The 72,089-nt window shown below is 38.3% G+C and overlaps 1 protein-coding gene across 3 annotated transcripts; it reads right to left on the bottom strand.

Moving 5' to 3' along the window:
• Positions 1–17,055: 17,055 nt before the first annotated feature.
• Positions 17,056–45,938, bottom strand: LOC149285501 (phosphatidylinositol 3-kinase regulatory subunit alpha). Of its 3 annotated transcripts, XM_089495225.1 has the most exons (15): positions 45,605–45,938; positions 28,863–28,955; positions 28,316–28,390; positions 26,837–26,968; positions 26,003–26,204; positions 25,467–25,546; positions 19,805–19,904; positions 19,349–19,447; positions 19,059–19,239; positions 18,829–18,954; positions 18,578–18,720; positions 18,001–18,177; positions 17,835–17,903; positions 17,335–17,502; positions 17,056–17,245 (listed from the first exon to the last, which is right to left on the bottom strand). In XM_089495225.1, exons 1-15 carry the CDS (start codon positions 45,936–45,938, stop codon positions 17,056–17,058), a joined length of 2,169 nt encoding a protein of 722 aa, XP_089351351.1. The 3 variants fall into 3 exon arrangements, with proteins under 3 accessions (XP_089351351.1, XP_089351355.1, XP_089351352.1); XM_089495229.1 differs by lacking the exons at positions 25,467–25,546; positions 26,003–26,204; positions 26,837–26,968; ... (1 more) ...; positions 28,863–28,955; positions 45,605–45,938 and adding an exon at positions 22,141–22,156; XM_089495226.1 differs by lacking the exons at positions 25,467–25,546; positions 26,003–26,204; positions 26,837–26,968; ... (1 more) ...; positions 28,863–28,955; positions 45,605–45,938 and adding an exon at positions 20,574–20,679.
• Positions 45,939–72,089: the final 26,151 nt, after the last annotated feature.

Raw genomic sequence — 72,089 nt, forward strand, 5'->3', positions numbered from 1 at the left:
TTACTGTGCCCCAGTGCACAAAGCAAGGTCCAAGGTCCATAAAGGCATGGTTTGACGTGTTTGGTGTGGAGGAACTTAACTGGCCCGGACCTTAACCCCATCACACAGCTTTGGGATGAATTGGAATTCCCACAGGAACACTCCAAAGTATTGTGGAAAGCTGTTATAGCTGCAAAGGGGGCCAACTCTGTATTAATGTCCATAGTTTTGTAATGGTATGTCCAACAAGTTCATACGAAAAGGGTGGTCAGGTCTCCATGTACTTTGGGTCATATATTGTATATGGGCATATTCAAGACTTGATTTACTGAACTCCTTATAAAAAAAAGTAAACAAGGTTTCCTTTTTGTAATAATTAGGGTTGTCTCTGCTTCTGCAAAGAGAGATCAGAGGAGACCAGAAAATAGCTGGAGAAGGTAAGTGAGCAGGTGTGTGGGGCATGGCAGATACAATGCAATTCACAATATGGACGACCATTACAAAAATAAGAAGAAATAAAAGTATTTGTCACTTGACTCACACCAGTATTGACTATATAATTAATCGATGTAGATGCAACATAAGACATTTTTACTTTAGTGGTTGATAAGTGGGACAGCCTCCCAGTAGAAGTGGTAGAGGCTAATACAGTGAGGGAATTGAAACATGTGTGCTATAGGCATAAAGTTATGCTGAATCTAAGACAAGAGCAAGAACTTACTAAGGTTTGAGTTTTAGCATCAGGAAAAGTGTGTAGGCTAGATTAGCTGGACTGGTTTTATCTGACATCAAATTTTATGTGTATATGCTTCTATAGCTGATTGTTAGGCTGTAGTTATAGGAAGGATTTAGGAAGGATTTAGGAAGGATTTATCCTTACATTTTCTTTAAACCAGAATTGTACATATATGTCTGTATATATGTATATATAAATGTGTGTGTGTGTGTATGTGTGTACTCCAATATCTATGTCATATATTTAGTAATGTTGTACACATTTAAGTACATGGTATCCATCATTAGTCCAGACCCGGGAATGACACAGACATACAGTAGTTAGTTGCTCCACTCTGCTCAACAGCTTGCAATAAATCGTCTGTTACTCTTTCATTGTCCAGTGGGACCATTTCTAGGCTCATGCAATTTTCTAAGGCTGTTTCTGATCAATAAAAAATTTGCTGAGCAGTTAGTTCACAGACAAGGAGGTGATTCAGTAAAAAAAAAAATTGTACAGTGGTGACCACTCATAATTTCCTTTCAGATGGGTTAATCTTTTACCCAAACATACTGCAGAGCTTGCAAATCCCACAGTGTGTTGCAAGGCTGTATCTGCATGAAACGATTATTCAGCTTGAGCAACCAATCTTCAGCATGACACGTCTGTGGTTTAATTAGAGACATGCAATTTATCAGCAGCAAGGTACAACCATTACATGGATGTACATATATATAATTTGCAGTGCAATTAGTACTTTTTTGTACATAAATAAATAACATAAATAAAGTACTGGAATGGAAGAATGGAAGACAGGGGGGGGTATTATTGGCAATCAAGAGGACAGATAACTCTAGCATTGCCATATTTGAGCTAGAAACAAGAACATTGGAAGCAAAAGGGCCGCTCCATATATATATAGTGGATTAAAGTGTAATATTTGGATTGTCATGAAGTCATATATTTTCTGGATTAGAAGAAAGTGGTTTCTTACTAAGAGCAGCTAACTTATTTTGAGAAGTTGAGACCACCTGAATCATTTAAGATTATAGTAGCTGAGAAGTTAGAATGTGTCTAAAATGCATGATAATCCTGTACAAATATCCTCTGAGCTCATAGGTCTCATGTTCCTAGAGCAGGTCAGTCTGACTTGGTGCCACCAATAACAGCTCCAAGTAGCTTTTAGCACTCCATGGTGATAGATGTTCTTTTCTAAGTTGGGAAGCAACATAATGCCCAGAACATACCTGACATGGTCTAAACAGTATTCCTTCTGAGTTCATCAATCTATCACTAAATCAACACTTAAAATATATGTATTTTAGCATTTGCAATTTTTCAACGGGAGCACCATTTAGATATAGATAAGTGTGTGTGTGTGTGTATATGTATATATGTATATATATATATATAATACATTGGTTTCTTGGAACAACCCCAAATCTGAGGGATATCAGGGTGACTTAGAGGGTAGGACAAACTCAGGGACAAGCTAATATGTCAAGCAGAGAGGACCTTGTTCACAACTTTACAGTTGCATGGGAAAATCGTTGTGGTAATCGCTATGTGGTTAGTATTACCCTAGTAAGCGCCTTTTTACTAGTAGATAACCAGTTCACTTCTGGGTTGTTTGCCTTAGAATCACTGCAAATCTTTTACACCGCAAATTTATTCTATTTCCTCCTGTATCTGTTTTGCACATAGATATATATTGGATGTTTCGTAATTATGTATAAAAAATTTATAATTTATCTTTTCACTTTTACTAGGGACTGATTGTTCTTTTTGTTTTATATTGGCTATAACCTGGCACTGTGCATAGTACCACAGACTACAATGATGTCCTTGGCATGGTTGGACTTGGGGTGCTGCCCTAAGCCTACCATGCCAATAACATCATCCTAGTCAGGTATCTCTTTGTGCATAAATATTATAGAAGTGCAGAAATAAAATTGACACATAAATGGTCAGGCATTGAGGGCTAATCCCCCAGTGTTTTGGTCAGTGGTTTGTGGTGAGTATGCACTGCAAAAATAAATCCAAAAGAATACCATAAACACATTTCTCTATACATTTCAAATAATTTAGCTAGCATGCATCAAAAAGTCACATCTTAAAGGGTCCTGTTTCCTCCATAGTTCTAATAAGTAGCAAGTAACTACCACTGCAGAATAATTGCTAACAAATTATCCCCTGGATTTTCCACGGCACCATTTAACTTTTCAACTTTATTATTTATTATCATGTTTTTAATAACCACAGGCTCTCTCCTAAACATTGTATGTTAAAAAGGTTCTCCGCCATTCCATGAAAAATGTAAATTGAAAAAATTGAAATTTGGAAAAAAAACTGAAGTGCAACCTTCCTTTTAGACTACCATGACCCCCTCTGGAATCATAATGCTGAAAAAGTAGGATAGTAAGTAAAAGTGGTATGGGTAAAGATGTGCTTCAACTATTACGATTTTATTATACATTTATAACACAATTTTACTCCCCATTACTCAACTGCACAATTCCCCTTACCCTGCTCTTTTCTGACAAATGTAGTTCGTTCATTTAATGAAACTGATATCTTCCGGGATACCCAGGACCAGAGATTTCCAAGGGGGGACATGATTTAGATAATATAACTTTCTCATTTGTGATGAGTGCAAACACTCCATCCCAAATCAATGCTTTAAGCACATTTACCTGTCCTATTTCTAAATGATCACATGACAAGAATACAAGAATAGTATTGATGCAGAAACTATCTGAACACAAATGCTGGCCACAGGTATTGCAAGTATAGATTAAGTCCATCTTTATTTTACTAATGGCTCTGTGTGTCACAATTCATTCTTTCAATCCCATTACCCAATAGATGTTAAAGTCCCAAAAGGGCAAAATACTGAGTATTGGAAATCACTGAAGGAACTTAGAGATGATAATGCACAATTCAGCAGCAGAATATATTGTCCATTGTGAAAAAATCTTTAGGTAACTTACAGTTGCAACACTTTTGTACCTTTTTGTCTTAAATGAAGAATTACTTTTGAGTTTGTGAAGATGCTCCATGAAGTATTTTTGTTTCTTTTTGGATGGGTACATTTTTTATCAATTCTTGTTTTAAAAAAAATTCATTATAGAACATTTGGAATCCATACAGTTCAATTAAAGTTCTAATTCTAAAAGTTCATTCAATCTGAAGGAGAGTCCTGAAAGCTTACATGCCATTACATCTTTAATGAAAGGTATCAATTTTGGCTAAAGATTCCTTGTTCTCTCGGGCCAATACAGCTACAGTATATGCATTTTTTATGCATGTAATGTAATGAACAAATTGGTTACCCTGCACCTAACATATCCATTTTAAGTAACTTCTGTTATTTGTCATCAGCCAATCATACCAGTGGCTCAGTATGGCCTGGGTACGCAGTAGGGTTACACAGGCTAGATGCAATGGATACTTTATGGCATCTTAAATATTACACATATGCATTTAGGCCATAGGCAACCTCTGATGCAAAGCACAGCCTTCAGAGCATGCGGTAAAATGTGCTGTGTGCCTTAAAGACATGGAGTGCTATGACATCATATTATGGAGCTCAGCAGTGAGTTAGAGGGTTGTGGAGGGGTTGGCGGGAGGGAGAACCTACTTTATCTTGACTTCTTCTTGTTCAGATAGACCTAGCCAAGGGTGGGTCGGCAAGGTGAGCAAGGAGATAACTGTCTCCTGGGTTAGTACCTCAAGCTTCAATGTGTGTTTTATTTGCAATTCATAGCCACTAAAGTCTCCTATGACAATGTTTACATGTTAACTCGATCCTTGTGCTCATTTTATGTGTTTTGTATGCATCATCTTGCTGAAGGTTGTCAGTGATAGAAGTGATTAGGCATTGTAGAAATATAACTTCTTGATATAGGATGTATTATGTCTTGATTTCTAATCCAAGGTTATATGGGCTTCATCATCTGTTTGAGACTCAACCTTTGAGTGCAGCATAGGGATGAAAATATATGAGCTGAGCATTCCACCCACAGAATGTTTCAACCTTAAAGATCTCATTAGTGCAGGATAGATACAACTCCGGTTCATGCACGGGAATCAAAGAACGGCATCTAGCCAACAATTCTGCATGCTTATGGTGAACGGAAAAGAGACAAAAGCAAAATAAAAAAATGCTTATCCCAGTGTAGACACATCTTAGACAAGCACACAGGGTATGTCATATTTTTATGGCATCTCTTCAGATAAGGATAGTTGAGGGAACCCAAAAAGTAAAAATGTGACATACCCTGTGACTGCAAACGTTTGGCTATAGGGGAATGCTCATATATATTTCCAGCCCTTTGCAGTGCTGAAAAGATAAAACATCGGCCACATACAAATAGTGGAACCCGTGTAAGGAATGTAAATGTGACATACCTTGTGTCCCTCTCAGAGTGTGCATGTCTCAGAGATGTCCTCATTGGCATAAGTATATTCTAATCTAAAGGAGAGATTTTGCTTAGCATAAGCAATGCTAAATTAAAACAAACGTTTAAGTGAATATTTAGCATCCTGCTTTAACTGGATGAAAGACAATCCCACGAAAAGGCCTGGCTGCTAGACACCCATCAATTAAATATATTTTAATAATTGCCACACTCCAAAACCTGGAATCACCCATGCCATTGCTGGTTCAAATGCCACAAAAAAGAAACCCGAGTGCAGGAGCAATATATAACAATATACAACATACTCTAGGTCAGTTGTCTAAAGAACATGTGATGTGTGAAAGAACAACATGAAAGAACAGATCACAAATGTGATGGAATGCATAGTAAATTCAGATGCAATCCAGAACTATCTAGCATATGATTTTACAACAAGACGTGTAACATAACCAAAGTATCAGTTCAGATCAGTGTCTAACTTGTTGCAAATAGCCATCCCACTAAAATTAGAAAACAAGCCAAAGGTCATCAGTCTCATAAAAAATGCTCATCAATGCAACATACGCTTGACCCAAATGGTCGTGAATATTCAGCGCTGGGTAACTTGTTATTTACAGTGGTAGCTGATTGCTTTCCATCCTGATATGCCCTCATCTGGTTTTCATGGGACAGTCGCTTAAAATAGCCCAATTGTCACCTTATGCCAAATTCTCTGATGTCCCACTGTCTTATTATACAGTGCTGTGGACTATGGTGGTGCTATATAAATAACTAAATAATGATAATTAGCTATATACAGTGAATATTCTCATATCTTAAAGGTCACTGTACCTAAATGTAGATTGTAACAAACACAGCCTGTGGCATTTTAGCGATTAAATTCATAGTTGAACCATTAGCTATCCAGATATTAACTCAGGCAGGCCTGGACTGGGACAAAAAATAGGCCCGGGCATTTAAGCCAGAGCAGCCCATTTTTATTTATTTATTTATTGTTAAAGCCCATCCTTCATGTACCATCTTTGCATTTACTCATTCACACAAATCATTAACACATTCATTAATGCAGTCTCACAAATCATTCAAGCAATTCATCCACACATGAATTCATTAATTGTCATACGCATTCACACAATTCATCCACACATTTATTCATTCATTCTCATACGCAGTCACACTTCCCCTTCTCCCCATCTTTTCTGCCCCTTCTATGTTCCCCCTTTTCACTATGTATCCCCTCTTCCCATTTCTCACTATCTAACCCCTCTCTGCCCCTTCTCACTGCACCCCCCTCCCTCACCCTACTTACCTTGTTGCCGGAGCAAGCAGCAACTGCGACCTGGCCCGCGGCAGGGCCCGATTGACTTACGGGCTGATGGAGCTGCAGCTCCAGGCCCCTACCTTGAAATAGGCCCAGTGAGGACTGGGCCTATGTGGCCTCTACGACCGCATTAACGCAGGGCTCCTTAAGCCCGCCGCAACTGCGACCGGGTCCACCACTCTAAGGGGCCGGTAAGCCCCCACCAGGGCCGGCCTTAGGGGTCTGCGGCTGCACCGGGCTTAAATTAAAACATCGGTGGTTTTTTTTTTAACTTTATTTAACATCCTCCATGTTAAATAAAGTTAACAAAAACTTTATTTAACATGGAGGAAGTTAAATAAAGTAAAAAAAAACCCCCGGTGTTTTAATTTAAACCCTGGTGGGGGCTTCCCGGCCCCTTAGAGTGGCGGACCCGGTCGCAGTTGCAGCGGGCTTAAGGGGCTGGTGCGCCTTATGCCCTGCGTTAATGCGGCCGTAGAGGCCGCATAGGCCCAGTCAGTCCGGTCCTGACTGGGCCTATTTTAAGGTAGGGGCCTGGAGCTGCAGCTCCATCAGCCCCTAAATAAATCCGGCCCTGCCGCGGCCCGGTGGCCAGTCCGGGCCTGAACTCAGGTAATACATGGGTGAGCAACCAGTTATCCTACCTGTGTGTATAATGCAGAAGACACCCAAACAAACCTAATTTAAATTTAAAGGTTGGTCATCATGAGAAAACAGGACAGACACAAGGAAAATCTCATAAAACATAATTGCTGAAGAATAGATGGGAGTGGGTAAAGTTTATTCTGTAATAAAAAATGTAAATATATAGAAATAATATGACTACTGATAGGTTTATTAAGAATAACAGCATGCATATAATTAATAATAAAACTGAATGAGTTATTGGTGTTTTCATTATTGGGTATGATAGCTACAACACTTTGTGGAACTGTGGGGAAAAAGCACAAAATTGCATATTTTTGTGTTTTTTCCTTCTAATGAATATTTCATCACATTTTATGTTGTATCTGACATGTGGGTGAATGTCAAGCTATATTTATACACCATCTAGTTTATGGCCTTACCGCTTACACTGGGTGAAACCCTGAAACCAGAATCATGTTTCGTTCTGAGGAGCTTCTTTGGAAAGGACGAAGAATGGAACAGGCAGGACTACTCTATGACACTGATTTAGCTGCTTTCTCTGTAAGGCAAAGAGGGAGTATCTGTCTTGAATGAATTGTGAATTATAAATACATAAATTATAAATACAACATTAGATGGTGTATACATTAAATGTATAGTTAGTATTTGTCTATATAGCACCAACTAAATATCGTTAAGGTGTACAGAAAGGAAAATGGTTGAAATGTCAAACTTTTTTTTACATTTTATATATATATATATATATATATATATATATATATATATATATATATATATATACACACTGTGAAATCCTTATAATTCTGGATAAGTTTTTAGAACTGGTTTCATTTTGACAAGTGAAATGCTTGAGATGATAAAATAAATATTTGGACAAGTGAAGATGGGGATATACGACAGTTTGATGTATTTCCTAGAAAAAAATATTGAGGATGAATGTTACATACCAGTATGTTCACCACTACTACTCAGGACCTCAAAAAAGTGCTTTATTACATAATAAACACATCTCAGCAGCCTGATGAAATGATGCATTTGTCTTTCTATCTTCTGTTTTATTTACATATAGATTTAGTACATATGTATTGTAGACAACTGTACACCCCATTACGCTCTAAACAAAGCGTAGACACAGAAAGAACATCAATCATCTATAAAACTTCATGCCAGGCTACAACATCTCAACTGCTTCAGAGTTCCAACTGTTTCAGGAACTTACATACACTCGGTATAAAGACTAATGGTCTATTTCGTTAAAATATCACAATTCATTGTTAACTGAATCACACTGGAAGTCTTTACCACATGCCATGTCTGCTGTCATATTTTAATTTTAATGATATTCTGTTATCGCCCTTTGGATATATGTTTGCAGTTTACCCACTGTATATTTTACAGCATTTTAACAGTACTCACATGCTGTAAGTTATTTGATTCTAAGAAAAATGAATGCTCTCAAATTAGATGATATGGGCTCAAATCAATGCCCCATGTCAACCTTAAGTACTGTTAATGGTCCCAGAAAATGCATGATTTTGTGATTCAACTACCAAGCTAAATTCATGTAGTTGCAAATTTTAAACTGTACCTGCTAAAAAAATTACACTGATTTTTTTACATTGTCTGTAATGAGCTTCAGCTGTGGCAATAACTTGCACTAACAGTACTTTGGAGCTTTCATTTGATTTTATAAATGTAGTGACAGTGATTTAGAAGTGTCGCTATGTTGTCATTATATTCACTAAATGTGTACATGTCTTTCAACTATTATCAGTCATTTTTTTTATTTGTTCCCTGATAGTTGAATTGCTTACTGGTGAGTCTGATCTGCTTTTTTTTTATTTTTCCAGTAGATGAGTCCTAAAGCAGAGCCCCGAGGTTTCTATTTTCTGTTGAAAGACACATTATATAAGTTATGTAAAAAGGAGGAGTGTATTAACAAATGATATAAAGTTGGGTAAATCATCAATTCACCCGCTCCTTAACATTTATTCAATAAACTTCATCTAATGTCTATCACAAATGATAGGTGCTAGAAATACAGAAATTGAAAAAAAAAATAGAAACAAGAATCTTAATGTATCTTGAATATATGTATTCTATGAAGTGCTGTGTAAATTGTTGGTGCTATATGAATAAAAGATAATAATAATAATAATAAACATTTCTATTTAATTTACTTTTTTTCTATTTTGGAGTCTTATTTGTGTGTATTTATGACTTATCATTTATGATTTGCATATGTCAGGCATAGTAGTGGAAACAAATTCTCTGTCTCGGAATGTATTGACTTTTGCTCAATCATGTCAAAAGTGCACCAATGATAGTGGTGAGCAGGGCAGCCTGCAAAGCTCTCCATCGACGTTCCCTCAGTCCCAGCCCGCTGATGGAGTCTGAGTGCTGCGATATGACATCAGTATAAAGTATGAAGACTGCGAGGGAGCGAGAGACCAGATGCAGGCAGTTTTGGAGCCATAGTTTAAAGGTGTTTTTATTTTCTCAATATCAAGTACTGTGGCATAATAGAGCTCTTGAAAAGGGGGTAAATGGTGTGTGTATATATATACAGTATTTACACACACTAAATGGACAAAAGTATTGGGAAGGCCATCCACAAGATATTGGGAGTGTTTCTGTGCAGGGGTGTAACTAGAAGCCTCATGGCCCCTGTGCGAGAATCTGTTAAGGGCCCCCCAACCCATTCTACCCCCTTCTCACACCATCTCCCCCCTGACCACCCCGATTCTCAGGCTATCTACCCCCTCTCCCTCCCTTCTCACTGTCTACCCTCTGCCTACCCCCTTCTCACTATCTACCCTCTCCCCCCTTCTCACTATCTACCTCTGTACACACCACAGGGACAAACTCTCTCACGAAGATGGAGCAGTGGAGAAGGAGAAACGGAATCACAGATGAAGCAGCGGCTGAAGAGAAGCAGAATTTGAGATTTCACAACGGATAAGGGGGAGCGAACAAGGAAGAGCACAGAAGCAGAGATGGACAAGTGGGGAAATATAGGAGGTTGTCGGAGAAGGTAGGGTAGTAGTGAGAGAGAGTGTGAGTACAAAATGAAAATTCTGGACTTTTTTTGTTCTGTTTTATTAGGGGTCCCTCTTATTTTCAGGCATTTGTATTAATTAACGAACTTAAGAAAATTTCTTAAAATCCATACGAATGTAAAAGGCAAGTCTACTATGTAATATGCTAGTGCTCTATAAATATAATTATATTTTTTTTTAGCACCTGTGGATTATGTGGCAATGTCCTGCCAAAAATTGCTACACTTTACAACCCAGATGTGTGAACGTGCGACTTCGTAAGACGCTAAAAAGTCTAAATGCATAATCAATGTACTATAACTCAGCATTCAGTGAAAAAATACTAATGTTCCTTATCATCTGGCACATGCGTTTCAACCTTTCTGGTATATCTTTCCCAATGCATTTTGCTTTTGTTAAGGTTGACTCAAGTAACTTTTACATATATTATTATATTACAAAATGTTTACTAATTTTGTGACAACAGCAACTGAGTAAAGATAATTTATATTTATGGTTTTTATATTGTAGTGTGAGTGCAGCGCAATCCCAGCTCAAATGAAGGTGTTGCAAGCGACAAGACTCCATAACTGCTGTCTGATGTGGAAGATATTTATTTTTCTAAAAGGAAAAGATCTGTGACATCGTTTAAGGAGGACTTATTAGGCACATATATAGTCTAAAGAATGGCAAGAGGTTTTGAAAGTATTTTTCTGAGAAGTAGACAACCATCTCCACCAGGGGCACCTAAATCATGGATTGTACGAGGTCAACAGTAATGGCCCGGTAAAGCAAAATAGGACAGAGCTATGGTCATTGTTTAGAATAAATATACTTCTGAGTGGCATCCTGGATAGAGTTATTTTAAAGCTGTACAATCCAGCTTTCAGGCAGAAAATGACACTTTGCAGGTAATAGGTTAAATGCTTCAGGCTGGAAACAGTGTATAGAGATTTTGATTGATGTAGCGCAAAGTGCACCCAGCTTTAGTTTAGTGACACGAGTATTAAATGAAAGTAAGTGATGTATTGAAAAGCAATGGGTAGAAGCAGCGTTTCCTCTCGTAATATAATTGACAATGTGTGTTTGCGGTGGGTCACAGAAGATCTGGTGGCGAGGGGGGGTGGATTGCATCTTCAGAGACATTACAATGTGTGTTGTCTATCATAGAGGGTGATTATTTGCACAGTCGGTTGTTTCTTGCATTAGTGAGCACTCAAAAAGATGCTGAAAATAAAGATAAACCAAGAAGCAAATCATAAGAAATATAATAATTAAGATGGAGTATGCTGCAGATGATCTGCAGGATGCTCTTTAATTCATGTTCCTTCTCTTTCAACATACTGAATATATTTTTTCCAGAAGATATTTTGTGGTTTTATAACTAGAGTAGGGTAGGGATGTGGTCTTCTGTATTATATAAATGAACACCTGAAATATGAACAAAGGTGAAAACCATGACCTAATATACTATATATAGGAATGAATGAGAGTGGTCACCATTTAAGCTGTACAGTTATTGTGTGCCCTGGTAAGAATAATGAATGCATAAAACACTTATGATTCACATCTAAAAGATTTTATCGGCTCAGCTAGCTTAGCCCATATCTGACGACAACCAGTAAGCAAACCACATGATTTTATAGAAGGAGAGGATTACATCATCTCAGCTCTGCCTGTGTGTATCAAGTTCAATGAAAGCCTCAACCTGCCCATCCCCCAGCTTAGAGAAGCCGCACGTATTCAGCTATAAACCTGAACTGTCACCTTAGCCAAATGCTACATTTTACAGTTCTATACACTGTTTGTGTATTGAAACAAACAGTGTATGTGCATTACATCTCATGATAGGGAAAGCCATCGTAACTTTATATTATCAGAAATACTTATTATTATTATTTGGTGAGGCAGCCTTTGTAAGGGTGGAGTGAGGAGAAGAGCAAGAACATCATGAAATTGTTTAGATAATGTTGTCTCTGCCACGCCGAGACACAGATCTAAGCTTCTGTGGAATCAATGTCTAAACATAGTATCCCCAAAACAATTACATTGATTGTCAAGCAAAAAACACAAGCTATGGGTGGTATAGAGTTAATGAATTTAGTCATGCCAAGGCTTGTTCTCAATGCAACATAGTCTTGGTAGAAGTCGCTCTAGTCAAGGTCAATGGCCTCCCAACCTCACCTTCAGAATTGCATTTGGCTGTGCGGATTACATTTTGGGGGAACACTGACAATTTCTATTGAATAACATTATATATGTAAAGGTGTTAAGGTATTGTGGCAATGTGGCTGAGAACACAAAGACCCTTTACAGCTTCTACAGTATAAGAGAGGACAGCCACCAGCAAAGGATGTTTAGGAGTGAGTATCCTGGAGCTTGTTTCACAAAATCGTCATCTAACCTAAGCAACAGGATACTACTCTTTTTAATTGCAGACAACAGCTCTACATTTATATTGCATGTAGGGTTCTCATGGCTTTTATTGATATATAAAAAAATATGGTATTGTACTGATGGAGATGTTCTAATATTTAGGACACCTTTAGCAGTATTCCAGTATCTCCACCACACAAAATCCTGTATACAGAGAAACCCATTGGAAATTTCTCCTGGACTTTACAATACATATTTTAATTGCAAAGCCAACTCCCATATGTTTAAATCACCACCTGCTTAGATTCACACAGACTTTGCACTTGTTTGATAATTTTTGCACAATTTGTTCTTCCATCGTGGATTTATTGGTCTACTTTGAAACATCCCTTTTGTCTCATTTCAGCTACCACTTTTTCTGTGTGTTATTCATTTTATACAGATTACCTACACCCTTTGTGCCCTACAACAGGGGTTCTTAACCATGGGGGTATGGAAACCAAAAGATGGGAGTATGGGAGTGGATATGTGAATTAAAAAGTTGCTAAATTATTGTGTAGTTGTGACTTGCAGTTTTTAAATATGATAAAAATCCTTTGTTTCAGCTGTTCTGTGTCTAGCTATCCATATGTAAAGTGAAAACAAGCTGTTGACATCTTTTGATGTCATACTATGTACCTAATTGCACTGGAGATGATGATTTCAAAGGGTGCATATTGGGCAATCCTTTGTGATCATAAAAGGGTAAAGAACCTCTGCTTTGCAACAAGTCTTTCTGGCACACAGGCATTGTCTTGTCAACCAGGCCTGCAGGTTATCCTGATATGCAAGGTCTTCAACACATCTTTAGCAGGCCAAATGAAAGCTTTGTAATGCCATATTCTACTCTATGCCACGTCCACTGTGCAGAAGCGGATCTTCTCTAGGAGTGATTCACTAAACTGAAAATCCATTTGTAGTGAAATGAACGGGGTTTTTCTTGCCTTTTTCCATTTTAATCTCACACAAGTTCATAAATCACCACCACTTCCAGCCTACCCATCCACCACAGCATTTTATTTTCTTCTCACCACCTCAATAGTCTGTTTATCTCCCATCTCACCCCATCAGACACCAGAACCACCAGCTTTGGGCAACTAAAAAGGTGATTGGGCTCAGGGAAGATCTTTCTTTTGTCCTGTCTTAAACACAGCCCTTAAATATCTTACTGTGTTAACCATGCATCTCAGGAAATGTCTGGAGGTTTGGCCGCCAGAATATAGGGGGAAAGGATTCATTCTATCACAATTAACTTTTTAGTGAATAAACCAGTTAACAGCTGCAGGTGAATAATTTTGCTGTTTGAACATTTTTTTTTCTTCTTCTTCTTCAGAAGCCACACTATACAATACTGCAATAAAATAAAAAAAACAAAAAACAAGAATTTCTTTTAAAAGAACCTTTATTCTTTTTGAAGGTCTAATACAATGTTTTAAAGCAACTTAAAACGAGACACAGAGCTTTATCAAAGCTATAGCTCAAATTTTCAGAGGCACAACTGTATTGCCTTGTAAAGGCAAGTTACTATTAACCATCTTTACCTCCCCCCAACGAAAGACCACTGTATTAATGTTTAAAGTAATTTTTAATGTTGTATAAACATTGAACATAATTTTGTATGAAACAGGAATAAAAAAAAATAGCAGCACATTGGGCAGCTAATGCAGTCATATGGTGACATGATTTAAGTGACATAGAAAATCTAGATGCATTAAGCTGTTAACGTATATAAAATTTGGCATGTTTTGCCCATGTCAGGCCCATTTCCAAAATTAACCTGACTACCATTATTAAAAAAAAACACTTTCCTAAACCGAATGCCATGCATAGCAAGGCCTATGTTACAGGCAGCAGATCCGTGCCCAGATTTAGTTAGGTAACAATTTACCGTAGCTCACTGCTAATTACCATGTACAGATGTGGGTTTTTGCTCTGATACAGATTTCCTCTTTACCTACCAAACATTTTCTATGTTTTAAAAAAAAAAATCCAAACATTTGTGCTTAAGAAAAAAAAAAAATGTGATGTACCTTTATTTTGATGAATAGTGCATGTTTATTATAAAACATATTTAAAGTGGGGGGGAAAAGCCTTTTAAGATCACCAAGTAAGGTGCTGCGGCAAAATATGGCTTAGGTGTGGACACAAAAAATGTCTGCAAGTCACATGGTCTTAAAGAAGAGATGCATATAAATTTCCTTTATAGTTTAAATCACCAAAATAATGGCTATGATAACCCAGCAGTTCTAAGTTATATATTGGCACAGAAGAACTTTACACATGCTTTCTAGTAAATATTTATCACAAATCTTGTGATTGGCAACACAAGGACATTAAACCAATGGGTGCCGGAAGGTTTGTTAAATTAGAATACTTCAATTTACTCCTGTTTTAATTTAGCACATGATTTTGTGTTTCTTTTTAGAAAATGCATATAATACATAGCTCATTAAAGGTCTGAGACATTCAGGTCTTGTGCAGGTCCAGAGACATTAGTGGGAAAAGAGCACGAAGAAAATGAAACACAAATTACTAGTTTAAAAAAGGAATAACAAGCGTTACAGTGATGAATTTATAGTAGTTCACAGGCCAAAACGCTTAATAATAGCATATAGATGTTTTCATAAAACACCACAAAGGCATGTAACCTGCAAAAACAAAACTCCAACGTAAGTGCCTCACCGAGACGCCTGATCTAGTAAAAGTTAATCTAAATAGCAATCCAGACTCTGTATCAACATCTTAAAAAGTGCTAAAATGATACTGTACATAGGTTGGAGCCAAACGCTTTGCATCGTACGATATTTTGTATAATCTGGAAATCAACCCACTAAAACCTTTGGGAAAGTATTGGCCAACTTGTGACTTAAAAAGTGGTGGGATGACTACAAATCCCATCATCTGCGTGAGGACTGAAGGAGCAGCAGTCCGAAGACTGCTTAGAGCATTAAGTTGGTTAACATTTGTGTCAGACGATCTCGGCCCCCATACACAAAACAGCACAATGATAAACTTAAGAAAGATCAGAGCAGGACATTAAAGACTACATTGTACTGCATATCTAATATGTTTGCCATCTTTGCAAAAACTCATGATTCATAGAAACATTTCATCGTGAAAAAAATGCAATAATATAACTTATTGTAGAGATTGCATGCAAACTAAATAAAATCATGGGGTTGTATATCTGTATATGGCATAAGCCTTGTGCATGCCTTTTCTTAATTCATAAGTAGTCTGGCAGAGGACTAAAAAAATGCCCTAAGCACAATAACCAGTACCATTATTAACCATATGAAATTATCCATAATACAACACTGTCAAAATCTGATTTAAGTTTATATATTTATATACTCTAAAAGTTTACTTTATTAATAAAGCAGCTCTGAAGCTCATTAGGCACTGCCCAATAACATGTTAATCAAATATTTGTATTGGATTTTGAATTTTTCTTTTTAAATCTTGGGCTTGAAGCCCAATTCTATACAAAGTCCATGGTAAAATAACTCATTTAAATTCCAAGTTTCTCTGCATTTATTAACCCCTCCCATCCCCCGCTACCCCAACACAGACATACTGCACATCTTAAACACAAAAATCTAGCATAACGAAACAATAGGTAACATTTGTTTTCGATGAAAAGTATGTTATTGGTACATACAAAAAGTAAAAACAAACAATAATGAAAAACAGCTTAAGGAAAATTGATGTTGCATAGCATTAAGGATTTAGCAGTCAGCAAAATAAAAAATATACAGTTTGGTATTGGTATCCTTTTGATAGCTTGTCACCCAATGCTATGTACATGATATTATATACCTATATATGTGAATTTATATAGATATACGTGCACCATCTTCCATCCTGTCATCTTGCACATTAAATAGGTTCTTTTTAACATAATTTCCACTTTAGTTTCCTTTCTTAGTCTTAAGAAAAACACTTCCTGGCACTTCGCTGATTGGACTTTGTCAATGAATGGAAAAATCTAGTTCCTTTTACATTTCTTTAAGAAATGAAGAAAAGTGCCATTCTGCTACATATATTTTTGGAAAATGAAACAATCCACAAGGCGGTGTAAGAAGTTCTGGTAAGCAATTTACAGGGAGTCCTTAAAAAAAGGTGATGGAACATTTCCCCACAGTACACCTTGGCTTCTTGGATCTGCGGTGACCAACATACAAGCTAATAAAGCTTCAATAGAACGTAAACAAGCACCATGGTAGAGGCCCCTGGGTAGCTGTAGGCCTGGAGATAGGCTTGAAATGGCATATCTTTCCGTTGCTGTGCTTCTTGTTCTTAGAAAGCAAGCATGATAGCTTAGAAACATACATTCACAGCTTAACACTCATCTCCTGCGTCCATGGCGGAAAAAGCTCTCATCCCATTTGAAGATAGCTTTGATACTGCAGCTCAATCTTGTGAAGCGGGCCAACAAGGGAGCTTTAGATTTCTCTCTGCCGAAATAGGCCTCAGTGTTGTCAATTTTAGGAATAGATTCCATAGTCTGTTAACTGTTCATCGCCTCTGCTGTGCATATACAGGGTATGCTAGCGTGACGTTCAGAGAGTCATTGTGCTGTACAAGGGACGTATGTTGGTAATGAAGCACCAGTTCTTTCAGAGAGCTGTACAAATTGTATGGTTCTGCAAATCCATATCCGGTAAGAGTTTTGTTTATGACACAGTGCTTAACCTCGCCGTCCGCCCTGCAGGAAAAATAGATGCAATTTAGATTATGTGGCAAACAATATATCATGTAGCGTTACCAACGTTCCAAAGTAAAATAAATACGTACACCACAGAGCATGCGTAGCACCCCTGCTTGCTACTCTCTCGCACAAGGAATGTTCCATCTCGCTTTCCACGTAGCAGATTTTCTGCTTGGATTCGGTTTATATTGCCAACATTCCATGTTTTCTCTTCATGGTGTGGCAGGTCCTCATCTTCAACCGTGGAGTACTGACTGAAAATAGAAGAAACATTCCCGGTCATACAAATAGACTGACAAATGAACTTTCTGTAGGTTACCTCCTGAAATGCGCAGGGAATCAGATATGCAACAAAACAACTCAATCATATAGGATAACGCTGCTTTTTTGAAGAAGAAAAAAATCTTTCCATTAAGGATAACAGTATGTACTGTTTGGGATAGCAAAATGAACTATATCTCTCCTATTTAAATTTTAACAATCTAAGATCAGAGTACAGGGATGCCTGTAGAATGCCTTAATAATACCGAGTTTTATTTTGCTATAGGGTCATAGTTGAAAATTTCAGAAGCACAAAAATACTTACTCTTCTGTGTTTTCATTTCCAAGCCACTCGTTTAGTTTCTTCTGTCTGACTCCTTTTTGTGTCAACCACCTGTCAAATAAAAAAAATAAAAATAAAAAAAAAGATACCTTAGATCACGAGGCTTACATAAAGAAAGGGTAAATGGGAATAATGGAATGCTTCTTACGTTAAGTACTGGTCTCTGGTTTTTCTTAGCTGAATCAAGTCTGGTTTAATGCTGTTCATACGTTTGTCAATCTCACGATATTCTGCCGCCTGTTTCTTCAAATCTTCCTCCAGCCTACGCTTGCTGTCCACAATTTCACTAATTCGGGACTTAAGCTTTTCATGATTGTGCAAAATCCTAAGGGAGGAAAAAATAGTATTTTAAGTATCATATCTGAAAACACAACACTTATTTGGATCACCAGTGTTATGTGTATGTGATAAAAAGCCAGCATTATTTTATGCCGTTCAATAACCATACATGCCCTAAATAATCATTTTTCCCCAGAAAAAGGGGGGTGGGGGTGCTAATTAGAGGATGACAAAACCTCACGTTTGTCTTGTTTGCCCAAAACATATTTACATTACATAAAATGGCCCCTTACACGTAGCTAGGATGAGCATTTCTTCCAGGTTCTAATAATAATAAAGTTTATTGGGGATTTCAAGCAATGCATTGAGCAAAGTTTATTGACTAGCTGAATTTTCCCATCGGAGCAAAACAAATTGAACAATGACATGGTTTACTGAAAACATACCTTTGTATTTCTTTCTCATTTCCTTCACGCCTGAATTTCTCTATATATTCCTTGCTGTATTTTTCTTGTGTTTGGCACTGCTCCTCAAAGATTTTTATGGTTTCATTAAATGCTTCAATTGCAGTTCTTTTCATTTGAATTTCCTGCAATGCAAAACCAGGGGCTCTATTTAACAACATAACGAACAACACTAAAATACAGCCCATATCAACACCATAATGAGTACAAAAAATAGATTACACATGACATACCTGAGACGTTCTGGTGTAATCTTCATACAGTCTATCGTATTCCTGATTCTTTTCTTCAAACTGTAAATTATATTCTCGTAATTTCTTCCCGACGGCTTCAATACTGTCTTCCTTGACAACTTGATCCTTAAAAAGAAAATCATGGTTTGAAAAAAATGCGCATTTTAAATCTTATAGTCTAAAAAATTTGTAAAATTATTTTTGTGTTTAGCGCCCTGGTTTTTAATTACCTGTTGTAACTTGGACACTGGGTACGCAAGTTTTACATCCAGCTTAGGGTTGTACTGGGCCAATGACTCATTTCGGTAGTGGTTGATCAGCTCAACTACAGAGTTAAATGTTAAGGGATCTGAAAAGCCATATTTTCCATCCTGGTGAAAGATCTTGATTAATTTGTTATTTCCCCCTTTCCTGAAAAATAAAATAAAAATAACATAAATATGCATTACACATTAAAAACCTAATATACACAAACATAATAAAAAATAAAAAATAAGATATACAATAAACCACTGTTTACCTTAGTGTAAGAGTATAGTCGCCATGCATTTTTGTAGAAGCATCTCGTACCAAAAAGGTACCATCAGTGGTGTCACGTAGCTTCTCGTTTACCTCCTCTCTAAACAGAAAAGGCAGAAACAGGTTGTACATAACATAAGCTTAGGTAAAAAGTAAAAGCAGTAACGATACAAAAACTCATTAAGTGTAGCAGAAAAGAAAGCACTAGCACAAAAAAATGCATTATACAAAAATTATGTGGCAAATCATATAAAATATGTAACGCCTAGGTTAATATATTCAAATTGGTTTAAATAATGATGGCCGCCTAAAGAGTCACTATGTTGGAGCTGGGAAGGCCAAGAATAATGAATGGTACTTATCAGTACTTTTTGTACTATAATGTTGAATGACAAAAGTTTTTTATTTATTTATTTATTTCTAAATAATGTTTATTAAAAGTCTTATATATAATTACCTTGAGATGTCTCCCCAGTACCATTCTGCATCTTGCAGAGACATACTGTGATTCGTACCGTTACTTGTTACAGCAGATTTCGGAGGCTTTGGTGGCAGTGCTGGAATGAAGAAGAAGAAAAAAAAACCTCTTTAACTTGAATGTTAAACTGAAGTCATGCTTCTGTCAAGCAATTTATTTTATCAAATACATGTTTGAAGATACTAAAAATGTGTGAGAATATAAAGCTTTGCTTAAGTAGACTTCACAGCGGGTGACAAAGGCTTCTCTGAACATTACTTAATGACGGAGCACACCAGGTAATGCCACTGTGGGGAAAGACAGTTAAAAAGCTGTGATCTGCAAACACAGATTTGTTTCTAAGCTTTCTTTAATAGTTTTTTTTTTCTAGCTCAACAATAACCGTAAGGTTGTTTCCACACAAACCAGTTAAATCAAGGATAACATATACAGAATATTCATAATGTGTCTTTCAGGGAAACAATGTTGCAATTAGATGAAAGACATTCTAGATAACAAGCTACACACGATATAACTGTGAATCAAAATGCTTAAACCTAGGGAAACCATAACCAAGCAGATGAACAGACTTTTTAAGGCAACAAAGAGAGAAACATTAATGTTGACAAATAAAAAAAAAAAAAAAATCAACTGGAAAAACCAGAGACATAATATTTGTTTTGAAATGCATTTGTGATAAAAAGAAATCCAGATATACCCGCTACAAAGCTAGGACAAAAAAAACACAAAGAACATTTAACAGCATTACCTTGATCATCCATTTCTAAATAAAACATCAAGTCTGAGCCGTAATGGATATCAGATTTAATGTATTCGGGGGCTAGTTCATCCATAGTCCACATGGCATTGCACATCGTTTCGCAGGTTAGTCGAATGCTGAGGAAAACGCTATACCTAGATTTCAGTGGCTTTCTATTCCCTTGAACACCTTTAAGGGGGCTGCACCTTTAAGGAGATTACATCATTCAAGCAATCCTATAGAACGTACCACTGAAGAGCCACTCCTGTCCCTACCCTGTACCGACATTTACTGTAGAGGGAGAGGATATCTATTTGACAGAATCATAAAAAAAAAGACAAAGGGAAATTGCTTTACGTTGGGTTTCTCACTTTCGATCATATTACGTGAGCTTTGTAATTCCTCTTTTATGACACTGCTAAATGGTATGTTCCAATGCTGGCAGACTGACAGAAGCTGATCTGCTGCAGCAGCACGTAGCGAGGACATTCTCCCCTACACGTAGATTGCCACGATCATGCCTGAGCTACTGGTCACCGTGTCCATACCAAGACTCCTAAGAAAGAGGCCACACAATGGAAGAGGATGGCAACTAGGAAATAAATATTCCCCCACACCCCCACGTATACACAAATCAAGTGATCACCATTGGAGCCATCTAATTTCTACAGCTATTTACATGCACACCAACAAACGGCACAAGAGGCAGACGGGTAAGAGTAACCATCCATTTGTTTAATGAAAGGATTACATCATATACAGGTTGGAGAATGTAATTTACATGCGCAGTTATGTCCACTCTAAAGTGACCTCGAATAGGACAGGTGCTAAACATCACTTTTGTTGGACAAGAAGATATAGCGCACTCAATACACTGCCTGCTGTTATTTGTAACATACCACCAAGCTTTAAGTTACATAGCCACGATGTAAAATGCAAACAAATCAACCACATACTACAGAACTATTGCCATTAACTAGAGAAACCGCCGCTCCACACAAACACTACTTATGGGATTCGTAAAGATCCAGGCGCAGATTGCATGAACGAGGGGCACGCAAAGGAATCATAAAACCCGCTGGAACTATTCGAGGGAAGGGCCATGCACACGAAACGTGACAAAAACGATAGCTGCAGTTTATTCTTTGCAATAAAAAATGGAACACATTAAAAAGGTTTACAGACTGAAAACGATGTACATACATCCATGTACCTTACATACATGTAAACGCTGCAGAACTCGCCACGGATACTGCTAGAAAAGTGTTAATAGGCAGTGCACAGACTGTCACGCTGTCACGATCAGGTGAACGCTCTACCCAAACCAGTCTAGCTTGCTCTGGATGTCTGTGCTAAATAGTGCAGGACGGGGCACTGACACGTACATTTCCTCCATATCTCCAGATCATCTCTAACTAGAGACCAAAGGCAACGAGCCTCAAAGCTGCCTTCTAAGTTTAAAAGCAAAATTACCACCACTTGGAAAAGAAAATAAATCCAGAAGAGCTAAACAAAAAAAAAACAACAACCAAAAGCATCCAAGGGAGGTATCAAATAAAAAAGAAATAGGACTTACCCTGAATATCATGCATTATTATCCACCAAAGTAAATCCTTAAGTCCCAAAATATCTTCAATTACACAAAGACTGAAAATATTTCAGGAAGAAAGTGCTATGTGCGTGCGTGAAAACGGACTATCCGCGAAGAAGCATAAAATCCTATCGGCGAAAAGTCTCCAGTGCGATGAACTGAGCTCCTACTTTGTTCCGTGATTAAGCCGCAGAGGTAATGCAGTGGAATCTAGTCCTTCATTTCGAGTTAATGATTACAAGTGAAGGCGATTTCAGTACAGTACTCGGGAGAGAGGAGGGAGGGGAAAAGGCACAGAGGCTTTAAGCTTTGCACGTCTCTCGGAGATAAAGATCTCAGTTTTATGATTAACTCTAGGAGGTTCAAATATTTGCTGAGCTAGGGATTTCAGATGGGGGGAGGGGCACAAGAGGCTGTCAATCAAAACTGAAGCTGTCATCGACTAACAAGTGGCTGATATGGGAAGCAACCTGCTTTTAGCTCAGTAACGGAGATGACCATTGTGCTGGGACTTTAAATAGTCTCCGTTACTGGCTTCTGGGTGCAATGTTCAAACACCAAGGCAGTCAAGTACATCTGCGAGAGCAGCCAAATTCAGGAAGTGGCTCAGCTCACCAGCAAAAAATAGAAGCAGATCGCTGGCACGCGAAAGCAGCGTCTACCTCCAAGAAAGCAGAGACCAACGTGTCTGCACAGATACCCCCTCTCATTCATCAGCCAGCCTGTCTGCCACACAGACCCTAACCTCACACAACACTAATACAGATGGACCAGAAGCATTTAACCTCCGCACGGCCAGGGTTATCTTTATTTCCGTGTCACGCAGCAGCTCCAGGCGTATTGTTCTGAACGTATTCACACAGTGTGTGTGTGTGTGTGTGTGTGTATGTATATACACAAGCATATATATATATATATATATATATATATATATATACACACACACACGCATATTTAACGTTCATTCTGTTAATAGATAGTTCATCAAGCAACAACTTATTTATATTACCAAGAACTACTGAAAAGTAAAAAGTACAGTGATTTGAATTAAAGAACATTTTTGCACAAAAGCCTTTGACCACAGCACTAATATCTAATACAGCAAAATACCAAACAGATCATTAAAAGACTAAACAACCTCACATAAAACAAAGCTAGAGTCAACAACAAAAAAACTGTACATTATCATCAATGCTTGAAATGTTAAAACTGCAGCAGGTTAACATACCACCAAATCTGTATATATGATATGATAAAGAAGGGAACATACTGATCCCCACACAGCTTGGAAGTAGAAAGTAAAGTTTGTCTTATTGCAGAGCGACCTCTGGTGGCTACTTCTCTACACAAAGCAAATTCCCACATCTAGAAATGAACAGCTAAATGATACAACGAACCTCTACAGGCTTACAACTTAAAATTAAAGATTTAGGGGCAAGGCGAGTCCTAAATCCCGGGAATGAAAATGGGGTTAGATGAAGCGAACGATAACAGCCTCTACAGCTGGGTTTTAAACAAATATGCTGTAATATAATGTAAAAATGTGTGTAAAAACAGACCAGTCGACAAAAAACAAAACAAAACTGTAGCTGTAAAGATATATAGGATAGTCAATCTATATACACTGTACGGTGTCTTTACACGGAAGAAGCCTTATTTCATGGCAATCTAGAGCAGTGATAAAAAAGTACAGAAAGTTCCTACTTTACAGCCTAATTAGAGATATTCATGATAAGAAACATTGTTGCTGTATCGGGCATCTGCTGACTTATATCATGTGCTCAGGCAAGAGAGTAAAAATACAGGTACACGGCACATATAGCTCTGCTAGACAACGCATCTCTATCTAGCTGTCATGGTAGAGGGTATCTTAAAAGAAGTAACCCGTCTTGTTTTCCCTCATCTAAGTGGGAAGAGGTCTTTAACTTTGGGTCTAGAGCTTTTTCTTGGGTTCTGGGACCAATTCCCAGTGACACTATTCAAAAGCTATTTTTAAGGAAACTGGAGTAGGGCTGGTGAAGAAGAGGAGATTCAAAAGAAAATGTATATAAGCTCACTGTCAGCACAGAGACATTCACTAATATTATCTGCCCCAGTGTATTACAACCCATACCTGAAAGACCGCATTAATAATCTACTCCGGTGGGTAACATATCTGATGCCAATAAAAATGTAATTTCAGTACGTTATTATACCCTGGCTTTATTCATGACAATTTGGGAAAATAATAATAAAAAAGAAAATAGCTTTACTGTTTTGGTTTTTTATTTATTTTTGCTGCACAAGAAGTTAACACTGTAAAAAAAGTAAAGCCTCTGCTAGAATTTCAGGATAAAGCTTAAACCTGTTAGATATTTCCAACCATGGCAATGTACTTAACTCCTTTCATTTGAAATATGGGATTACAGATAAGAGCACTATGAAGCACTGGTTATTAGGCAGACAAGCACACAACGCTGTTGTTCTTACTTCATTAACACTTGTGGTTTCATGGATTGTAGCTTTAGGAACAGCTTTAAAAAGCAGAACCACCGCCATGCCCTTTTGCAAAGTACATCAGGGCAAGAGGTATCAACATGACCTGTTAAACCACTTTAAGGGAACAGCAACTAATTGTTGAACTAAAGAAGGAAAAAGTCAACATCCAAAAGCCTTTTGCCTTTTTAAGCAGCTTGAAGGAAAGTTTTGGTACTTTGTGTTAGAACGGTTACATATAGTTAAACGTGCATATAAAACCAAAAACAATGAAAGAACGAATGAAACATAACAAAAAAAAAAAGTTTCAATCCACGACAACTGCAACCAAAAAAGCATCATACTAGTCACCTTATATGAAAACAGTTTTCTCCAAAACTGTATATTGCTATACAAGCCAGAACCAAGCTCATTTATAGTATAAGTCCCCACGACCATTTCTGCATCTTGTAATCATTGCCCGACTCATGTTGATATTAAATTACAGCATTGCTGTCACACAAGTGAACAGCGAACTATGAAAGAGAAAAAACAGCCCACCAGCTGCAGACTCCAATACACAGCCTAAAGCTGGCAAACGGTTCCGGGACTAAGGATCATTACTGGCGGACCCACCATAGTTCACAGGGGCTTAAATGCCTGTATACTGCTAGCATTGCAAGGACTATGCCTGAACTTGTACAGATATACAAAGCAACCCCTTACTTGCCACGTGTCTGCGTGCAATTCTAAAGCTATCTGGCAGTAGTATTTTCAGAGAACTGTTCGTACATAACTACACACTCAAATAACCCTAGGGTAAAACTATGCTGAAAAGAAAAAGAGAAAGATTTTACCTGGAGCTGCTTGCCTCTCATTCCATTCACTTGCAATGAGAACTTCTAGGATCTGAGCACTGTACTCAGTACTGTCAGAGCTAGAACAGAAAACAGTAAGATAATTCATTAGTACAGTATGAAAAGTATAAACGTAGGTGGTAAACAGCAAAAACTAATTACTGAAACAGCATGGCAATTTTAAATCCCAAATGTCATAGCTTCATAACAAAATTCTGAAGTTAGCCTTAAGTTTTTATTAATACAAACTACTTTTCAAAACCAGGGTCAGTAACCTAATCAAACATTACGCAATGTACCCTCTTTAAATGTGGACACATTTTACTATATAAATAACTACACATGTGCATTATATTATATACATATACACACATATATATATATATATTCACACACATATAGATATATATATATATATATATTCACACACATATAGATATATATATATATATTCACACATATATATTACACACACACACACACACCTTCACCCCTATACATATTTTCTTTACCTATAGAATTATTCAATAACATACCTCGATAGTTGGTTTCTGTAAAGAAGCGGGCTAAAAATTTCGGCAAGGAACTTTGCGCTTAGCTGGTTTTTGCTGGAACTTTGACACAGTTGAAAGAAATGCTTCAGTAGATATTGGAGTGTGAGCCTGTACTGGTGAGGAACGTTTGCAGATTGGATGATTTTCCTCAATAGCTGTGCATAGTCATCCGAATTTAAAGATTCTGCAGGAATAATTAAATCAAAATGATAATCCAGTCTGTGGAAAATTCACCATTCAGAAAGGTTCACAGTTGTATGTGCAAATGGAAACTCTTCAAAAAGTTTGAGAATTTCATTTGCACCGATGTCAACCGCAGATTTCAGAAGGTGGGATTACTTTTACAGTGTTACATGTCACTGGCTATGAAATGCCACCTACAGGTCTCGTTCTCTGAAGGTTATCAGCTCAGTCTCCTGTTTTAAGAACATGTGACAGAACATTAGGGCTGTGGGGTAAAAACTGAGACGTCCTACTCTCTCTACATGGACTTTGTGAAAAAGATAAGCGTTATAATGACAAGCAGGTGCTCAAACCGGCACAGGCTGCTGAACCCAAGAACACTATGTCCTCCCCAAATATGCTACAGTTGCCAGCACTGATAAAAAAGGTTAACAATTACCTCTTTATGCACACAGATAGAGAGGCCTTGATATTGTTAAACATTATATGTTTTATTCTTCTAAAAAGGTCCACATTCATTCTGCCTATAATGCTCATGAAGCAGGTGTTTTTTGTATCGCATTTTCTATATTTTTCCTGAGTACATATAAAAACATTAAAACGAACAAAAAAAAAAGTCTTTAAGCAGCATACCTCTGACAGCAGAGAGCATTTCATTGTATATTAAAGCTGGAATGACAGGGTTTGGGAGATCCAAAAGATATCGTTTTAAAGCATCTGACAAAGTAGGTAAATCAAACTGCTCAAAATCAATCCCGGACGGATCTGCAAAAGAAACACATTATGGAAGAAAGTTTAAAAAAAAAAAAAAAAAGCATCTTACAGTTTTCAGCAAAGCTTTTTGCATAAATATGAAAATAAATCTTACAGAAAGCCAATATTCACTAATAAACCCACTTTGTCATTTAGAAAAGGCCTTCCAGTGATCAATATATTCATACGGCGCAGTCCAAGCTCTGTCATACACTAAAATGCTACAAAAGGCTTTCTTGAAACTACCTGAGGTTTGTTATACAAGTAATAAGGCTATAAAAAGATGATTCTAACAACTCAGTGTTTTGAGGGCAAATATTTTGTGTAAACAAGCATTACGATGAGTCTTGTAAGGGTGGGGAAGGGTTTGATCAGAGATACTTTAAGGTCAGAGTGACGTCTTAAAGTGACAGTATTGTGTCTTGTTCTGCTCAACCAACAATGAAAACTACGAGGCTAGATAAATGAATAAAATGTATACATGAGATATTGATTAAACGCCCCTACGCATTTGCATAGGGAAAAATAGTACTAGCTGCGAAAATGTATTACATTAGTAATTGTAATAATGATATAATGATATACAAAAAGTACAATGTATAGTAACCTAAAATCTCAATAAAGGGAAAATAGTGCCTTTATTTCTAAAGCAATCTCTACTACAAAAAAATATCAAGGGGAGTGGTTTTCAAGGAATTATTACATTATTAAAACAATCCTATGTATACTCTGAGTATGTACCTAACAATTAAACACAACATTGCCTGATTAAAAAGTATTTTAAAGTTAGCCAATATGGATAGACCAGAAGACAGCTAAAGGCTGCATACAAATATAGTGGAAAATTACAGCTTATGTGAAAAAAAAATCAGACTACAAGCTCATGGTGTGCAGCGCCATCTACTGGTAGGAATGCAGAACACAGCGGCTATCATCGGGTAAGGAACTGACGCAGAACCCACAAAATGCTTACAATTATTTGAAGAATGCATTCTTAAAATTTTCATTTGTGTATAAAACAAATTTAGGTTACCTACACAATTGTATCATTAAACAAGCTCTGCGTTCATTGTGCATTCATTCTCAAGTTTTGCTGAAGTGTCAGTGAGGAGCTTTTATCCATTCTTCGAATGCCGACAGCAAAAGGGATGCAAAAGGATCATGCACACCATGACAAGTAAGCATGGGAAAGCCAGAGGGGCCTAGAGCCTAATACATGGCTCAGCAGTAGAGGGGAGAAGGGAGTCTGGGAATTCCCTCATCATCCAGCAATGCTACTGGTGTCACTTGACAGGTAGTGGGCTCATGTGTGACAATGGCTTGAATGCTGCTGCTCCTCCTCACCACAAATCTACTTACCACATTCAAGGATCTGTCGCAGATCGGCCACGGTGCTGGAACCTAGCGATCTGTACAATATTGCAGATTCCAGACCTAAAAAACAGATGTAGGGGTCATGCAAACACACTACATAGCATATAATAGTAGGAGGTGAGCACTTTAAGTAAAAGAGTGTTTCAGGTCATACAACCAGAGCTGCCAGACACAAGGCTAGCCATTTACCTTATTGCCTGTTGCAAACCAATTTAAATATGCATGATTAACAAATTAAAGCAAAAATGGCTGTGGAAAGTTTGTAAATGCATAAAAAAAGTACTTTTGTTAAAAAAGCAGTTTTACGACATGCCACGTGGATGTCGGCAGCATTCTGGTCTGTCTTTCAGTATATATTTACATGTCTGCATATAGGTCACACAACAGGTTCTTTTATTCATCCTTTACACTTTGTGATGTTGATTTGGAAACATAGTTTTGCTACTCAGTTGTTATGCTTATAGTAAAGTAATTGTAACATTTATCATCGTGTCTGGCTAACACACGATGCCTTGTATTGCAAAAGCTTTACCTTTTCTTTCGATGGCTTCTATGAGCTTAATAAGCATTGGTGGAGCAACATCAGGAGGTGAGAACTGCTCCGTCAGATCCGGAAGTGCATATGCTGCAGAAGGAGAGAGGGCAAAAAATGGGCATTAGTTTGCAGCCTGGAAAACCAACCTAAAACAGTATTAATAAGCCAAAGAATTGGGTTACATTTTAAACTCAGAACAAACACTTCATATATTTGACAAACAGTACATTCACCATTTTCTTTATCGAAGGGGATGTGGCAATCACTTGTATGACTAAATGATATTATGGTTAAATTTAAGCTAGAATGTTAAATGTGACGGATCGGAGGCTGCATGATTCCACGCTTAAGAAGTGTTTTTTTATGAAAGGTAAAAGGAGACAAACTCAAAACCATACTTCACAAGCGCTGTAGTAGACAAAAATGCTACACCGTACCATGACATTATCACATACAAGTACAGAAAGAAGAGAATGGGGCATACTGCTTGTGAGCTTACAACCTATTAAAATTCCTAGGTACCTCCCAAAAACCACACTAAAGCCATTTTCACCATTAAAGCACATGGCTATCTTTCTGTGAACATGGTGTAAATAATTTGCTCCTTAGAAATTCGTACCTAAGGAAGAGTCGTGGGGGAATAGCACCCATTACAAATCAGTTCTAGGTAGTTTTCCATGATGAGTAACTGTCAGTTTATTGAAATACATCAGAAGAGCCACGCAGCTTCAAGCGGACATTGCAGTTATATTCCCTACTGACTGCAGAGTACTGCAAAACTCACGATCATGGAGATCAGATCATTTGCGATGTCAGTTTTCATTCCAAACCCCAGCCTGCAGCTGCTGGGTCTCACAATGAAACTCTGTTGTCAATGTGACTCTTGCACAAGGCTCCATATAGTGCGTGTGTGGTCTTGTATAGAGAGTCACCTGGGGGCTTCAGGCCACCGGGTGTAAAACAAATCCTAACGCACAGGTCTAAATCTGTAATTGGTGAAGTCAACCTTTCACCTGCTGGTGAAATATGAGTGGTCGACCTACCAGCGTTGCTAGCCCCTCCATAGATGTATGATATTAGAGTACATTGCCGAGTTTCTAAGTAAATTTCTGAATAAAAACAATGGGGAGAAAAAAAAGGATGTTACTTAATAACAGTAACACATTATAACGCTCCAGTCTATAGAATATCCATGCCTAAACGCAATCTGCTGCCTGATTAAACATTCCAGATCAGCAATTGTGTGAGAAGACATTTCCATGACTTATTCTCTTTGTGCTACAATCCATTTAATAATGTAGGCATCCAAATGGAAAAATAAACAGGCCAAAGCTTCATAAAAGGCATTCTTTACATTGACAAGAGACAATGGAAAAACGAATCCTCTAATTACTGGAATTAAATAATAACCCCTCTTAATCCTATGCAATTTACAAGCAAGCAGCTACTTCTGACCATATTGCAGGCATTTAATCTTTCTATACTTGCAGAGCTGGAACACCAACAATAAGCAACCAAAGAACGGAGAGACTCCTTGGAGGCCAAAATGCTTGGAGTGCTCTCCTAGATTAATTTCCTGGAGGAGAGCAGCAAGCAGCGTTATTAAACAGAACCACGTAATTAAATGAAAATTCCAGAGGCAGACGTTTAACATCTTTACAAGAGATAATCAAAAACAACAGCCATCCTAAATCATAAACTGTATGAGCAATGTGTATCCCATAAGTTTGTAACATGGAATTGAAACATAACATGAGGTCCTCCTGGTTGTGTCAGTAGAAAGCTATCCAGACCCCCACCTCCCAGATCCCATGCTCATGTGTGGGTAGCATAGGGATGGGTACTAAGCAGTGAAAATGGGCCCTTTCAGGTTTTTTTCTAGTTTTAAAACACCAAAACATATAATAAACTATGTCACTGTACAAAGTTAATTTGGCTATTGACAACCTTAACAAATGTGAATTGTTTCTGACAAGAGGCTATCTGCCGTCTTTACAATATAAACCTTGAACAAGTCAAATTACACTAACAATGAATGGTTTTCAGCAGGACTGGATAAAATTAATATGCCCCAAACAATTAACCACCGGATTATTTTATATAGGCCGGCTTAACAAAACGTGCAAACATCCCAAATGTTACATTTATCCAACACTGTAATGTCAGTGGAATATAAACCAGTTCAAACAATAAAGACATCCAATAAAGGTCATCGCATCCAACAATCCCCGGTAGAAGACTCCCTACTACCGCACACAGTTAGCTTTTCAGTCCTGTGCAAAGCATGCACTGTAATTGGCTGTACAGTATGCTATTCACGACTACTAGCCGATGATCATTTACATTTCATCAATCACCCTTTGTGTGCTCAGAGAGAAACGCATTTCAAAGACAGAGATCTGTAAAGCAGCTATTTAAAGGAAAAGGAGTAGCTAAAAAAGTTCCCTTTGCAGCTTGCGCTTAGCTGTAAATGCTGCGCACAGGAATGGGGGTGTGAATGGTGCCTTTTCATTTTAGGAAGGCAGACAGGAAATGATAATCTCTGAATTGGTGGGGGGGGGGTTTGACATTTTGGCAACTCAGCAGCGAAAGCATGAGAAGAAGAAGAAAAAAAAAAAAGGAAGGACATTAAGAATGCAGAAGCCTAGAATAAATAACATGTCCACAAAGCAGGAACAGGAAACATGTTTTCAACACACATGCACATCGTCTATAGATCCACCATTCAGAACAAGCAGTCACTATATAGAAGGCTTCATTTCTTAGTGAATATTTCTTTACCTGCTACCAAAATTCGTGCTTGCTTGGAATTGTGCTGAAACGCGGCTTGTAGTTTTGGTGCTACAAATCCCCCCTTGAGAAACTTTGCCACTTTGCTAATTCCTTTGCTACAATCCACAATCAGTTTCTCGCTGAGGGCAATCATTTTCGGTACTTGGGAGCTTTTAGCTCAGGGAGAGCAGGAAAGGAGCAAAAGGCAGCATCAGAAGCTCACAGCCCAAGTGCAAGGGCAAGGGTGTGTAGTGAAACCTCTTAGCAGGTCAGAGGAAAAAAAAAAGCGGCCGATGACACCTTATCCCCGCTGCGTTTTCCACTTAATCTATTTTTACACAGAGCAAATCAGTTGGCGAGATGGCTTGAGATGCCCTCCAATCCCCTGGCTCTTATCTCTTGGTAACAGAGACTGGCTTGAACAGAGTTGCAGAAGCCGACAGCATACCTTACATTTACAACGCTGCCAACATAGCTGAAGTGCAAGATGAAACCGGCACACAGCTGCACCTTTTGGAGAGGTTCAACAGAAAGATATTATAAAGCTAATACCTGGCAGAGCAGAGTGGAAATTTAAAGCTTCTATATTTGTTCCAGACGTACATACCTGTGCCAAATAAACTCTGCTGTCTGAAGCATAAAATAATTTGAAAGCATACATGAATCTTTGTATGGGAACATACAGGGCATAAAATAGCAACAAGTAATGTATGAACTAGGATCTTTAACTTCTTATTGTTACATATTCATGTTAAGGCAGACAATGCGATTAGTGCATGTGGGATTTCACATGAACAGTGGAGTGCGAGGGGTCTACATTATATAAAATCGAAATGCTCTTGCCCACCTAAGTGAATACAGGTACGCTATATGGACAAAAGTATTGGGACACCTGTCCATTACATCAACCTAAATATACAGACATTAATATGTAGTTCTATTCTGTTGCTCGCTGAACTTGTTTTAGGGTTTTCCTATATCATACACAAGAAAATCTGCCCTCTTACCCTAATTTTGGAATGTACTTAAGTTCCTGGAAGCTGTTCATCAGACCAGTCACCTATGAAACCTTGTGCATTAGCAATACTGGGCAGGTTAGTAGTTTTATATAGGCTATGCCAAGAAAATACCGTTTTCCTAATTAGTGTCCTGGCTAAAAGAGCGAGTGCAGGTGAATGGCCCTTGAGGGGTTGTACATCATGTTCCGACAGTTCAGGCCTCACTAACTTTATGAATTATGAGCTGTCATCTGCTTTATATCTGCTATAGAATACGCTTCTTAGAACTAGATGCTATAAATAAGAGAACAGATGGCTTTTGTTGGTTCCAATCAGAGCTTAGATGCCTTCTGGTCAAATGCCCTAACAAATAGTACTGCCTTTTACATTTCATTTTCTTTTTACATTAAGAACTTTAAACTTGAAAGGAAGAAATATTAAGTGCTGGAGGATTCACTGGATAAACCAAGCGTGTTGTGTGTGTGCCGTCATATTCCCCCAAACCTAAAGCCTAATGACTAAATCTTGTATGAAAGAATATACTATTCTTTGAACTACAGAACATGTAAAATATGTAACTAAAACAATAACACATTTTAAAAATGTCTATTTAAGCAACCGATCAACCAAAATAAGTAAAGGAGCTCCATGTTCTCTCTGTGATACGGCAGCCCAACTCAGGCCTGGATGTGCCATTCATGCACCAGCGAGCTATCGAGCATATTTAATATCTACGTATATCGCTCTACACAACTCAAGGCACGTTGCATTTGCAACACTAATTTTGGCTTTTTCCAGATGATGCAAAATTAATTTGTTACCAAAATGCTACACAAATTAAGGAAAAGGTTACAGTTATAAGTGTAATCACTTCCGTCATTACCCTGGAATGCTTCATGCAATTCAAGTTGATTTGAGATTTAACTTGAACCGTTTCTCGGAAGAGGAAGAAAAAAATGCTATTCAAAAGCATGGATTACCAGTTTTAAAAAGGGGTTTCTCTGGCAGAACCCACACCCACCCTACTACTACTACTACTTTGAACACAGACTATCACCAAATATAAAGATAAGATTACTGGAGTCAAGATAAAGGAATGAAGGAAAACGTGAAATTATGCATTATGTCAAGATAAGGGGTATAAACTGCGGATTTAGTAATGTCGTATTAAATAGCCTGAAATTTCCACTGTGCTACACTTCATTTAAGAGTTCCTTGCATCACCACATTGGGTGGATCAATTTACTTTGTTACTACTTTATACTAACATTTAACCTGATTGGATACCCTTCAAAACATTTTCCAGCCCTGATTCTGATATTTATTTATATAGGTATATATACATACATATATACATACACATATACATACATATACACACACACACACACACACACACACACGATATCCACACGCGGTGGAAACATTTTGAAATGAACCCTTACCTGCCATCAATGGTATCTACTGCATGAATATGTACCTTTTTTTTCCTACAGGTGATGAAAGGCATGTCTACTGTGAAATGCCAATCCTGCTGCACAGGGCATGATGGGAGAAGGTGACCCGACACCAGGGAAGAAGTGAAGTCCACTAAATGGATCTGGCTTATTGACAAATTGTGACAGGTCAAGTCAGGCTCTGAATAGTGTATTTATTTTAAACTGTGTGAGTCTCTCCACTGTCACGCTATTAACAGCTATTTCAGTCTTGCATTCTTTGCTTCTTTAACGCGGTTAACACGAAAGCCACGACAGGTTAGGATTTGGTAAAATGTAATAAAAGGCCAAAAGGCCAAGCAATGCTATATCCTCAAAGTAGACTGGATGGTGCAAGAGAAGTGTAAATCTCTTAAACTCTGAACTAAAAATGCATGATTCGCATGACCTTGTGAAAAACCAAGTACATTTGGAGAATTAGGGGAGTTTTAGCTAAGCTACAGGTGGGCTGCCCCCAGAACGCAGTTTTATCTTTAGACTACGAAACAAACGTTTCATGAACAAACTATAACGTCTTATGTGCAGCTGTCGTATAGGAAAAAGTGCATGGTTAATTCGGCATTATGTAAACGGCAATCAGGCATTATTTACTTATTGGACCAACACAACACTATGGAGCTTTAATGGAATCCCAGGGGCTTACATTCGAAACTGAGGCAATCCTAACAAGCAGTAACCACTTGTGTGCCAGGAGCAGCTTCTGGCACGCACGGGATTTAGATGCAGCCAAGGACACTAATGGTGACTTCTAAGTTTTCCACCATTATCGAATCTGGAAACTAGCAGAGTATATACTTTACTACCAAAACCCTATGATCTTGAGCCCAGTACAACAAATTAAAACCACATTTGACTTGACTTTTCCTTATGAACTTTAGAGTTTCCCCACAATAACACGCAGAATATTTGCCCCTTTCGCCTTCACAGAAAGGAAAGAAATTAAAAGAGAAGGACGACCGTTTTCTCTGGCATTTTAGATTTTTGTTCTGGCACTCCGTAAGCTTGCCAACAGACAGGGTTTGTTTTAAATATATATACATTTGCCAACTTAAACAGCACTCTCCCCAGGCCATCAAGTAATGAAACACACATGTAGGCGCTTGCACGAATCTGTCAGATGAGAACTTCTTAAACCCAGTTAAACTGTTGCACAACCCTTACTGTGGGGGAGGGGAGCAGGGCCGAGCTCGTCGTGTACCATATACACTAAATCTAGCACCCATATGCAAAGGGTAAACATAAGGAGTAAATATTTTCAAAAGCCCTATATGCCGATGTCTGTGCCTGTCCTCCAGCCCCTGCTGACTGATTTGCTAAACCCTCACTGTCGAGGTTAATCCAAATGTTTTAACATTTTAATCCACACAGTTTTTAAAGTGCATCTGTACTTTATACACCCTTTGACACCCTTCAATTCTCACAACAATATATTTAGCATTTTTTCCCTTATACTGCTGCTACAATGCATATGACGATACTTCATTGTTCAAATTATATTGCATATAAACCCAGAGCAAAAGAATGGCTAACAAAAAGCCACACAGAAAATTATTATTATTATTATATTACCATAATTAAAAATAGGTTGCTCACATATTGACTTTATGCTCCATCTGGTCGACTGAGCCAAGAACCTCACAATGTTTGCAGTTTCCAATCAGAACTACCCATAGACAGAGCATTAATAACTAGTCATGCTTGCGTATAGCATTACACAAGGTTCAAAAGAGAGGCATTTTACAAAATAACTCAACTGCATGGGGATCTTGAGGGTCTTTCTTTTGGTAGCTAGCAAGAATAACCCACCAAGCATCGGTTCCATGCTGCTCAGGTATATACAGGATACGTAAAAGGTGTATAAATCAAACTACCGAAGCAAAGCCGAGATATTTCTTGACAAACGACCACTGTACTTTTGTAAAGGGTATTAATATGGAACAATCACATAAGAAACCCCCAATTAAAACACTTTTTGACCATATAAAAATAGAATATATTTGGCACCCATAAAAAGACAGAGGAGACAGGCCAATCCAAAGAGCTCCTAGGATTGAGAGACTCCAAACCTTTGTGTGGATAAGAGCGCTAGTCTAAGGACATAGCAACCAAAAGCACAGGAGTCAAGTGGAAACCAAACATGAGTCGGTAAACCACATTAAACTACTCAGAATCACCAGCATGCGCAGAAAAAAACGCTCAAAAAAAGCAATGCGTCATGTTGATGAGATTTGCATGTCTCGCCAACGGGTGCCAAACGTACAAAATCATTTAAAAAAAAAAAAAAAAAAAAAAAAAAAAGATACCTTGCTTTTACACAGGAGGCGCGCAATGCGTTGCAAGCGATGGAAGAGACTGCACAACAATATCCCATAAATCTCTATTTATAGTCATTTTTCTAACTGTGTTGGGGGTGATTTGTGCAGCCATTAAATCAGATGATACTTTGACTAACATTTGTAAGAACATATATATTATATAGTAGGAAATAAGGTAAAGTGTGGTAAAAGCCAATTAGACAATGACCAAATGCAACCCAAACCTGGGGAACAAAATGTCATCCCTAGCAAGACAGGAAAGTGATTTGCTTCTTTTCCAGTATTACAAATGTTTCATCTACCTTGGCACATGTAGCACACAACCTGGACAAGATCGCCCATGGCCCACGAAAACTCCGCTAGGCATTCAAGTCTCCCTCATCCATCAGCGCTGCAACTAGCTGCATGGGGAAAGGCAAACTTCCAGCGCCTGTGCATAGAGATGCAATCCAACAAGTCTGTGCCTCCTACCAAAATTCTGCTTCAATTTCATTGAGACAAGTTTACAAATGATAATACACTCATCTAGAACACAGCTGCATGCACCAACCCACCCAGCCTGAATGTATGCTAATCAATTCTACCAAAAGCGCTGGTATATGCAAAAAAAAAGTAGCCTCTTTGCCGTCATTGAGGCCTGGAGCTGAATAATTTAAACTACAATTGAATTTTAAGCAAAAGAAATATGACCTTAAACATACAGGTTGTAAATCACGCGTTTTCTGTGATAGTACTAAACCTGCCCGCTCAACCTTCTGGTTTAAAATAAATAGTGCATTGGTTTCAGAGCCCCGGGGAGGATGTGACATGCTGAGCTCCAAAAATACAACACAAGGAAGCTGGTGAAAATCCAAGACATTGATCTTATCAGATAAAAAAAAAAAAATAAAGGTTGTAAGTGTGTGTTTTATTAAAAGGCAAAGGGGAAATCAAGCAAGATCATGCGAAGACGTGTTCCAATTCAGCCACTTTCAAGTGACCTCCCAAAAATAAGAAAAAAATAAAGGTGAAGAAAGCCTACTTAATGTCATATGAAGCTCTGCAGTAAAGCGGGGATCCACGGTTTATTCCAGGGCTGGTCTCAGAAACACGAGAGCCATAATTCCCCAACAGCTGGAGACTTAACAGCTTGGCTCCCACTCACAGACTAGAGCGTGAACACTGCCCGTGTTTCATCCTCTAATAACTGGAGGAGAGTTTCAGTCTACAGGGAATCATAACACCACAACGTCATGCTGGACATCTCTTCAACAAATAGCAGAACCCCCTAAACATCTCTGCCATCCCCAAGAAGAGTCTTCGGTTAAATACCTCAAGGTGTCTTAATGCTACTAGGAAACAGAAGGCATCCAGCGCAGGTGTCTCGGGGATAATAAAATGGTGTGTAATTAGGTTTTTCAGTTTTAAAGACGTTTATTACACTGTTTCAGTCAATGTGGATGTGTTATACCCCGGTATTTCCGCGTAGGACACAGCTGCAGAACCCAGCCTGGCATTTTGTTTCCGTGTATAGGAGTGAACAAAGTGGGATTTGTGTCTGTCCAGATATTGTACACTGTGTTCCCAGTTCCATACACTTTTCCGTAAAGATTTTGTGCTGCGGCTAAATGGCTAGTTTGATTTAAACCCAAAAACTGCAAAATCACCATTAACACTCAGTAAAGTCTGTGGCAGATCAACACTACAAACGTAAACCCCTTTAAGGTTGTCTGAAAGATATAAAAGCTGACAAAGAATTTCAAATCAGCCCCAAGTCCAGCACGGGTATACAAATCTCATTTGGCTGCATGACCCTGCTCAATACATAAAGGACATATACATCTATTTTATTGTTTTTAAATTTTGTTTGAATAATCACCAAATTATGTTAACAACAACAAAATAACGTATCAGAGGTAATGATCTAAAAAAAAAAAAAAAAAAAGCTAGAAATGCCCACGTTGTTTCAGGACAATGAAAACGTAATTTTGTTGGGATTTTAAAAATAAAATCACTCCCTCATCATAAATTCCTTTCCTACAACAGAACTTTGTCCCCTATACTGGCCGTTACAGCACAAGTATTATAATACCACCATAGATTAATATTTATAGTATTACCCATTTTGGGTGACATTGCATGGTTGATAAGAACAGTTTTAGATAGAGAACTGGAAAGCCTTGTTAGCAACCAGTATTTCTATTTTTATTATGGCTCCGTATATCTAAGACATGTCATGGGTGCTTTTTTTTTTTTGGTTCCCCGAAACAGGTTTCCTGGTCCGACTCTGTGCCAGCAGCAGGAAAGCATGTGTGACTGATCCACCGACCGCCTGCACTTACTGCTGACATCTGTGATTCCTGACATCGCACCCCCGAAGGTCAATAGAAAAACCAGGACACGAGAAGCTGCAGGTTTAAGGTAAATGACGCATTCGGTGCAATTGCTTGCACCGCATAACCATAAACTTCAATGATTTTCTAGAGAAGAGCTTCCTTACAACCATTAGTCCTATGCATTCAAACACTATCCAATATCAACCCACACATTAAAAACAAAACAAACAAAAAAGAAAACACCCCAAGCTGCCTTCATCATTAAAAAACTTGACAAAGCAATTTAAATGTTAAAAAGAACACTCTATACTAACTGTTTCCAGAGACTAAATCAAGGATCGATAAAGCCATAGTCACCATGGCGACTAGAAATCACTTCCTGGGAGGTATGCATGGCATTGGTGTATCAGGCCGGGCCGGGCCGGGCCCCTGTGCTTAGCTATAAGGGGATGGCTGAGGTATGTGCTGTGGGTGCACAGCTCACATTATGTGACCCAGAGAGGCGGCAGCAGACAGCTTGCACGCAACACAGACGGGTCTGAGGAATTAATAAGAGGGAGGGGGAGGTAGTGTATGGATGTACTCATGTGTGCTATAGTGTTCGAGTCAGTGTGTGTGTGTTTAGGTTACATATAGTGCTGGAGTCTATGTGTATATGTATAGTACTAGCTTCAGCATGTGTACTGCATTATAAGTATGTATAGTGTCTGTGTGTGTGCATATGGTGTTTAAGTGTGTCTGCTGCTGCATGGGTATAAGTGTGGTGATAGTGTGTATGAGTGTACATTAGTGTATGGTATTAGCATGTGTGTGCATTAGTGTGTTACTATATGGTGTTAGAGTGTGTAAGTATGCGCGTTACAATTTAACAATTCATATTTATTAATTAGTAACTTAGTTTACTAACATGAGTGAGAGAGTGATCCAAACCAAATTTGTCGACTCCTGGCCTATATGTTGTTTTGCCCCATCAGCAGAGGAACATCAGTCTTCTAACGATTGCCAATTACTCAAAATCAAGGTTCTAAGCTCACTACAGCTTTCCCAAAATTAAAAATGAAGATGTTTGTTTATTTTAATTTCAATAATGTTCAGCTTGCGGTCCAATTAGTAACAGTTTCATAAAATGCACTGCAAAACACGCATAAGTTACTTTTATTAAACCCTTTCTGCCAGACTAAGTCTGCTGCAGCTGGTCGATTCACCAAAAGGGGAAGACTATGAATCGTGAATCAGAAGGCTTACCAAAAAGTACAATGAAACAATCCAGCTTAATAAATTCTGCTGACCATTTAGGAAATCTTCCTTGAAGGCTTGATGGGGACTTTAATAGAAGTCAATAAAGTAGAAAGGTGCCACGGGTGACAGCTGATTTCTAAAGTTGCCGAAAGCCACTGCTTAATAAGCTTGACAAACAGCTTTTTAGAAAGTTAGCTCGAGGATGCACATGTCTTGGCATGCATGACACTAACCTACTATACAAGGAACAGAATTTTTACCCCAAACACTAAAACATAAAACTCACTGGGAAGAGCAGAAAGTTAAACGTGAAGTGATAAAAAGTTATAAAAAAAATTTTGAAAAAAAATTTGCAATTTTACAAATCCATTTTGTCCAAAGGACGTGAAAACCTCAGACAGTGTAGGTTACTGATCCAAAGATTACATTATGTGTCTAATAACACCGTACATTAAGGCAGCAGTTATTAGGGTGGCAGAGACTGGCATACACAGCTCCCCACCTAAACGCAAGCCCCCCGTGCTGAAGTTCTCGCACAACTTTCACAACCAGACTACGCGCTTCCTGACTGTCTCAAGCAGGTCTACACCGGTTCAGACAGGCTCGCTCTGGTATCTGCTTACCATACAGCATTTCGTTTTAACCCTCTACAGTTACCAGGAGATTGCAAACGAGGCCTTGTCTTTTCATACAATCTTTAATTAAACTCACATAAAACAGAAGAAAACACTGAATTAAATACTTGCAAAGTAAAACGCTAGTCTTAGCCAGGGTAAGAGACATGCATGTCTTCAATGTGACAACAGATTACATTAGTTATGCCATGCTCCAAGACACCAAAGACTTAAGACCTCATGCTGGCAAATTAAATATCTTAGTGAATTGCTGCTAAGAAGAATTTAGTCTACAGGAGAAGCTTATTCTCCTTGACAAAAAAAACTGTACACCGAGGCACTTCAGGAACTTAATGCTTGTGCTGTTGCCATGTCCTTAACTATAGTTTCCAGTATTATAATATTTATAAAGCACCATCACATTTCACAGCGCTGTACAATGGTTCAGAGGAAATAACACGTAGTATTCACATAAGAATTTGGACTTGCAGAAACAAAAAGAAGGAACCTGCTGATATTAGCTCGTTACAAACAGTTTTATAGAGGACTTGACACTTTCTTGATAAGTTTTTGTATTAAAAGTCACCTACATAATGTGGAGTTAAGGGGACAGCTTAGTCTCCAAAGCTTTTTCAAGTCCCCGTTCTCTGGATCTTCATTATGTTACACCTCCCATAAGTTGCTGATTGTTGTTGGTCGGTTGAGGCAGCCTTTGTAAAAGGTACGGTAAGAACAGGAAACTGACTACGCATGCTAGTTGTACCCGGATTCTACGAGATGAACATTTTAAACCAAATACCTCAAACAATTAGATGGATTGCCAAATAAGTACAAGCTACAGGTAGATTTAAGAAGCAAACTTAGTTGCCAAAAGCTGTGATGGGGATTCTTCTCCTTCAAAGTACATAATCACACAATACAACAAGAAGCACCTGAACTTAAAATACAGAATGCTGTATACAGGAATGGAGGTTGACATTAACAAAAACTTCATTTTCTCTCTTTTTTTCCCCAAATTAATTTCCATGCTGGCCACCGTCATTGACAGTCGTGATATTTTATGTGATTTTCCCAGCTCAATGACCATAATTAGCTGATTTTTTTTTTATGGCAATACTAATGGAATCCATATACTTTCAGTAGTCAGACTGTTCAGCTCAATGATTAAGACAAAGGTATTGCTAATCACAGGCAGTATAAGGAGTCAAGGTGTTTGTTTGCAGACTGGGCTAAGATAACAGAACTAGGAAGGCAATGAAGGGGCCAATATACAGCTTCCTGCAACATTACTCCAAAGAAGAACGGTTATGAAAGTTAAATATAATATACAGGTCCTGGGGGGAGTTAATGAAACAGTTGATTGTCTGAAAAGCAGAATTTATCTAGGCGTCCGTCAGTGTGAAACGGTTGTTGTCTACCTTGTATTTTAATTATACTTTACTTATACTTGCTTCTGAGTGATTTACACCTCTCATGCGAAATAATAGCTCGTAATCTGCCTCACCTGAGATTTTCTTTTTGACATTAACACCTGTCAACAAGTCCTCGACAATAGATCTAGCGAGGAGGGGGGGCATGTGTATACTATGCTAAATTAACACATCAAAATACTGGTCAATGGTGGCTATGTACAGTCAATACACCCTTCATAATTCCTCAACACAATAGCCACCTGCATGCTCAACATACACAGCAATGTATTTGCCATTCATTCACTAAACTGAGTTTAAACTAAACTATCAATCATGAAGGACCCAACATCAATAATCTCGATGGATCAGTTGGCACTGCATAAGCAATGGTTCTATCTACAAGATGAAATGTCTTCACGGTTTAGTAAATAAATAAGGACAACATACATGGATCATTAGTCCATTATCAGAATTATATGCAGGGTTTCCCACGTAATTATGTGTCAAAAGCACGAGGTTTCAGAAGAGCACATTCACGAACACCCAATGAATTCTACTCTAGCGGTTCTTAGATCAGTACTGAGCTACTGCTTGCCCTTCTAGAATATTCTGGTAAAAGAGGGCATGAAGCGTATTTTACTTTCCAACATTTTCACAGAAAAAAAAATTAAAAAAACACGAAAACCGTTTTTGTTTTTTGACATACCAGTTCTATTACGAAGGTTTTAAGGGGGTTTCACAACAGATCTGATACAGAAGAAGAAAAAAATACCATGACTGAAAGACTCATGATATGGTTTGTGAATATAGAATATAGCTCCCTGATAGAAATTTTAAACAAAAAAATAGGAAGTCAAAAGCTTTGAAACCGACAAAATACAATCTCACACCCACAGACTTTAAGAGTTACAAATAATGTTACAAAGCTATTGACGGATACATTTTCTTCATTCCAGTAGAGACAAACACTATTTTAATTTATCACAAAATACAAAAATAAAACCCGAAAACAAAAAAATTAAAAAGGGATAAAATATGCTTATTTAATACAGACACAATGTAGCAGGAGAAAATACCGTACATATGGTGCCATTATGTTTAATATGCACATACACTCAAGTGTACTAAAGTAAGGATGAATTCAGAGATTTTACAGTATCCTTTCAACACAATTTAAAGTCCGGAGAGATTACATGCAGTAAGTGATTAAACACCTGCCTTATCACACATAATCCTCTTTAATTGGTCTTTAGAGATCATCTGTTTCACAAAGTCGTTTACAACCAAGAAATATTTTGATGTAATAACTACTTCATTGCTGGAAAGATGAAAAAAACATGCTGATTTTAAAAATGTCAAGTAGGAGTCTTAAAGGCAAACAGACTAAAAATGGTTAAACAAAGTTTCAGTCAATGGTATTTCACCATATGTTAAACACCCTACCATGAGATACAAGAAATGTCTATACAGTAGACAGTTTTAGGGGACATGTTAAAAAATACATAAAACCCCCTTGGCCTAATCGGCTGCAAGGACAACCTGACCAGCAGAGGGCACTTTTAACTCAAAATGCAACACTCGATATAGCAACATGCTCCTTATGTTTCCAGTTAAATAGAGAGATGATTTTAAACATTTTATGAAAGTTACATCCAATATACCATTTACAGCCCAATTCCATATGGCAGCACAAGCTGCTAGTATTGCATGCGCCGAACCAATACAGGGGGATCTTCTCTTAGCATGCAGAATATCACAAATGTTGTGCTTCGTTACTACACATGCTGACTTGTGTAATGTCTTACATGGTTTTGATGAACCCCATGCTGTTTGGTATTTAGCACACTTTAAATTTGGGCTTCACTTAGAAACGGTTTAGGCGCATTCTTTTCAACAGTCCAATACTATTCAATTTAGAAACTTAAAAAAAATCTGAACTTTGGAGACACAAAGGCTTAATATACATGTGTGATATAATACCAATAGTTCATTGTGTACCAATATATATATATACACATATACACACCAAAAACATCAAGGTCTGCCCAACAACAAATACAACAAATGGTGATGGTGACATTCATCATCTCTCCTTGTTCATTGATGCTGAAGGATACTGTTACCAGCCTCCTTTAGCATCGGATTGATGCTATTGAAAGAATCATTACTTCTATAGATATGCCCAGCACACTAATGTCAATAAAGAACAATGTTAAATGTAAAAGTTGTTCAAAACCTAAGCTCAGCATCAGCCCACATATGCACTCAATGCAAAGTAATTATCTCTGTGATCTCCTGCTATACAGCACAGATGGAAGGGTGAGCCACCTAGAAAGAGGAAGAAAATCAATAACGGTCTCATCTACAGGAAAAAAGGCTTCTTTGTATAAGACACCAAGCACGTGACTCCATTGTCACAATAAAGCGCTAAAAGGTAAACCTTGTAGCGGGTGGGACTGTCTATATTTAACGTAAAGAAAAAAAAATATTATTCAAGTGCATTCAACCCCAGAATTTCAACACTGTGGGGTATATTCTCTAACATGACAGTTATGGCTTCATTCACTCGCATCACTATACATTACAAAAGTCCAACCCCAGTGAGCTCCAGCTGCGAGAAGGGGTTTGTTGGCCCTGTATAATGTATAGTGTAATCAGTGAGAGGAGTCCACACATTGAATTATGCATTTTGCTGGGCCAGCTCCGATATTGTTGATGGATAAACCGACCAGTGCTGGCCCTTCCTAATGAATAGTGAAATAAGGGTAGACTTATAAACTCTCACTTTAATGAATAACCCCCTGTGAGAGAATCCAGCAAGTATCTGAACCTTACCGAAATGTAGCGATAACCTAAAGAGCGCAAGGGCAAAAACACAATTCCCACACATCTGTTAAATGGCAGGTCATATGTTGCTGGCTTGAACACAGACGTGTCAGTTTAGGACCCGCTCGCTACTCCCGTAATGAGATCTGTATTCCCGGGAGAGTCACTTTCGCCACATTCATTCACTTCCAGAATTGCAATTATGGCAGGAAAATAAAACTCCATGTGAACGGGATCATGGAAGTGAAGCGCATCACACCGCTTACATTAGCCTTCAGTATATAAGGAACCGGTATAGGGCGAGGTTCCATACAGGCATGTCATGTATGCATGTTACTGGAAAAGGCTGCAATTCAATGAAGGGAGACTGGAACACAGAACATGCTGCAGTCGCATCACATGATGTTAATCGGAATTGTCTCTGGAGAATATAAATATACAAAAAGCCATATTTTGGGACGTAATCCAGCAAATTATCTCCAGCAGTCACCAAAACGCTGTAGGGGAGTTCTCACAAAGATGCCGCAGATAAATGAATCGCTATGAATACTACTTCCCCTTTAACTCCCACAACCCTCAGCTTGCTGCACCTTTAACTTAAGTTTAGAACTAAGGAAAAGCGTAAAGCTGGCTGTGTGTGATGGGAGCCAAGTATGCCCAACCTTTAACCCCCTTGGGGGAAGACAAATAGGTTCCCCATGCACAGAACGCAAACAGCGACCTGGCAAAAAGTTTATTTCCTGAAGACTTACCCTGGGCTTCTGCTCCTGCCTCGCCACGAGATACCCCGGGGGCCACAGGCAGAGGTCTGGGAGGACGGGGTTTGGGAGTCGGGGGGCTGATCTTCTTCCTACCAATATACTCCACGTATGTGCCGGGGAAGTCTCCCCTCTCGCCCGTGTTCTCATTGTAGCCATTAAGCCAGCCAATCTGCTCAGGCCTCGCCTCGTTGCCCTCCCCAAACCCCAGGGCCACCAGGGTCCCCCGGTTCACGGTGAGGATGTCGCCCACCCTTAAGTCGATGTCCTCGTCCCGCTCCTTCTTGTACGGGTACAAGGCCCGGTACTGGTATCCCTCCGCGCTCATCTTGCAAAAATTAAGAGCCTTCTCCGCTTGCAACAAGCAACGGCTTTGAATTCAACAAAGTGCTGGCTGCACGCTCACACTGCCCGGCCACCGGGAGACTGCCTGGAGTCGGACGCGGCTGAGCTAGCTCTCATTTCTCTCTGTGTCCTTCCTCCTAGCTGCCCCTTCGCCTCCTTCCTTCCTTCCTCGACACCGAAGACACGAGAAGCGAAGCAGCGCTACACAAGGGAGAGAGCGAGGCAGTCGGGTGGGAGGGGAAGGGGGTGATACGGTAACCGCACGTACTGCGACTGCGCGGAGCCTGACACAAAGCGCGCCCCTTCGCGCAGCTGTCACTCAGTAGTCCCTAGACGCCAGTGGGTAGGCGGACTGACAGTACGAGCATCGTGGGCGTAGTCGCGGTCGCCATATTAGGAACGGGCAAACATTACTATGCTATGTGCTTTGTTATGCCCGGGAACTGTCCTACTTTCAAATAACCCTCTTACCAGTTTGTGATAATTATTGCGTGTGTGTGTGAAAAGTTTGCACTATTGTGTAAAAGGCACAAAAGATTAAATAAATGACCCCAAATAAATACCTTACTCAGCTACATAAATCATACATGGCTTATATATCACACAAGAAGCTAAGGATAGCTACAGTCAACGGTGGCCACCTTGGTCCATTTGAAATTATTAAACATATGGATCTGTATTTATTTTTAAGTTAGACATTATTATTAGAAAGCAGAAAATGTGGCACCCAAGGCAGACGGAAATAAAATGTCATTACATATTATTACAGGACTCCGAAACCACCACCACCACAACATGAAATTTCATATAACATTAATTTTATTATTTATATATCATTAATATTTTATATTTATATAGTGGTAACAATTTATGCAGTGCTTCGTATAGGACAGGGGTGTCCAAGTTTTTTTCTGCAGTGGGCCACTTAATCAGAATTGTATATGTGCTTGGGCCGCGTTCATTTTTCACTGTGAAAAAATATGGCCTTTAATAAAATATGCAGATTAAAATAAAGAAAATGACACAAAACCTTTACTTTTCCTCTCACTGATTTCTGGGCATAGAACGTTTTGTCCTCTGAAGTGACTACAAATTCAGGATTCTGGATAAGTAATAATCAAATAGTTCTATTTATTCTAGGAATGCACCGAAATGAAAATTCTGGACTGAAACCGAAAATTCAGGGTTCACTTAGCCAAAGCCGAAACCGAAAATGACCTCCCCACCTTTAAAAATAATTTTAAAAAAAAAACACTTTTAATAAAAGTAAGTTACACACCAAAATTGTACAAAAAAATTAATAACAATGTTAATATATATATATATATATATAATTGTTAACAGAAATTTCAGGCATACCCAGATTCCAGCATGATAACAGTTATCCTATACCACTTTCAATGTTTGCCTCAGTATATAATGATAGCAGTTATGCTGTACCACCATCTATGTCTGCCTCAGTATATGGTGATAGGTGTGATGCTGTACCCCTGTCAATGTTTGCCTTACCATAGAATAGTTTTAAAGTGTGTGTTGGGGGTGCCACATACAGGATCCGCCACAGGGTTGTGTAAGGAAGAAAAGCCTATCAGCAGCATTTTGCAGAGTCGAGACATAGGAATGCCAAAAAGAAGAGTGTTGCAATAGTCAAGGCAGGAAATGAGGGAATGAACCAGGGTTTTGTGGCTTCTTGGCTGAGGAATGGGCGGATGCGAGAGATGTTTTTTGAATGCACGTGTCAGGATCTGGCGAGGGGCTTAATGTGAGGAATGAAGTAGAGGTTTGATTCGAAGACGACCCAAAGGCAGCTTACCTAGTTAGTGGATAGATGGAGAATTCTGATACTGAGTTGGAGATGGAAGGAGGGAAGGTAATGAGTTCAGTTTTCGATGTTAGCGGGGAGCTCCGTTCCCCGGAGGTTAGTGTCTTACATTAAGTTTTAAGTAGTGTTGTGACATCCATGACAAAATAGCAGACAAGCTGTTGGTAATATGGGACATGAGAGAGGTCAGGAGAAGACAGATTTCAGTGTCATCTGCATATAGATGATACTGGAAGCCAAATGAGGTGATCAGTTTTCCAAGAGATGAAGTGTAAAGAGAGAACAGCATTAGGCCAAGGACTGATCCTCGAGTGATGTCAACAGAAAGTGGAAGAGGTAGTGATGCCTTGCCAGAGAAGCGGACAGAGAATGAACTGAGACAGATATGAGGAGATCATGGAGAGAGCTGTAACTCTTATAGAAGAAAGTAAGTCAAGAAGAAGGTGGTGATCGACAGTGAGAGATCCAGGAGTATTAGAATTGAGAAGCGACCTTATACTTTGGCAGAGAGCAAGTCATTGGATACTATTTTTAGAGCTCTTTCAGTAGAGTGAAGAGGTCAAGACTGTAGAGGGTCAAGGAGGGAAATAGAGGAGTGGAAGTTAGTTAAGCAATTGTACACAATCTGTTCAAGCAAAGCAAGGAGAGAAATAGGGCAGTAGTTTGTCAAACAGGTGTGGTCTAAAGAAGGATTTTTTTAAGTGGGTGTGATTTGAACATGCTTAAAGGTTGTCAATACAGTTCCTGAGGAGAGGGAAATGTTAAAAAGATGGAAGGTGATGGAATAGAGTGGCTAGCTCTCAGGTTCTCTGGATCTTGCACCAAGATCTGATATCCAGCCAGTTTTGTCCAGAAGTCATGGAACCGCCCGTGTTTACCATCTTTCCCACAGATAATACAATAGGGACCCCCTACTGGACTGAAGTGGACCGAGGAGGGCCTGATTGAGAATTATGTGTTTTGCTGTAACTATTGAAAGTAAATTATCCCCTTGTACTGTTTTAAATACCAGTGTGTTTCCTGATTTTACCCTCAAGCATTTTGTCTCGGGTGTTGTTTCTTGAAGGGAAGGCCGTAGCGTGACTGATAATAAGGGAGAGGTTCAGCGGTCGAAGTAGCAGAGGAAGCCGACTTTATATACTCAGATCCATTACAAGGGGAAAAGCAGTTAGTATGGTGTGTGTGTGTGGGGGGGGTGGTGGTGATGGTAGGTGGTGTAGCAAAGGATTGCACAGAAGAGAGGTCTTACAATAGTTTTGATCTTGTTTTTGAAGTGGATATAAAGATCTTTGGCAGTAAAAAAAGGGTTGTGGTTTTCAGTATGGATGGACAGAGAAGGGAGTTGAAGGTCGCAAAGAAAGTATTTCTGAGTATGCTGGTATTCTGAGTATGACCTATATGTAGACAGTTCCAGCGTAATCACTATTATGGGTGCAATATATGAATATTTGAGTTTTTGAGTCCATATTTACAAGGATCCGTGGCAAGTTTTGTATGTTAGCTGGTCTAAGCAAGTATTTGAGATTTCAGTACCCCAAGGTGACACATAGGTAGTTAGTTGTTGGTAAGACATAACTCCCATGATACTCCACCAACCTGTATCCATTCATAGGTGTACTTGAAATCAAGGAAGATTTTTAACAGCTGGTAAGCTCCTGTTGGTTATCCCCAGTGGTACAGCTTTCACAACCCCACATAGTTGTACTGCCTTACATTTCTACCATGCATACACTCGAATTTTAAAATGCCGCGCCCCCAACTACCCTTTCTCTCCCTCCATCCCTGCCGCCCCCCCCATTATCTACCCTTACCCCCCCTTGTACTTACCTTTCAGCAGTCCTGCGGCGAGTCTCCCTGTTCTGTCTCGGTGCCGGCTTGTAATGCTCAGCATTACAAGCCGGCACCGAGACCGAACAGGAAGACTCGCCGCAGAGGAGAGAGAGAGGGGCGCCGAGCGGGTACCGTCAGCTTGGTAAGCGAAAACCACTCGGCGCCCCTTTCTCTCTCTTTCGCTTTAAAAAAAAAAAAAGGGGCTTGGGGCGACAAAGTGCCGTCCCTTCAAAAGTGCCGCCTGGAGCGGTTGCCCCACACGGCTCCATTGTCAGGCCGGCCCTGCATACACTGCAGGGAAGCTGTATTTCTATACCATGAGACATCAGAGGGACAAGGTGGTGGGCTTTTTTACTGGAAGGCATCTTGAGACATAAACATAACAGGTTGTGATGTGGTGAAGGCCTGGGATGTTGGTTGGTACTGGGCTGGAAAATTCCTAATGGCAGCCTGGATATCCATCATTTGGAAGCTTTTCAAAATTACTTTACAGATAAATACAATGTGTCAGTTCTTGAGGGTGTTCCAAATTCTATATTTCATTCCACATTAAAGCACACTGCAAACATTGAATACTTGAGTTTGTAACATTTGAAAATGAATCACTTTTCTTTCAGGTAACTATTAATATTTACTTGCGTTAAAACATGAGCACCTGAATCTTCTCCCTGTCTGCTCAGAAAACCTACGCAAACATTATTTTATTGTTTTTTATGCAAACAATAGAATGTCTGTCAACAGGGAAAATCCTTTTAGTAACACATAGTCACCCCTAATAAACCACTGTGCAGAAGCCATATAATACACCAAAACTAGGAGATTATGTAAAGAGGATGATTCTGGTGCTTAAAATTGACTGGTCCAATCAGCAGAGACGTTCCATTGGTTGCTATGGTGATAAGACCATTTTCAAGTGGTCAGCTTGTATACGTAAACCTCAATGTATATGAATATATGTACACCCACACACAAAATGAAAGTAAATTAATTATTAGTTCAAAACACCTCTTAAGCACAGATCATTAAAAACATGATATTTATCCTATACACAGCTTCTTATTATCTGTACAGAACCTGCAATTCTGCAGAGCATTATACAGTACATGGAGTACAACAAACTCAAATCAACCAACACAGACACACAATTACATAGGGCACAGAATATACATTAATACAAATAATGTACAAAACACATTCATGATATGCATTATTCTAAAACAAAGAAAACAACAACTTTTTTATGTTTACCATTTCATCCATTTTGAACCTGGGGTGGGTAATGTATTGCACAGAAGTGTATTGCTCATTCTTCTGGCTTTTAAGGGGTTAAATTGCCACAGGAAACATGCTAATCTGCTAGCAACTGCAGACAGTCTAACCTGAGCTGCATGACTAATGACGACAGTCGTATTCTACCCAGCAACAGCATAGCACAGCGTTTAAACCGGTCAAGCTGCATTAACAAGTGCAGACATAGCAATGCCGAGCATGCCAGACAAAGGCATCTAAGGAGATGGGCAGGGGCTATTGGCCGCAAGGGAATCCTGATATCGCCGTCTGATATCTTAAAACAAAAGGCATGTTTCTCGAAACCCTGACTTAAGTAATTCTGCCTGAAATAATGCAAACTGGCTATACCCCATATCTTGTTCTGCTTGTCGGAGCAGGACCCTCCTTACCTTTGGTTTCTGTCCATGTTGTTATGTGATGCACTACTTATTATGAACAATATTTTGGCGCTATGTGAATAAATAAATAATAAAAATCATAAAAGACGTTCCAATCCCAAAAACGTGACAATAAAAACAAACAATGAATACAGTTTAACATTCAGAGACCATAAAGGAGACAGGATAGCTCACAATTGAGACCTTTGACACACAAATCACTTAAAAGGACCCTGCAGTGTTCCAAGGAGCTCCCTGACCCTTGATGCATTGTTCATGATGAGACACGTGTCAGGCTTATTCTGTTCTTAGCCTTGGGTAGGCTTGGCCAGCAGTGAGGCTTATACTGGCCGCCACAGCCATATAGAGTAATTTCAGAGCGAGGTGTCCAGCATATTATTATTTAAGATAACTGTTAGGATAGGAAGCCTGCTAAAGTTTATTGTAGGTGCATTACCCTTAACTACTCTCAAATTAGCTTGAATAAGCCTATTACCTTATTATTCCTATTAAGGGGATGACAAAGCCTGATACATCTATAGTTACAGTGCACTTTATTATGTAACTTTAATTAGTTACATTCATCTAATGAAAAGGGTAACAGGAGTAATTCCTGGCATATAGCCCAGTCTTTCTCATAGTTTGGTATAGAGAGCCTTATTTTAATAGAATTCTTTTTTTTTTATTTTAACAGATAGACCCTCTACTAGTTTTGGTAGAGACAGTGAGGAGACGAAATAAATCATTTTCTAATTCCAATAACTAGACAATAGTTGCACCAATCAGCATGTAGCAAAATGCATCGGCATCAATGCAAAACGTTCTAAAAATAAAATTAACCAATATTAACCAGAACATTACATTACATGACGATAAGAAGGATTGGGATTATTCATATCTGTTATTTATATAGTGGTAACAATTTACGCAACGCTTCTTACAGTACAAATATTCATAAATTATGCCAATAATAGAATTGGCAGACTAAGATGAAACCAGTACATTAGGTGAAGAGGGCCCTGCTCCTGAGCTTACATTCTAGAGGAGATAGGGTGAAGAGAGACATAAGGTATTGTGGATTAGGAGAGATAGTATGGGGGTTGTATTAGTGGCAGATAAGTTCTAGCTAACAAGGTTGTACGTCTCTACGAATAGGTCGCTTTTGTGGTTTTTCTTAAATATTGAGATTGAGTGTGAAAGCTGGGTGGAAGAGCTAGAGGTATAGGGCAGCTCGAGTGGGGAAAGAGGAGATAAGGGAGGAGGAAAGTCTTAGCCCATACTAAGAATGTAAACATTAAGCAGGGGAGTATTTTGTTATGAGGCCAGAAATTTATTGTTGGAACAGTACCATCGAGAGCTTTACATGTTAGTAGAAGGATTTTAAAGTTTATTCTTGAGGTATCAGGGAGCCAGTTGGATAGATTGCAACAGAGAGATTTGAGATGGGATGAGAGGAATGCCAACTAGAAAAGTGTTGCAATAGTCAAGGCGGGTAATAATAAGTGAATGAACTAGGAATTTTGTGTTTTATTGGGTTAGAAATGGGCAGATGCAGGAGGTGTTTTTTCTTTATACGTATGAAAGATATATTGATGCAGAATGGCTCCTACTCTTCTACTAAATGATGCTGTGCAAAGTGTAACACTTTTAATTGCACACACATCTCTTGTGCTGATGGCTATGTTGTTATTGCTTCTAATCATAAACCATGGCTGTTACAGTGTACTACCTAACATAGGATGGTATAAGTCATCCTGGAGTGTGAGTTTGTGCATGTTTTAAACTGGCAATATTGCCTACCTCTGCAGCCTATGCTCTATGCTTTAATCCGCACCTTTCATACACTGCACTTTTACACAAATATTTTTGTGTGTGTCAAGGTTCAACAGTTGTAATGAGAGTCTGCATACCTCTGAGAGCTTAGGAGAATTAACAAGTGGGCTGTGGTGGGGACAATCCTGCAAATATGAAAAAACAAAGGACAAGTCCTAATAAGTACTGCTTGTTTATTCATACTCACTGCTCCTACACAAAGGGTCTAACAATACCCAATGCATGCATGTGCAGAAAGTACTCCCATTGGTTTTCTGCCAGTGAAGAAGCAAAAACGGGATAGAAATACAGCACGGACAGGACATTCCATTGCAGCTTTGGAGCTAACTTAACCCTAAGCAGTATGCTTTCCAAAGCAAGTATTTTATTTTTATATGCATTCTTCATTGATGGTTGGGTCTATACGGTGCATCAGTCTGCTCATTCAATATACTGCAGGACATCCAGGTCACTGCGTTGTGTGCTATTGTTAATTAGTTGCTGCTTAAGCAAAGACATTATTTAAGTACTACACACACTAATGTATCCAGACACACAGATAAGCATACTAACAAACCCAGACATGCACATACACAAACATACTCAAACACCCACGCACATACATTACCTCTTTATTCCAGGAATGTGCCGGTTCTCAGAAGGGGCAATTGCCCTGTTACCCCCTGGATCTGCCCATGTTACACACGGTGACCAATAGCAACAGCTTATAAAATGCACTGTAAATAGCATTAAAATGACACACAGATATATTAAAATGTTTATTTTGGTCAAACTAGGACATCAGATCCTAACATTGTGGTTATATTTAATACATTTAATGCAAACATTTCATATCTCCAGATTTTTCTTATCTTGATGTTTTAGCATTTTTGCAAGATTCCTGACAAACATTTTTTGCTATTTGAGTGGCAATGTAACTTTTTGAATGACAAAGATCTGCGCTAGGCTTTCCAGTGCTAATCCTTGATAAACCCTATAGCATGAGTACAGTTAATCTATCACTGCAAAACAATAAATCTACTGACAAGTCAAATTTATCCTGGAGGAGGGAAATATAGATGACTTATCTAGTGAATACTTCCTTGCTCACACCAGATGGATTAAAATTCCTCGTATATGTATTGGAGAATGGCATCTGCAGGTCATCAACCAGCATGGTCGGTCACTTCATAATTAGTGAAGTACATTATGTGTAGGGAGATCTCTACTTAGTGATGCATTTTGGCTGGAGTGCCATAATCCTTGACCCAGGGTAGCACCTCAGCCACCCCATTAGTATTGTGATAGTGTACTTCGAGATGCTGTGCTGCTAATTTATCTACCACATACCAAGGATTTATGGCAGTGTTGGTGGGAATTTGGTGATATAATCTGTACCATAATAACTAGGCAGAGCTAAATTATGCTATTTATGTGGGTTGGGCAGGGTGGCGGAGCATTGGGGCAGTGGATGTGGTCAATTTTTCAAGTAGGTGATTTTGTACTGCAAAATGTCCCTGGAATTGTTTCCAACTATGTTTTACCCTCTTAGCTCTTTCTCCTTTTGTTATCTAATCATCCTCTCTTTTCCTTCTGTTAAATCTGCCTATAGCTTGTTCTTTGCGTTTGACAATCTATGCAGCTAATATTTATTATTATCTATGGCAGGGCATAACCCAAAATTACAATACTGTACAATACAATTCAGTACAATACAGTACAGTAAATGCACTCAGAAGGGAATATTTTTGTCAATCTCAGATCAACATTCCATCCATATGATATAATGCAGGTATAAAGCAAAACAGAGACAGATAAGGAGACACACTTTACTTAAAATCTAACATACATGCACTAACAAAGTATATATGGGCATTGCTCTGTAATTTGTACTTTGGATAATTTGTATAATTTGGAGATGAGATGAATAGAGTTGGGGTGGGAGGGAGAACAGCACAGATCTCCATTGACTTTACGAGTTATTGGGTCAGTCAGGGGAGATCAGAGGATCTCCCTAACCCGCCTGTGATCCCTAGTACCAGCAAAAGCATTCTCGATGACAACAAGACACTTGGACGGCATGCTGTTGCATTTCTCAATAACAGTTAATTATTATAATAACAAAACTAGGTCAATTGATGTTGATGTCAGGGAATCTGAATGTGTCCTACAAATTACTTTCTCATAGGATAATATGTAAACGGAGCTCCTTGATTTAATCATTTAAAAATTCCAGAATATAACAAAATATTTTATGGTTGGTGGGTTGACATGAATATAATTACATAAGTTAGTTATCTATTTCAGGGATCACGAACATTTCCACTGTTGGGGTAAACCTGATGTCACTATTACCAACACAGGGTCAAAGGGATTGTAGTGTGGCAATACATCATATTATTACGAGCTGCCAATGACTGTATACCAAAAAGTTGTACAAAAAGCACATTTTCTGCTTATTTCACAATTAAATGGCAGATGATGAGAAAGTAAAATTCCTTATAATTAAAGAAAGTGGGTTGGCAATACACCAATTGTTAATTTTTGGCAGGTTACAATTGCACAATTTAATACAGATGAACTGTTTTTTATGGCTATAGCCCCAAGTATATAAAACTAAATAAAAACCCAACTCTTAAGGCATTTAAACAGTTTGGGCTCAACATGTCTGTTTAATGAATCCTGAATAGATTAATTTTGGAACCACTCATGACCCACTGTTTGCTCTGCCATGAAGTCTGTAATTAAAAAGGCTTCTATACCATGCCAGCTTTATCTGGCGCATAGTTCGTGCCTCCTGGGCATAAAACTGTGTTACCCATGCCAGCTTATTTGAATGGAAATGAAACAGGTTTTGGATGTGGTTCATGTGGGTGTCTATGTTGAAAGATTTAAACACTATATCAGCCTATAAATCAGGCACATTTAATTGCTACACAGGTGAATCCGAGGACACTACTCCCAATAATGCTTAATATTGGCTCATTGTTTTAAAAAATCTAGAAGTTATTTAAAAATAATGTCAAGGCGAAAAAATGGGTTGATGTGTGTTTATTAAAAAAAAATGAAATCACTCTTTTCCTCCAATGATCACATACTCCTAGTGCTTGCACATGTGTGTTGCTTGAGAGCGTACATTGAGTTGCCTGTCAAATTGTTGTGGGCATGAATATTACTATGCCATGGCTTAAAAATTGCCAGCCCACCCCATCACAGTGCCTAAGATCTTTCCACATATGCTGACCCGAAGGTCTCCTCTCCTTCACCATATGACAGCAAGCAAATTCAGACTGAGGACTGGATAGAGCTAAATGCCACGTCCAACCTTGAAATCAAAGTAGTAACCTTAGTGGGTCACGTCATACCTGGAGTCTGCAGGAAACTATGTATGGAAAGGGATAACAAGCATAAATACATTTTTACCCTTTGTACATATGTGCTGTATATATCAAGTCTCGGTACACAATCTTAATCTTTTTAATTATTTTTTTTTACTGTCCTTGAGAGCCTGACCAAAGAAGCATGCATATTAAAGTCCTTTTATGTATTCTTCAAAAAAGAAAAAAAAAAGACTTACATTAGGTAGAAGCTGCAGCGTTTGAGGTTGAACTTGTTTACATTTTAATTGCTAGCATGTAAGTCAGTCATGTGTGTAATATGTATGTTAACCTGTGGGAACAAATGTTACAGAGGAAAATTTAATTAATAGGGAAACAGTTAAACTATCCCTGCCTACATAACATTATCTTTGTAGTGAAGCATATTAAAATATGTTAAGTCACATAGACGCTATCCTTAAAATACCTGAACATACACGAACAATGCGTGTTTGAACAAACTCAAAAATAATGTGATCTTCGCAAACAAGCTTTAGAAATGCATGCCTAGCTGCTTGTAATCTATGCAGTGGCTATACAGCTTTGCCCTTACAAGCACTTTACATTCCTATATGTGAGCATATTCCAACAATTTCAATTGTATCTTAAGAGTTTGCCTTTAAACATATAGTGTACGGCAAAACACTTTTATACCACCACTGCCTTGAAATTAGAAGGATATGGGTTGTTTACATAGTAATGCATATGTAACTATGTATTGTGGAGAATGTATGTGTTTATCCAGTGGCATAAATGGACTTACTTGGATTTATATGTGTTTTTTAGGATATGGTTTCAAAAGTTTCAACCTCTGATTGAAATTAATGGCAGCGTTTTCTGTGCATATGCACGGGAGGGTCTTTACCCCCTCCTCAGAAGTCCTGCGTGAGCCAGCTAGCTATAGCTAGTGGTGATTATATTGTTTATGCTCTTTGGCAAGTAGGACATGTGACAGCCGATAAGTACCACTTGGCCAATCTAGATTGATGACCTGAATGGTTCTTATTTGATGTCAGATGTTTCTATGTAAATGCACAGAGCTTTCTTCAGAATTGCAAAAAGGACAAAAAAAGTGAGTGTGAATTAAACGTAGGAAATCTCATTAAAGGTTCTGGTAATTTTACTGGAATGCTATATCTTTATCATAGCTCCCATTCCTTTCCATTGCAAATGTCTTTTGGGCATACTTCTGAGTACTTCAACTTTAAAGTTCTACTTGGAGTGCTTTGTCTGTCTGAAGTAACAACTTCTGTAATTTTGGAGTGTCGGTGTAAGTTCATCCTGAAGGTGAACTTCTTGCTGGGTTCACATAGGCACAAGGCGGATCAAGGGCAGATGGGTACTTGGGGCAACACTATTACACTGGGACCCCCTGCAGAACAATTAAATATATACATACACACATATCTATAGACACATATCTATATTTCCACACACAGTGCATTAGTGAGCCAATAGCTGATCAGTAGGATTACTACATTCCCCTCCTAGAAATGTGGTATTTTTTAGGTATCCATTGACAGAATACAGATTGACCTGGGACTGGAGAGCTCCAGACAGTATCATGCCCAGGAATCATATTCAATGTCACATTATTATTATGATTATTATTATTATTATCATCTTTTATTTATACAGTGCCGAGAATTGTGCAGAGCTTCTTATAGTACATACATTAGGTAAAGAGGGCCCTGCTTGCAAACTTACACTCTCGAGAAAATGGGGTATAGAGAAACATAAGGTATAAAGAAAGGAGAGAGATGACTATGGGAGCAGGACCTGTTCAAGGGTTTATAACACCCTAGGCAAACTATGCCTCTAGCAACCCCCTCTTGGATAACCTTGTTATATGTAGAGGAATGTGTGTAGTGGGTTTGATTACTGTGCATTACGAATAACACACAAACATGAAACATATGAAAATTACAAAAACACAAAAAGCATGACTTCATACATAAAATTAGTAATCAATAAAATCAGATAGGTCTCATTTATGATTAATGCCTAATGGTTGTCTAACTTAAAATCACCTTTCATCTTTTGATGAAAACATATTTTTGAAACACCTATGCAGCTTCTCTTTTGATTTTGGAATATGTTTAAGCATATGATCTTATACTCACTCAATTAGATGTAGTGGTGATAGTTGACAGTTTGATACCATAGATTCACAACACCCACATTTGTACAGAAAATCTCCATAGATTATGAACTAGTCCCCATTGATAACCAAGCTAGTGGTCCAGTCCCCTCCTCTGTAGGTTGCCCCATGATGTGTTTCTTTTTTTCTTTCTTTCACTTTCCTTCTTTCCAATTTGTATTTTACCATCTCTGCATTTTATACCTTGAAAAATGAAATTACCTTTGCTTAGTTATTACTAAGACATCTACCATTAACATTTATTGATGTATATTTGTTTATCTTGAAAGTGAAAATTATATAATAAAATGTCTCTTTAAATCCCTGTTTTGTATTAGTCACCCATTTAACTTTTGTTGAGGGCCTTCCCAACCTAAACTGCCCTGCCAACTGAAACTAGCATGCTTAGACTAATAACCTGTACCTCCTCTTCCCTCACCAAATAACCACAAAGCGATGGAGTAAGGCAAAGCAAGGCTCCTTATTGAGTAAACAAAAAACCTGTCAAAAACTACTTCAAATTTTCAACAGCTAGCTCTGCACCCTGGTGGCCCTTTTGTCAGATAGATTTAATTATTCTATGCCCTAGAAGTCCAAGCCCAGGTGCACCTTAAACCATGCCTGAAATGTGTCTATCAGTTTTATCTTTCTACCCTGTACTACTTAACCCCTTCACTATTAACAATGTATCCAGTTCACAACCATGCCTGTCCCAACCGAGCCCAGATTAGGCAAGGATCAGCAGTTATATGCCCTAATTCCTGTGGAGGGGTTCCCTTTACCAGAACTCAACAGTTCTTGTTTGCAGTTTGCCATTTGCAAATTAGGTTTTTCATATTGTAAAAACCTGATGGACCTTAGTAAGTGGAATTAAAACCCACTTGAAGCCATATCAAGCCTAAAAAAGGCCTATTGACCTTGAGAAGGTAATCTTGGTGTCTTTCTCTGGAGAAAATCCAGTAATTCTGTAACATCAGCTAATTAGACAAATGGTTTCTTTATTCAGCATCTCAGCACAGTCATTTTGTCTTTACAAGCCTAATAAAAACAGACATATGTAATTATATAAAGAAAGAAGCAAACTTCAAATAGCTAAAAGTGAATAATAAATTCCAAAATCAAATGGATAGAGATAGTATCACCGTCAAGGGTTACCAAACTGGCCATTTAAAACCTGACAGCTACTTCAGTGGCTTTTGCATAAGCAATATAACGCTACTAAATCATTATTAATAATAAATTGTGCTTTTTATGTCATTATACATTTCAGCCACCACATGCACTTTAGATATACATTTTCTCAATTTGTTGGAATCTTCTCTACACATCTAGAATGTTTCCCTGCCTCTTTAGCTATTCTGCCCCTGCAAAATACATTTGTTCAACTGGCGGTATATTCTGCTCACATCAATCACCTTCCATCAGCTCCAGTGCAGTCTTTATCAAGATTTCCAGGCGGTCTGGGGAGACCTCCTCTGATCACATGCGCAATTGGCACTCCCAAAGATTTCAGGAGGAGCTTTCCTTTCAGTATTTGGCTGTATCAAGCAGCCACAACTGGGGGGATCTCAGTGAATGTGGGTTTTTTGATACCAAAGTAAAATATATACATCATAAGTACTTTAAAGCACATTCATAACTGATGAGGCAATTTGGGGCAGTAGATAACAAAGAATACTGTTGAATATCAAAATACTACTTTAAAATTATTTCAAAGGAATATAAAATATAGGATTAGATTTAAAACTAAATATTTATTCAATCACATAAGTCAAGCCAACATTTTCAATTGGCCAATGTATTATCTATTCATATTTATATCCATTTTCTATTATCAGTTTTCTTTAGTTAGCATTGCTTTAGCATAAAAAAAACGAATGGACTTTTTATTGTTTAAATCTAAATATTTTTTATGATGCCTCTAAAATGTTTTTGTTGAGGCATGCTTCCCTCAATACTTATATATTCCTATTACTCTGCATTTTAGTTTTTAAACCTGTCATATCTGAAGGGGTAGATGTTAACAATCACAAGTGGCGTAGTCATAATATACATTTCGGGGCCACAGTGACCAATGTTGTGTTATGTCATCATCCATTGGCCCAGGATATTGTTATTATCACTGAGGACCACAAGAATGGACCAGATATAAAGATGTCAGAAACCATATTGAGTTCACAGCTTCTTTCTGGATTTCCAGAAAATATTTGGTAAAACCCAGTGTGTCTCTGCTCCTGAAAAGTGCCATCTGGAAAGTGTAGCCTTTTCCTTACAAACAGAAATATCTTCATTCTCACTGATCACTCACTTGCCATACAGACACACAATGGTCATCTTGCACCCAAGCATAAATTATTGTATTCCTACATGCAGAATTTTAAAAGATTGTATGGTCTATTTCAACTCCACTTATGGTAAAAAAAAATACTTCACATTGCATCAATGACTATGCAGTCATCAAGGGCCATCTTGATCTTTTTTACACCTCTTTGATGTTGGCTATAATTGGAGCTAGAGATTTATTTTTGCTTGGCTTTCAACCAAGCACATACTTTTATTAGACAACTATAAATCAAATATCAAACAGCTTGCCTGAACACCAAAAAAGTAAAGACATGTCCTCTTTTACAAGCTGCGTAGGTTAACACCAGACCAGATATTTATAGAGTCATGAGGCTGACAGCAGGTATAATCAGAACATCAAAATGACAAGATGGCAAATGTGGACCAGCCCATTCCCCATGCAGTTTTCATGCTTTCCACATGCAGTTATTCTCCATTCTCTGCTCAAAAAAAAGTTTTAAAATCTTTTTAAACCTAATAACATGTAACAATAATTACTCCGTCTTGGGACCATTTTCCTTTTATTGTTTGAGTGCATTAAATGTCAGCACAGAACTGACCACTAGGGTACAAATAGTTTAAAGGCGCTCCATCTACTGAGCTGAATGTTACACTTTTGTTACTAGTTGCAGCATTGGTAACGTTGTTCCTAGTGCTGATGAATGCAAAAACCTTTCATAGAACCAATTCTTTAACCATGTCAAATTTCCTTGTTGCTACTTTTGCTGGGTCCATTTGTCGTGAGACACCGATAGGTTGTTGTCATGGAGACTAAAAATCTTCTTAAAATGTTGTCGTTTTTTACACAAAATAATACAATTACAGATCTGCTAAGGTTTCTTTCTGTTTTCTTAAATGCAATTTATGTTTTTGTCTAAGTGGAACAACACCTTTAATGACCCCTTCACTTTGGAACGACACCTTTAATAGAAATCCTTCTTGGAACCTTTACACTTAATATTTTTCTATATGTTCTGTCCAAGTACAGTTGGAGTCTACTCTTGTGTGACTGATGTAGCGGCCCCATGGGGCTCTATGCAAACCTGTGTTGTTGACCCCCATACATATATATATATATATATATATATATATATATATATATATATATATATATATATATATATATATATAAGTGGGCAGACAATACATGCCAGGAATAATAGTTTTAGTTCCATAGCATGTTAATGAACCCCATGCTGATAAATGTTAATGATGACAACAACTTGTCATGAATCACTTCTCTTTTTATTTCTGCAACTAATTTAAAGCCCCAGCATTGATCTGTACTTTAAGACAGCACCTAGTACCTAAATAGTTTCTGACATGGCATATCATTAAAACAGAACCCAAGGCCAAATTAGGAGCACAGACTAGACAATTGTCATTCTTATCAAAAAGTAATAATAATAATGTGGTTTTTTTCACTTGTAAAATAAGTTGCCCTTAGATGTGGATCTCAGTTTGTAAGGCAAGACAAATTCGATTTCTTAGAAAAGCAGTACAAACTGATACAACATGTACTTTCCTGACATGTCCAACCGTGCCAGCAGCTAAATAAGCTAAAAACCAAGCTAATTAGTTATGGGAACCATTCCATATTTTTTCAATTCTCTAAACGAACAGCATTTTAATTTTTTTTTACCATTGCTTTTAAATTGACCACACTCTGCTAAAAGTAAAAATAATAAAATAATACTCACAGTGCTGTTGCATTGTTTTGGGGTATATTATGTATTATAGTAGCTGTAATAATTCATTTTACTTCTTTAATGCTATTAATGTTTTAGTTAAAATTGCTACCAAAAATAGTTATTACACAAAAAAATCTGAAAAACTGAAAAAAAAAATCACATAAGAAAAGAAGTTAAATAGAAATGAATGCCTGGCACATTTCACAAATGTCTTTGATGTTAAAAGTCATTGTACACAGCTTGGGAGAAATCTAAAGTCATTAAAAGCCCAGATAGTGCTCCTAGCCAACAAGTTCACAGCGGTAAGGGAATGGAAAGAATAAACACATTACAGGAATGGACACAAAATTAATTTTACATTTTTACATAGATAAACTGGACGCTTATTGTAGAGAAAGTCTTATGAACTTCTCCTTGTACATATAATGTGGATAAACTGCCTTTTCACACAGGGAAGGTGTGCCAATGGGGGGGCATTGCCTTTGACTTTAGGCCACTGCGTGGTTGTCTTGCAATTCGACAGATAATCACCATATTGTCTACAGTAACAAGATACTTTAGATAAGGCTTGCAGAATGATGGGATCCCTTCTGTGTTTCTCTTATAGTGTTCCATTAACTTTCTTTTAGTAAATGTGTTTTAGACAGGACAAGACAACTGTTTTTGTCTACTTTAGTACTTGGCCAATTGGATTTAACCCCTACCCCATTACATTGGAATATTGTCTGTCCTTCCCTGCTTTTGTGCTTTTAGAGTTTCATAGAAGATGATGGATCAGCAAGTGGAGAACGTTTCTTTTTTGCAAGTAAAGACACGTCAAGAATGTTTCTATTGTGCATTTTCAAACAATATTTTAGACTTATCACACAAGAAACCACAAAATAAATGCACTTGCTTGTGATATCTTGTCTAGTTATGAAAGACACAGTTCACGTTGTGTTGTAGTGTTACATATATCAACTAAGATTGACAATCCTAGAAGACAGGCAGCCATGACTCATAACTCTGCACCATTGTATGTCTATCTCTTCTTTGTCCAGTTGGATTGTTGGTCACTCCTGCAGGTCCACTGGCTGAAGTGAATTAGTAACAGTGTAACCCAATTAGCTCAGAGGGAAGAAAAGACCAAGATAAGGAGAAGCAGGCCCCTGTACCCACGCATTGTAAGCATACCTGGGAACTTTTAGGCTCCGGCTCCCCGGACCCACCTATTCAGGATGTGGCCAGGACTACCCCGCTGACATCCCGGCCAGTTCCACCGACATAAGTAGGAGTTTCTGCTGACATCCCCCTTATTTAAGGGGAAATTGGCGGAAAGTGAGGCGTGACAGCACCCCGATCCCAATACCCGGAGGATTCAGGTGTCGACCGGAGAACAGGAACAGTGCTGTGATTGTAAGGTATTGCAGGTATGATTGTAAGTCACTGGTTCCTTTTCTACTTGTGAACCATCTACATGCACCATTTTTTATTTTTTATTACCACTCAGTTTATACACGCTAGTGTATGTGTGTGCAAAAACATGCAAAAAATGTTTCTATTAAGCATTTTCCAACACCATTATTTACTTATAGTACGTAATAGTGTGAAATAAACTATAACAGGTCATATACTTGTGTTGTAGTGTGACATACAGTATATTAGCTAGGGGCTTGACAATCCAAGAAGCCAGGCAAACCATATTTATCTCTATTGTTGTACCTCTTTCTGTCTCCTAAAAAATCTAAAGCTGACTTGTTTGGCCATTGACAGTTAGTATTTGGTATTGTTTAATCATCTTTGTTTTTGAATTATTACGATTAGAGAATTATTTAGGTTACTAGTAATAATGTGAGTACCTAGGGTGAAATGTGTCAGCTTGGTTTAACTTATCGGGTTGGATGATGTTCTGTTGTAAGTCTGAGATCATTTAGGCTTTTTCCAGCTTTAAATAATATTGTTTACAGATATATTTTCTCTTTCTACCCTTTTAAAAAGCTGTTTTGATAATAACAAGTTTTGCACCTTTAAGACAAGGCGGCATGGCCGTAAGCAGTCTTAAAAAGTAGATTAAGCAAAGCTTCTGTTATTGAACACAGACACCACCCTATACAGTTCCCAAGATAAAGCAAGGAATGTTCCTTTGCATAATAAACATGCTGTCGTTATATTTCTCCAATTATTCAAGTATGCTTACAGTTCTAAGTAGTTTAATGTTTTTGAACGAGGCACTGATTTAAAGCGAATGTCCCACCATATTTTTATTTGTACTTCTTTATAATTCTGCATAACGCTAACAACAATATTGTACATTAGTCATATTAGAAATAGAGGCAGTGTTAAAGGGACACTCCAGCCATCACATGCAATTAATGTTCAGCAACATCCAAGTACACTAATGCTTCATGTACATAGGTTGTTATGCTTTGTAGGCTAAAATCTCTCCTCACATAGTACACTAGACTCTATAACCGTATTTGCTCGATTATAAGACGAGGTTTTTTTCAGAGCAAATGCTCTGAAAAATACCCCTCGTCTTATAATCGAGGTCGTCTTCTAATCAGACCTCAAAATGTCCGCTGGGGCCATGCTGCTTACCGGGCTGTGGTCGCGAGCAGCAGGAGAACAGGAAGCTAGAAGAGTGTCACATAACTCTGCCTCCCCCCTCCTTCCTCTGGGGGCGGGGCCAGAGAAGTTGCTCGCACAGCCGGCCCCTGCAGAAGTCTTCCAGTGAGAGATCTGCAGTTCAGGTAAGGGGGTGGGGGAGGGTTTCTGAGTATGTGTGATTAATGGAATGAATGAGTATTTAAATGTTTGTGAATGAGTGTGTGTTAGTATGGATGTTTAAGGGGGGGGTGGTGGTAGCATGGCATAGGGAGGCTGTACTCAGACTCCTATCATCCCCAGGTTCCAGCATGTACTGGCTGCCTTGGCTTGATAGGAGTGTGATTGCTGTTAGCAGTTATATATATATATATATATATATATATACACACACCTCCAGAAATGCCTTTTAACCCCCTATATGCCACTCTGCCCCATGATATGCCTTTTAACCCCCTATATGTCACTCTGGCATATAGGGGATTAAAAGGCATCTCATGGGGCAGAGTGGCATATGGGAGGGTATAAGACATTTCTGGAGGCAGAGTGGCATATAGAGGGTTAAAAGGCACATCATGGGGCAGAGTGGCAAATAGGGGGTATAAGGCATTTCTGGGGGCAGAGTGGCAACCCTGGGGGCAGATGTGCATAACTGGGGGGTCAGGTTGGCAAATAAAAGGAAATAAAAAAATATATATATTTTTCTCAATCATAGCTTTTATTAAATATGAAAATATTGTTTACATGAATTAATATTTACTAGTAAAACTTTTTTTCCTATAGGGTAGTCTTATATTCAGGCTTTTTGTTTTTTTCCTAAATTAATATTCAGATTTTGGGGGGTCGTCTTATGATCGAGCAAATGCGGTATTTTGAAAATGTATTGGTTGGGGGCAGCAAAGTTTTTGTTTTATTTTATATCGCTAGTGAGAGGGCTACAAAGTGTTTGGGCATCTTTCTATACATTTGTTTTAACATTTTTTCCTTCAATTGCATTTTTTCGAGTGGCAGCATGCTGAAAAAAACTTAATCCTAAAGTGATCAGTCATTGTGATGTCACAAGTGTCCCTCAATCTGGAAATGTGTATTTTCTACCTATATTTTGTTTCTTTAGTATTCTTGTGTAATTTGGCCCTGCTTAAGGGTGCCTACCCTGCAATATATTAGGCAGTTCATGGGTTTATGGGCTTTGTATCTACCAATACACCGTATATATAAAAAATACCAAAGGGAGCTTTTAAGAAAATTATTTTTAGGTTTTTTATTACATTACACTTCTGACTTTTGAGTTTATGACCTCTAGTCATAGAACCCCTACACATTGTTTTATGTAATATATAAGCATTATGCTTCTCATATTGAGAAAAACTTTCTGCTGTAAAATATTTTTTTATCTAAGTTTGTACCCCCTTGTGAAACCCCTACACGCGTTGATAAACATTGAGCCCTTCTATACTGTTTGCCTTAAAGTAGGTATCTGTATAATGTATATAAATATTAAAAATGTAACATTGAGAATATACATATATATATATATACGATCAGCCATGACTTCCTGCCTAATATTATGTAGGTCCCCGTTTTGCCACCAAAACAGCTCTGACCTGTCGAGGCATGGACACCACTAGACCTCTGAAGGTATCTGGCACCAGGACGTTAGCAGCAGATCCATTAAGTCCTGTAAGTTGCAAGGTGGGCCTCTCTAGGTAAGCAACGCACAGGCACCCGGCCATCCACATGATTCATCAGACCAGGCCACCTTCTTCCACTGCTCCGTGGTCCAGTTCTTATGCTCACATGCCCATTATAGGCAATTTAGGCAGTGGACAGGGGTCAGCATGGGCACCTTGACTGGTCTGCACCCCCATATGCTACAAACTACGATGCACTGTGTGTTCTGACACCGTTCCATCAGAACCAGCGTTAACTTTTTCAGCAACATGAGCTACAGTAGCTTGTATGTTGGATTTTACCACATGGGTCAGCCTTCACCCCCTACGTGCATCAATGAGCCATGCCTGCCCATGACCCTGTTGCAAGTTCACCGGTTTTGCTTTTTTAGGCCTACTTTTGATAGGTAGTGACAACTGCACACCGGAAACACCCCACAAGAGCTGCAGGTTTGGAGATGCTCTGATCCAGTCGTCTAGCCATCACAATTTGGCTCTTTTTAAAGTCGCTCAGATCCTTACGCTTGCCCATTTTTCCTGCTTCTAACACATCAACTTTGAGGACAAAATGTTCACATGCTGCCTAATATATCCAACCCACTGACAAATGCCATGATAAGATTATCAGTGTTATTCACTTCACCTGTCAGTGAATGTTATAGCTCAGGCATGTCCAAAGTTCGGCCCGAGGGCCAATTGCGGCCCGCGTTCCGGACTGATAAGGCCCCCCAGATATGTTGCCCAAATATAGATCTGTTTTTTATATTAAAGGCAGAGTGATTTAACACCTGTTTAGATTTGTCATCCAAGTCACAAAATGAAAAGTATGCCGTTTTCAATAAACTTTGCATAAAATAGTTAATTTGCATTTAATTTTAATGGTTCAAAGAATGTCAGGCAAAATGGTCGGCCCTCGCACATGTTCACTTCGTCAAATCTGGCACTCTTCGAAAAAAGTTTGGACATGCCTGTTATAGCTGATCGGTGTGTATATATATATATTCCCTAGGTAGAGTATAAATTGCTGTGCTCATATGGTTGCCACCTAACTATATCAAAGTTATGAAAACTGGATAACCCTGTCTACTACAAATAAAAAACATGACTGTACCCCTGGCACTCAAAGGGTTAATAAGTACAGCTTAATGCTACACACATCCCTGTGATGAAATTTCTAGATTTATGCAGTTTTAATGCAAGTCCTAGATTGTATAATGTGATAAAATTGCTTTAGCATTAATTTAAATTTCAAGTGTGAAATTTCCTTAGGTTTAGAGACGTTCCTTTCCGTAGTGGAATATAGCAAATTTGCATTGCAATAATCAGATTTTAGCCTTTTTCACCCACCTAAGGAGTTTGAGTCTGAAAAAGAAATGTGTTTAGAAACCAAAACAAGTCAAAAAACTAATTAATCTGTAATGTAATGGATTGTGGGATATTTTCACCTCCTTCAGTTTCGTATTGTTTAGAATGGAATCTCGCCCTTACTGTTTAACTCTAATCTCCTTATTTTCTAGTAATAAATATGACTGCCCTTTCAAATTTCATGCTCTTAACAAGATGGATGCTGGCATCTGAAATAAAATCAAATTCAACACGGTTAACATTTTTTATGGAATTAGAGTAGAGAATTTCAATGAATAATGAAATTCTTGATGTTTGGTATCCGATTACTGCTCATTTCGCTCTTTAATACTCAAGTATATTTCTTCTAAAAGCTTCCTTATCGTCTCAGGAAATAATCATATGAACCGAACACATTAATATTTGTTGCAGTATGAACTGTGTTATGGCTACAACTCAAGATAATTGCTGCTTTGAAGCTTTACAATCCATGCCAGGCAGAATGTGCTGGGAACATGGTCAGTAGGTGGAAACTAATGCTAATATTAGTATTGCTAATAAATACTTAGAAGACATTTAAGCTAAAAAAAATAAACCATTACGTAAAAATTACAAAAACATTAACATTGTCTAATATATATTTTATTAACTTAAAAAAATAATAATAGCCTTAATATTGTTGAATGTATTGTAAAGGAACACCATGATCCCATGGGAGGGCAAGTTGGGGGGCAAGGAGTATTGTCCCCTTAGGCTGCTCTGCGCAAAATACTTATAGCCACTACCAAAAGATTTTTTGTGTGTTTTACTTGTAATTCAACGTATGGCCACAAGGGTTTACATGACTGGTTATGCAGGACTGCATATTGTGTATCACCTACCTTTCATCATCTTGAAACAAATGCAATTCGACAACACAACATTGTCCTAGTTTCTGCTTATCTTAACATGTGCTGTTCGAATTACTCATGGATTATGATGACCACCATTTTTAATGTGTGTTTGTATTAGGTGGGACCTTTTGTGTACATTGTAAGAGTTTTGTTGGCTTGGTGTGGTACAAAGAATGTTTTTAGCACAATTTCTTTCATTCAAAAAAGGGAAATCTAGAAAAAGCTTACATCTTAAATAAAGAAAACGTGTAAGAAGAGCTACTGACTATTTCGGCAAATTTTTAAAAAATAGAGACTGTCGGTGTGTGAGATCTTATAATTTGATACAAGTTAGTAGAGTTCATTTGTACAGCAAATTTTTTTAGGGGTGGGAGTTGGGGGCTTTGATCATTTATAGAATAAACATTTGTTATAGAAGATGGCAGCTTAATACTCTGAAGCTTTTAACTGTAGATACCAGACTTTCAGTGAACCATGAGAAGTACAGACTGGCTTTGATATATGTGTGTGCTTACAAAGGCCATACAGTATAATGCAGCTACTCTTGCACGTTTCCACTGGTTTAGCAGTTCTTTCTAATATAGTGCCTTTTTTTATTGAGGTAATTGGGTTAGTAACTCAAATCGGGCTCTAAAAAGCTCCACAAATCTTTGCTTTAACACAGCCATTAACTGGCTCTTTTATTATAAGATTATTAGATTAATTGCATGAAGGGAGGATAACAAAACCTTCCCTAATTATACATTTCACTCTGAATAATGTTCTCTGGCTGCCAAAGTAAACTGAATTGAAAAATAATTTTAAAAAAAATCCTACTTGTCTCAGGCGTATGTTTAGCATTAGACGAGTATCTGTTTGCTACAAAACCATCTAAGAGTTACAATATAATCAATTGTTTATTAAATCATTATTATTTATTGTTTTATATAGTGCCATCATATTCTGTAGTGCTGTGTCCAAGTTGTCCAGGTTGTATTCAATTGTACAGGTTCTTAGGATTTCAGACTACAAGAAGACATTAAAATATTGCATCCAGGGGAGAGAGTCTTGTTAGGTTTAAATACTTGAGATATGAAGTTTGATAAGCACCTAAAACAATTGGGTCAATTCACTAAGAAGTAAAATGAAGTTGCATGCCTTTGCATGCTTCCACTCTTAATAAAGCTTGCATACTCACTAATATGTGAGTTCTTAGTGAGTGCCTGCAACATTTAATTTAAATTTCAGGCAAGGTCATGTTTGGTAAAATGAAAATTTGAGTGGGAATGTGTTTATATACTCTTGTGTACCACCATTGGCTTGGCGTCCATTGCATGGGCACGCATCAACCTGTGGCGAAAATTGTCAGACCACAGAAGAAGCATGGAACTGCAGCTTCTACTTAACGTCTTTTTTTTAATGTTTTAAAGAATGCATATTAAAGCACTCATAAACTACTTTAATATGCTTTCTTCTTTTAGGAGGCTGTCAAGGACTGTAAACTGTTCCTTTTAATTGGGTCCATAGATTTTAATAGTATATAGGCACACCATGCAACCGGTGGCCATGGTACGATCGCCTGACATAGGGGCGCAGTTTAGTTGTTTGGGTTTTTTTTTTTTATTTGCCATTTGCCATGTTTTTCCATTTTATTGTACAATTTTTTAATTTAACTTGCTAGCCCCTCCATCCATAGATAGAGGGACAGAGAGAGGCTCTCCAAAGCTTTTTTCAAGCATTTTACCCCCCCCTCCCCAACACCCAAGTTAGCATTGGGTGAAGGCCAGGATTGCATACTTGGCTCCAGTTGTTTCTTTAATTAATTTTAATCCCCCCATCCTATCTGAATGGCCACTGTTGCTATGCATCATTAAAGTGTACCTGCTCAGTTGCTTAGTTTGTCTAATGGATAATCCGTCACAGCGTGCCAGTCCTTTTATAAACAGGTTTGTCAGAGTAACTTGTGAAGAGCACCATGCAAACTATAAAGCCCAATTAATGTCATAAATATATTGTTCAGATAAGTAAAGTCTTCAGATGAAGTATTGAAAAAGCAAACAAAAACAAAAGGAAAAAAAGGAAGCAATGTACCGGATGTCTCTGCTTTCTGTATGAACCTAAAACTAAACAGGAGTAAGCCTATAAAAAGTAATGAAAAATGTCAGAAACTTAGCATCTAATATCGTAGTAGAAGCAGTGCAAGGGTGTCGTTGTTCCTCCGGTGCCCTTCTGATGCTTCCCTGTCAGCTGTTTTCAGGGGTATCGTTTTCAGGGATATCGAGCCCTTCATCCATTTGGTGTCTCCTGCTGATCCCTGGGGATGTTGTTGTCTCTGTTGTCCACTCAGCCGCAATAACCCCAAGTTTGCTAATAACCCCATTGCTGTTTCTCATCTGTTCGAGATAGGTAGGCAAGTCGTTTATTGATTCCAACATACCCCAAAAACAAAGAGTTTGCTCTTCTTAATCTGTTTTCGAGATCGTATGTCTGGTTGCACTTCATTGGTTGATGTCAGATGAGCCCCCTGCTGGCAACCAATAGAGTCGCTCATACAGACTTTTAAAATCCTGGTGCCGCAACTTGGCCGGGGGAGACCACTGGTCTCCCCGCTGCAAGAGTTAAAGGTCTGCCAGGGGCCTCCTCTGGCATCAACCAATTCTTCATGTTCGTTTTCATGTTCGCCCGAATACGAATGCACAAGTCAAGTAGATATTATGAATTCCAGTAGATGGTGTTCTCCTGGCATCCACCAAACCCAGAATTCACGATAGTGACACATGATTTATCACTCCAGAGAACCAACTCCACTAGTTCAGTAATGGTGTTCTTTATACCACTTCAGCTGACGCTTGGCATTGCACATCTTAGGCATGTATGGAAACCCATTTCATAAAGCTGCTGACACACATCAACGCAAGATGTTGCTTCCAGAAGCAGTTTGGAACTCTGAAGTGAGTGAAGCTACAGAGGACAAGCAATTTTT

Source organism: Sceloporus occidentalis, unplaced genomic scaffold, assembly GCF_023333645.1.
Source record: "Sceloporus occidentalis isolate IW3139 unplaced genomic scaffold, rSceOcc1.0.p SCAF_78, whole genome shotgun sequence".
Lineage (NCBI taxonomy): Eukaryota > Metazoa > Chordata > Lepidosauria > Squamata > Phrynosomatidae > Sceloporus > Sceloporus occidentalis.

Coding starts and splice junctions, on each gene's coding strand:
- LOC149285501 (XM_089495225.1), bottom strand. CDS start 45,938: ATGAGCGCGGAGGGATACCAGTACCGGGCCTTGTACCCGTACAAGAAG. Junction 26,969..28,315: donor GCGACAGATCCTTGAATGTG/GTAAGTAGATTT, acceptor TTTCTTTTGCAG/ATCCGTCCGGGATTGATTTT. Junction 17,904..18,000: donor ACCAGAGACCAGTACTTAAC/GTAAGAAGCATT, acceptor TTTATTTGACAG/GTGGTTGACACAAAAAGGAG.